Source organism: Olea europaea, chromosome 18 (genome assembly GCF_002742605.1).
Source record: "Olea europaea var. sylvestris chromosome 18, O_europaea_v1, whole genome shotgun sequence".
NCBI classification, from domain to species: Eukaryota; Viridiplantae; Streptophyta; class Magnoliopsida; order Lamiales; family Oleaceae; genus Olea; species Olea europaea.
The window spans coordinates 11,458,232-11,530,320 of NC_036254.1; the positions used below are offsets into that span (position 1 = coordinate 11,458,232).

General features: G+C 37.3%; 4 protein-coding genes across 9 annotated transcripts; 1 reads left to right on the forward strand and 3 right to left on the reverse strand.

Annotated features, from left to right (window-relative positions):
- Positions 1-5,037: 5,037 nt before the first annotated feature.
- Positions 5,038-7,903, reverse strand: LOC111366736. The gene is made up of 5 exons (XM_022987435.1): positions 7,829-7,903; positions 7,347-7,407; positions 5,882-5,931; positions 5,228-5,818; positions 5,038-5,136 (listed from the first exon to the last, which is right to left on the reverse strand). The coding sequence occupies exons 1-5, from the start codon at positions 7,901-7,903 to the stop codon at positions 5,038-5,040; spliced, it is 876 nt and encodes a 291-aa protein (XP_022843203.1).
- Positions 7,904-12,284: 4,381 nt separating this feature from the next.
- Positions 12,285-15,691, reverse strand: LOC111367451 (rust resistance kinase Lr10-like). 2 transcript variants are annotated; one of them, XM_022988331.1, is made up of 5 exons: positions 15,617-15,691; positions 14,547-15,438; positions 13,927-13,947; positions 13,779-13,811; positions 12,285-13,466 (listed from the first exon to the last, which is right to left on the reverse strand). In XM_022988331.1, the coding sequence occupies exons 2-5, from the start codon at positions 14,731-14,733 to the stop codon at positions 12,397-12,399; spliced, it is 1,311 nt and encodes a 436-aa protein (XP_022844099.1). In that variant the 5' UTR covers positions 14,734-15,438; positions 15,617-15,691; the 3' UTR covers positions 12,285-12,396. The 2 variants fall into 2 exon arrangements, with proteins under 2 accessions (XP_022844099.1, XP_022844098.1); XM_022988330.1 differs by having other exon boundaries at positions 12,285-13,478.
- Positions 15,692-16,940: 1,249 nt separating this feature from the next.
- On the forward strand, positions 16,941-18,584 carry LOC111367452 (rust resistance kinase Lr10-like). Its single transcript, XM_022988333.1, has 2 exons — positions 16,941-17,134; positions 17,290-18,584. Exon 2 carries the CDS (start codon positions 17,392-17,394, stop codon positions 18,442-18,444), a length of 1,053 nt encoding a protein of 350 aa, XP_022844101.1. The 5' UTR covers positions 16,941-17,134; positions 17,290-17,391; the 3' UTR covers positions 18,445-18,584.
- Positions 18,585-20,741: 2,157 nt separating this feature from the next.
- On the reverse strand, positions 20,742-56,945 carry LOC111367453 (26S proteasome non-ATPase regulatory subunit 2 homolog A-like). Of its 5 annotated transcripts, none has more exons than XR_002697824.1 (24): positions 56,848-56,944; positions 56,597-56,697; positions 55,474-55,594; positions 55,329-55,388; positions 54,325-54,392; positions 54,111-54,153; positions 53,630-53,698; positions 53,481-53,519; positions 53,270-53,352; positions 39,350-39,458; positions 38,928-39,002; positions 38,181-38,339; positions 37,792-37,899; positions 37,598-37,702; positions 32,341-32,574; positions 31,943-32,164; positions 31,596-31,712; positions 31,309-31,521; positions 29,142-29,201; positions 28,919-29,037; positions 28,727-28,812; positions 21,594-21,702; positions 21,157-21,335; positions 20,742-21,073 (listed from the first exon to the last, which is right to left on the reverse strand). XR_002697824.1 is itself a non-coding variant. In XM_022988334.1 (24 exons), the coding sequence occupies exons 1-24, from the start codon at positions 56,911-56,913 to the stop codon at positions 20,998-21,000; spliced, it is 2,616 nt and encodes an 871-aa protein (XP_022844102.1). In that variant the 5' UTR covers positions 56,914-56,939; the 3' UTR covers positions 20,742-20,997. The 5 variants fall into 5 exon arrangements, 3 of the variants coding, with proteins under 3 accessions (XP_022844102.1, XP_022844103.1, XP_022844104.1); XM_022988334.1 differs by having other exon boundaries at positions 28,924-29,037; positions 56,848-56,939; XR_002697823.1 differs by lacking the exon at positions 21,594-21,702 and having other exon boundaries at positions 28,924-29,037; positions 56,848-56,943.
- Between the last annotated feature and the right edge of the window lie 15,144 nt (positions 56,946-72,089).

Here is a 72,089-nt window from a genome sequence, read left to right on the forward strand (position 1 = left end):
ACTAGCAACTGCCCAAGATGCCAACATACAGATTTATCCCTTAGCGTGGGGGATTGTGGATTCCGAAACTAACCGATCTTAGATGTGGTTTATGTCTAACTTGAAAGATCTTATAGGCGACTCAAATCAACTTGTATTTGTTTCGGACAGGAAAAGAAGTATCGAAAGAGCTATTACTCACTTATTTTCTTTGTCTGGTCATGGTTGTTGTATGTGGCATGTGGAGAAGAACCTAATTTAGCGGCACTTTAACGCAAGTTCAATATTCCTGTTCAAACGAGCTACTACAACTTATCGGGTGGAAGAATTTGAACGACTAATGGGACAAATTTGTAGGGTCAGTGAAAGAAGTTATAGGTATTTGGAGAAAGCCGATTTTTCATTCTGGTCACGAGCACTATTCGTGGGCGACCGATACAACATTATGACAAACAACAACGCAGAATCATTGAACTCAATGCTGAGACATGCTCGTTCGTTGCCAATCACCTGTTTGATCGAGCACATTCGTAAAACAATGTAGAAGTGGTTTTACGAATGTTGAACCAATGCAACCACATGCAGTACTATATTGTCGTCGAGGATGGAGAACGAGTTACAAACAACATTTGAAGCTGGTACTAGGCTTCGAGCCCATGAGTTGACAAACAGCTTGACCCAGGTTGGAATATCCAACGATACGGAGATACTGGACTTCTCCGAGAACACGTGTACATGTCGTGAGTTTCAACTAAATCGTATGCCATGTGCTCATGCAACTCGTGGTGCTATGGTAAGTCATTATACGATCTATGCTCTCCGTACTATACATCGGAATACTGAAGGGGTGCCTATATGGAAGTCATATATCCCGTTACACGGGAAATGGATTGGGTTGTTCCAAATGAAATCCTAGGCACTCATATTTTGCCACCGATTGTACGTGGTCCTCTAGGTAGACCACCGACGCGACGTAAGCGAGCTAGATACGAGTCCACTACCCAACTGAGGAAATGCACTCGATGTGGGAGACTTGGTCATAACCGGACCACATGTTCGAACCCTATTGTATCACAAGCCACTTGAACAAGCATGATGTGTAAAAGTGGTTGTGAAATGTAATCCCCGAAAAACGTAATTTAAATAAGCATTATACATTCCCAACTTATTTTATGAATCTGTTGTTATTATCGTATGCCAATACAAATTTGGTCGTTATGTTTCGCAAGCAAAGTACCGATCATTACAGTTCCATTATCACAAACGAGATAAATACCTTTTTCTTACTATAAACTTAGCCGATCATAGAAGTTTCATTAGCTTTGACTGACAGTTTGTCAAAATGGACAACTGATTTTCATGAGACCATAGTGAACAAACAAAACACCAACATTACGATCCGACAATTCATATGTCGTTACCGACAGATAGTCTATGTAATTCTCGACAGTTGGGAACAACAGCAACTTGAAAACCTACACTACTGCGGTTGCCTATTATGGAGATGCAGGTTCTATACGTATCCAGAGAACGTGACCAAAATCATCCATACCACAAAACACTAAACATAATTTCCTACAAAAGGGCCATTTATTGCACACTTGCACTGCTTTTGACAATTTAATAATCTCCCCCACTTTCCCCATCAAACTCGTCTGAGCTAATGACAATTACTTCTGGAGGTGGAACATGAGCCACCCACTCATTCGAGTTGGACGGTGACTCGACTGGACCCCTGACCTCGAAGACTTGATCGAGAACGCTATTCGATGACTTAGATTCTGCACTTGACACTTCATCGAACTCGACACCATGCTGTTCAACTCTTACATCCTCATCGTCTGACAATAAAACGATGGGAAATTCAGCGGATGAACCCAGTATCGGCGGATGCATATTGGAGTTGAATGTTTCATTGCTGGAGGTGGATGAACCTATTATCTCGTATCAACTACCTGTTTCAAAATGGAAGTCTCACAACAGCTTTCATGACATATGAAATGTAATTTGATAGACAATGCTTGTGATGCATTCAATATGTAAGTATAAATGTATTTCCAACTTGTTACTTGCAAAAAATGAGAAACTTATAATATCTACAATAACATGTTACACTAAGACATTTGTATTGGACAATCCCACCATTTTCAATTTTCGAAAAGCAAGGAACTTATAAAATTGAATGGCCCGCCTAGTTGAACTATCGGGCCCGGTAGATGTTTTATTCATTCTCGATAGTTGACGAAAACGTGCATTGCAGTAAAGATCGTATAATTTCAAATTTTGTAAACTGCAAAATAAATGAAGAAGAATAAATAGAAGTAGCTCTTTTTTACCACAATGTTGTTCAACTACGTTGAAAGTGTCACAATGCATTTTAGGTAAGTTCAAAGTGGCACAATACCTTGGCTACAAAATTGCTTGTAAGCAACAATGATCTCCTGGTATTTATAATCATCCTGAAAGGAGGAAGTAATTACTTCATTATCTACCCAACCACCAAATCCAATCTCTAAGTAAATTTGAAAAGCAATTGGTGTGATGGTTGAATATAATAAGTGTACCTTTATCCCCCATTGTACCATAATTACTATGACATTGGCGGAGACTAGAATACTTCAATGATGTGTAAAATTCATGTTATCTGGTTTCTTGCAACAAATTACTTCTCATTTGTCAGCTTGTTAGTTGCACCATGGTTGTAATGCTACAATTTCCCACAAAATAGACTCATTATGTTAACCCACATAAGAACATATGAAGGACAAGGGAATATACATAAACTCATTTGTCAATTAGTTGTACCATGGAAGTCATGACTTTGACACTTTTAATGGATCCTCATCTTAATCCGATATATAGTTTACTAAGGCACTACGACATTCAATCCCGCTATCTACTCGTAAATGGATATTCGTAAAACGTACACATACATAATTTTTTGCGCAATACAATGTACGAGCGTTGACAAAAATTGAATCAAGGCACGAAGTACCGTAAGTACGATTCACATAACATACTAAAGCCGGATAACTTATACAAGTTGTAACACTACAACAATTTCAGCAAAGGTAAACGGTGACACGGCATTCACCACGGGAATTGCAAAATGTGAGGAATGCGTCTAAGTGTCACCATGCTTGCCAACTAGCCTGACTGATATGTAAATTACAAAAATGAATGAAAAAGGCACCAATATCCAGCCAATTAACAAACATCCTTCACCACCTAAATTACGTCAAAAAAATGCAAAAGCATGCTGAACCCCATCGTCATGCTATGTTCGGCAATTTATCCACAGTTACTTCTGTTTTTGCTTTGCGCTCCCCCTCATGTACGGAGTCCTGATAGTAGGTGCCAGACGTCGCAGTCGTGTCGATCACCCTCTTTGTCGTAACTTCCCGTCCTAGTCAGGCTACATTGGCGGGAACTGGAAAAGTTGCAACGTAAGCAAATGAAACGAAAAATAAATTCAATTGTCAAAAAATGATGCAATACCTTGCACTTCATCCGTTGCAGCGAGCACTAGCATGGGGTCATTGTCGGGACATGGCTCAATGTGTACTGTGTCTGTCGAAAACAATAATGAAATATTTTTAGTGTATAACTACCTCTAGGAATTTTCAAATTATGCCAAGTACATGAAACAACAATCTACAAGTTTTCCTCATAAATGACCCACATACCTTGCAGATGTTTGGTTCCAGTAGGTAGCATGTCCTGCTCTTCGTCATGGTCGCCAGGCGATGGGTGGTGGCCCCCTTCGACTACAACAAATAAACAATTGTAAAGTAATCGAATGCCTGAAATAATATTTGTTCAAATCATGAAAAACAATGCAATACGTTGCACTTCTTCGATTGTAGAGGGCTCTAGCATGGGGTGATCTTCCGGGCACGGCTGAATGTGTGTTATGTCTGTTCAGAACAACAACGAAACAGCGAATGGAAAGTGAATTTTAACAATTTTCAAAACTTCCGAAACACATGAAATGATAATTAATCAATTTGCTCAAAAGTAACTGACGTACCTTGCAGACTTTCAGTTCCAGTGGGCAGTGGCATGTCCTGCTCATCCAGGCATGGCTCCATGTGTTCTTCATTAATACACATACCGTCCCCCTCTTGCCTGTCAATCCCCATGTCTTCGTCAATACCGTCAAGCGACGGGTGGTGGCCTACAAAGCCTCCGTAGTCTAAAATGAATGAACAATTATCATACAGAACATGTCAGTGACCAAGGTTAAAGTGAACATTGTCATAAAAAATTGTAGTACGCATATGGTGAAGTACCTGATTGTTTGGGCTCGGGGTCCACATCAGTCACACATGCAGTGGTTGTAGAGTCGGATGCTGGGACGATGGTGGATATGAAGTCCTTCAATTTTTTAAATTCATCGGACACGTACTGCATGATTTCGAGCTTCACAGTGCAGAGCCGCATTTCGAACAGAATTCTTTGATCCAGCAACATGCCCTGAACATCGTCTGTTGTGAGGCTTGATCCAGCTGTTGCAGTTGGTCGGACATGAGAGGTGGACGGTGCCTGTATGGGAGAAGTAGCTCTACGTACGTGGGGGGTGGAAAAAGTCCCCGTCTATCCACTTCGTCGAACTCGATCACCGTCACTATCCCCACTGTCGTGCTCCTCCGAGTCCTCACCTTTAGCCTCTCTGCTCTCATCGGCTCCTGACTCCTCCTCCTCGCCACTGGTCCCCCCACCGTCATGGGCCTCATCAGAAGTCTCATCCTCGGAGGTGCCTTCTTTGGGTGTGCCTATACGCTCTGCTTGGAACTGCGAAGCAACACTGTCCCTGGCAAGGTCATCCAACGAAGGGATAGGATGATCATTGAACAGCACAAGAGTTGCGATATGAGGTTACCCACGCTCGATTTCGGTGGGACTCAGCATCGCGTACACATATAGCTACAACATAAACATATTCGTTACGAAATCACCACATGCTACAATGACGAATGGAAGGAATGAGAACGTAGAAGTAACATAAATTTTTACCTGTACATTCTTGAAGAAAGTGTCGTACGTACGCTGCTGCGGCTATTTTGTTGATGCCGAGCCGAGAAGCCATGGGAAACGTTCACCAAGACGCTGATCGAAGCGATCACCAATTTCAGGCACCGCCACGAACGCCCATATCTGTTATAGTAAAAAATGAATGTGAGTTCACAACGAAACCAACCACGAAATACTTTTGCATTGAAATAATGAGTAGGTAAAATAAAAATACCTGTATGGCAATGGGAAAGCCGTGGACCGTGTAGCTAACCGCCTTCTCCTTCTTTTTCGTCGCATCCAAAAAATTTCTTGCCCAACGGCCCCGAAAGCCCTTTATCAGACGTCCATATGAGATTCTACCCCAAGGATACGAAAAGAACAAGTCTAGATCGCTGACGATCAACAACGTCTCCATATCGATACCAACGTTGTTATCCGGAGCATTGAAGACTCCTTCGATGATCAAAGCGAGGTCGAGCTTGTACCAATCGGCTCGAGGCATTGACGATCGAAGAAATGTCTGCTCGAGTTGGGCGCACGAAATCTTGTCCACATGTTTAAAGTATTTGTCCTTTAGTCTTCTCTTGTCAAGAACTCGGTCCATGACATTGTCATCCGGAAGAAGACCACACCTTAATCCAGTGACGAGGGCGTACTCTTGAATTCCGAACCTGGCGAGGTGGCCTTGCAAATTGAACCACAGTTCGTGCCGCTTATTTGTTTGTATGCAGCAGAATACGAGTTGTTGGATTAATTGGGCAAAGAACTGGAGATCCGAAACCTCGGACAAGAACCCAAGGCATGAGTTGCGAAAGTCTGCCCGCTGTCACTCATCAAAATGTTCGACGACTGTTTTTATATATCGCAGATTGCTTTTCTGCGATACATGGCCTCGCAAGCGTGCATTCTCTGGAACAAGAGGCTCGAAATCCATGTCTACAAAGACAAAATAAGAAATAAATGCGTCAGACCAGAATATAAACTTCCTACCAGCATAGGACCAAAAACCACAAGTATGTTGTGAAGTGCCTTTCAACAGTTCCTCCCGAATGCAATGAGTGCCACCCACAAGCTCAATGCGTGCAAGTGAAAGCAATGTTATGACACAAGTAACATAAATGTTGAAACGGAAGATATGCCCACATCAAACATGATTTCCACCAAATGCATATGAGTACCAACCATATTACTTCAATAAAATAGCCCTAATTCAGCCCACTGAACTTCAGAAGTTGTTGCATGCAAAAAATAAAAGGAATATTGATATCTGAACGCATATTACATAGAAATAACATTTTCTACTGGTAGGGCAGGGCTAGGCAGGCAGGAATTGAACTGTCGGTCCCGACATTTTATCCATCGACGGTTCATCTGTTGAGAATTACTGAGGCTAACTGTCGGGAACGACAGTTGAGCAACAACTATCGATAGATGAACTGTCGGGAAATCTAGTTTTTCTCTTCTTACAAGTATTATTCAAAAGTTTTTCACTCAATATTCGAGCACAACGACACATGAAATCCACAAGGATGCTGTCAAGTGTCTATCGACAGTTCCAACCGAATGTAGCGAGTACCACCCACAACGGATGGATTGCAAGTGAAAGCAAGGTTTTCTCGACATTACACAAGTAACATAAACATTTGAACCGAAGATATGAGTGTCAATCAAGATTTCTACCAAATGCATTCGAGTACCACGCATATAACTTCAAGTCACGGTTTAAGAATGTACTTTTGTGAAATTGAAATGAGAACTGAACTTCAATTTTTCATCTCAAAATTTTCAATTTCTTCACATCATTTTTGTAAACGTCCGTAAAATTCCTTTATTTCGAAATAAATAAGTTCATTCCGCACAAATCACATGTCCAAAAACACAAATTGAGCAAATAAATACAACATATGGATTGTAAGTGAAATCAAGGTTATTTTCACATCAGATAATCAACAAAAACCAATGCAACTAGAATCTCCACATTATGTGTACAGTTAAAAAAGTTTAACAACCTTGATTTACTTGGTGAACGGACTTCTCAACCTATATTTCTTGTGGATTAGCTTCCTCAATTTCTTCATATTAATACTTGAGAATTCTGTTCTATTGTTCAAATAGTGTCATGCTAAGAGATTAATTTATATATATCAAATCAATAAGTTGGTACTTTTTTTTCAAATAATGAAATATCAACACTAATTAAAGATGACTTCAACTAACAAAATTACCCTACCAGCTGCTATTGCATGAGCAAACAATGTAATAAAATGATAAGTCAGTACATTAATGTAGGTGAACTGGTTATGTCATCATATAATTATAATTAAGAAGACTTGGAAATTACAAAAAGTTACAAGTTTTAACCACAAACAATGCATGGCTGTTATCATTTTCAGAGTGGAAGAAAGTGCTATTCTAAAAATATTGAATATAATGATGTTATTTATAGAACAGATTTCAATCATCCTTGTCTTTACACTTTGCAAAGTTGTTCTCAATCATTTTTACTAAATAAAATAAAATGATTACTCAAACTCCATAATGAGAAAGAGTCAAATTCGAAACAACAAGGTTGAAGCCGCAACAATAGTACTAATGTCTGTTTACTTCAATGAAGTAGACTAAGCATAAACACAATCAACAAATTGTTATATGTGTTTACCAATGAGGGATGAAGAGGAACGTGTCGTCATTCCTTAGCTAAACTAGAGAAATGTCAAGTTAAAAACTAAAGAATATATATCTTGCATAAAGAATGCCAGTAATTAGCTATAGAATTTCAAGAATCATCTTCGGTCCAATTTATAATGATCAAGAAATGAAAATACATTTTTACATCCACAGAAAATGTAATAAATGCCACAGTAACATTTAAATCATTCAAAGGAGATACAAAGTATGACAAAATCATTATGCTAATGAGCAGTGATCAATGTAAGCTTCACACTTCATTTTGCAATAAATTGCCAAGAAAAAATAGAAAACAAATTTTGTAGCCAACAATTAAAAATAAACCGAAGTTCATCATATGCTGTCGTCGCATTCAGAACTAATATCAGAAATCAAGAAAAACATTCGAATCGAATGACCTATGTTTTTCATAGAGATTTTCACTTCAAATCACTAATTAATTTGGAGTGCAAAGACACTAAGGGGAAGTAATCTTTATTTTGAATGGACTTCAAAATAATTCTCAAATGTAGCATTCAAGAAAGAACCAAAGTAGGAAATGAAAAATTAAGAAAATAGACATTAATTCACATGTGTAAAAGATTTTTATGATTACTTACAAAATCAACTATTTGATAATAGCTCTTGTAAAGATCAGATCCCAAGTCCTCAAGCACCAAACCATCTTCTTTTTCTTTATTTATAAAGATTCTAATTTTGTAGCCAACAATTAAAAATAAACAGAAGTTCATCATATGTTGTCGTCGCATTCGGAACTAATATCAAAAAATCGAGAAAAACATTCGAATTGAATGACCTATGTTTTTCATATAGATTTCCACTTCAAATAACTAATTAATTTGGAGTGCAAAGACACTAAGGGGAAGTAATCTTTAATTTGAATGGATTTCAAAACAATTCTCGAATGCAGTGTTCAAGAAAGAACCAAAATAGGAAATGAAAAATTAAGAAAATAGACATTAATTCACAGGTGTAAAAGATTTTTATGATTACTTACAAATTCAACTATTAATCAACTATTTGATAATAGCTCTTCTAAAAGATTAGATCCCAAGTCCTCAACCACCAAAACATCTTCTTTTTCTTTATTTATAAAGATTCTGATTTCTGAAATTATTTCTAGTCAAGCCCAATTTTTACAATTTTTTAGTGACAAGAAGATTGCATAATGTAGTGAAAATATGCTAGATTTAAGGGGGAGAACCAGAACCTCCTGCTTTAATTTCCCCAACAGACACTTTTCCAACCCAAAGCTAGCATTTCTTAATTCAAACTCCCAAACAAACACAAACAAAAAGCTTATTCACTTTCCAAAATATGGCATGCAGAAGTAAATCACAGCATGCTAGCCCAAGTTTCAAGAAAGTACAGAGAACGTTTTTGGAATCGAATGATTACCTATTTCTTCTTTTAAATCGACGATTTCCTTCAATTCTCAACGTGGGTTTTCGATGCCTCTTGGGGTGGGTTCTGGGCCTTTTTTTCTCTATAGCAATCCTGTAAATCATAAAGCTCTTGGTGGTTTAGAAATTAAAAATGCAGAAGAAAAAAAAAACCAAAACTTAGGTTTTTAACCTTGCAAATCGTCGGCAGTGGACATTTTCACTTTTTTTGGATGAAAGTCGATAGCTCAGCTTCAAACAATTCGATAGAAAGAGGGGAGGGAATTGAAATTAAACGTCACTCTTTCACAGGGCCAGCCTTGAAAATTTTGAGGTCCTAGGCGACTAATTAATAGGAGGCCCTTAAACATAATTCACCTAGCTAATATGAGGTCTTTGAACGTAAATTATTATTATTATCCACAAGAAGAGCACTACTTAAGAAAAGGGAGAGAAAATATGTCACAAGAGCAAGTTGAGACCGCTTGTCGACAGTTGAAAAAGAACCTTTCATGAAATATCGATTTTTACTACAATTGTGATATCTATACCAGCTAGGCTCAGTTACTTACAAGATCAAAATCCCAATAGGACGCCTATTACAATTATATTAAGGTATGTCTTTAGTCCAGTTTCTCCAAACTCCAAAGACTAGTCAATTCAAGGTTGGAAGAATTATCTTTTTCCAATTGTTTTAATGTGTTTTGGCACTTCAATCCACCACTTGTTGATCCCTAGGAATTCTAGCAATGATATTTCGAAGTTTTATACAAGCCATCATATACAACTAAGGCTAGTGAGGATGGAGAATGTTCTAAACGAAAGGCAAAAAATGAAAATCTCTTAAGTTCATTAATACAGCACTAATATATTCATTACACGGAACTGAAGATTTAATAGGTGCCACTAGCACTCAACAGAGACAAAAACAGAGTAATAAAACCAAAATATAACAAAGAAGAAACTTAAGATTCTAATTTGCACTCTTTATACAACATACATTTTATTGAATTTAAAGCAGTAGAGATTCTCATTTGCATATTCTTTCTCCTACTAACTTGAATTGAAGATGATTAGTATTATGATTAGCTCTAGCTAAGCACAAAAACCATCAAGAATCAAAGAAAATGAGATAACACTAGAGAAGGACAATTGAAATTATCAGAAGAAATAGAGTGGCTTGTAAGAGTCACTTTAAACAACTATACCCACGACTCTTATGTAAGGTTCAATGAATAGAAGTTTCTATTCCTACATTCCACCCCCCAACAAAAAAAAATGAAAAGAAAAGAAAGAAAGAAAGAAAAAAAAAAAAAAAAAGCAATCTCAAAATGGTCAATTCGCTTGCAAACCTAACCAATTAGCATCTTTTGCAATAATTAACCACAGCAAAGAAGGATAGTTTAGCACAAAAATGTAAAAAATTAGAAGACAAAGATGACAGGTTCCCACAAATAACAAGTGCAAAAACCATGGTCAAGTATTCCTTAATCCCACAGCAAAATTCTCTGACTCCGTCAATGCATTTCAAATCTCTAATGAACACAATGCATTTTAAATTAACAAATCAATCATACCTCCATCCACCTACCTAAAATGCCTTTTGCTCACTTCTTGCTCTTTTTCCCTTTATTAAATGCCAATTAGCATATTAATATTTTTAGCACTAGCAGAAACCTATAATTTGTGTAAATCAAAAGAAAAAATGAGCAATTTTCAGGAAAATTTATTATTTTTAAATGGATAGACCCTAGAAATTCAAGTACCCAAATAGAAAATAAAGGGAACATCTATTTGGATTTATTGACGGCACAAATCAGTATCCTAAGCAAACTATTGAAGAAAATGGAAAAGTAACAGACATTCTCTTCTTCTTTTTTCCTTCTTTAACAACCTCTTTTCTTTCGTCTTGACATCCTCCAGTGGCAGGTGTGGTGGCGGCGGCGGTGGTCTCTTCCTTCTTGGAACTCTCCAATGGCTGCGGTGGTTGGCAAAACTGGGGAGTATAAATCAACGCTTCTCTCCCTCTATTTCTAACTAAAACCCATAGGTTTGTTTAAGCATTAGGCGGATTGTGACTGATATGGCCAAATTTTTCTCACGACGCCCCAAAAAAATTGAGGCCCTAGGCGATGGCCTTGTTGGCCTTATGACAGGGCCGGCCCTGCTCTTTCACCACAGACGACGGCACGGGATTGTTGTAGTTTTGTGGACTTCGTCGGCGCTGGACAATAGAAAGGCGGTCGGCGACGACGCTATGGATTTGAAATCAGAGAAACGAGATACACAGTGAGAGAGTTAGGGAGTTAGGGTTAACGGGAGAAGATTAACCCTTAAGGGGAATGATAGATATTTTTCTTCTTTAGGAAACGTGTTCTTGGGTTTTGGTAGGTATTTTTTATTCTTCAGCCTAAATTAGATTGTACAATCTCTTCACTAATCAATTCTCATTTAATTGGGACCTATAGGGCATTTCAAATTACCTAAAGGGGCAAATATGTCAAAAAATAACATTTTTGTAATGTAAAAAAAAGAAGTGACATTTTTGTAAATGTGTTGGAAAAATTTGACATCCTCTGTAATTTCCACATTCTGTTATCTGTCTTGGTGCATCAAGAAAACTTCTCATTGCAGGTGAAGTAATAGTCTCCCCTTCTTTCAGTTATACTTTGAGATAAAAATTAGCTTTGACAAGGAGTTTTCGGGTTAGAGGTATAATATCAGGTGTTTTTCTCCTGGTATTCATTATCGTTGGATTGTACTGCATCACCGAACTGATGAAAAGAAAGAACAGTAAAGTATAGAACAATATTAGTGGATTACAAGGTTCATAGTCCAAGATTTTCTTGTATAGATATTAAGAAAATTACAAATAACCTTTAGGAAATGCTTGTCCAAAGAGGTTATCCAGTGGTAAACAAGATTCTTTCTGTAGAGTTGTGATTCAAATGGATCGAGTAGTAAACATGCCTGTCACGTTCTCCCTCGACGAAATCAACTGACTTTTTCTGCAGTGAACTTGAAAATATATCTCAAACAATGGATTTTACTATTTATTTTCTTGCCTGTTTAGATTATCTTTTCTTCTATTCAATGAGAATACAAAACTTTGTTGCGACCATTCATTTTTCGAAGTAATATCTTTCTGTATATTAACATTGTTGCAAAAACTAATATGCACCATATATTTATGTAATATTTTCTAAGAAAACCTCAACGTCCTCAAAGACGTGTTCCAAGATTGAATAAGCTTTAATAAATCAGTTACTCTGGTAAGTTTCTACATTGTATTCACATTCCAACTGATACAATTATTAGTACTGCGAAAAGACTAAAGAGAAACACTTATTCCATGATCTTCCACTATCTCACGTGGAGCCACGAAAGGCTTTGGTGGCATCTGCAATTCGGAATCGCCTTCAAACATCTCAACAACTTTGTTCATTGCAGGACGATCAGAAGGCTTCATTTGTATACACCATAAAGCTACTAAAATCATCTTCTTTACCATCTTCTTTTCCTTCTCCATGGCGTCTTTTATTTCTATGTCCTTTCCGGTATTAAGTTGCTCATAAACCCACGAAGGGAAGTAAATTTGGCTTACGCTATCAGCAAAGGGGTTCATATTTTTCCTTCTACCTGCCATTTCCATCAACAACATTCCATAACTATAAACATCAGCTTTGTAAGAGATTCCTCCAATATTTTTGTAGAACATCTCTGGCGCCATGTAACCCATTGTCCCTCTTGCTGCAGTCAGTGGTACAATACTGTCATCAGTTGGGTACAATTTTGCAAGGCCAAAGTCCGAAATTTTTGGGTTGAAATTCTCGTCTAAAAGAATATTGTGAGGCTTGATATCGAAATGCAGAATTTGCATTTCACAACCCCGATGTAGATAGTCGATTCCACTAGCCACTCCAAGAGAAATCTCAAACATCTTTTCATAGCTCAAAGAGAGAGCCCTACCTTTTTGAGGACAAATATATTTATCAAGAGACCCTTTAGGCATGAATTCATATACTAAAGCACATTTTGATCCTTCCACGCAGAAACCAATGAGTTGCACCACATTTACATGGTGAATCCGTCCAATTGTGCCAACTTCACTGATAAATTCTTGGTCATTAGCCATAGATTTTCCCATTAACTTCTTAACTGCAACATAAGGACCACTTCGAAGCTTTCCCTTGAACACTGTTCCGTAGGCCCCTTCACCCAATTTGTCCTTGAAGTTGTTTGTCATTTTCTTGATCTCAGAGTAACTGTATTTTATTGGCATCAGGTTATTCTGACTTTGTAAAAAGTCTTCAATTGACTCATCGATTGATAAATGCCGTCTTCCCCATTTATGCACCATTAGTCCAACCAGGAAAGTAAATCCACATAAAAATCTCAGACCTACGATAGCAGCTGCATGAAAAAGAAAAGGAATTATGTTTAAATATCCACTATCCAGATTTCATTTTTAACTGTTGAGCATGAGAATTTATAAACACTCCATTTGTATACACAAATTGTCCGTGTGCCTGTTGTGTAAAAATAAGATGATGGAGTCTCCCTTGTGCATTGCCAGAGGTTGACAAAACAAGAGAAATTTATGCTTAACTATAGAATGAATTCTTAAGAAAATATGGAAACATTTTTTTTCCAGGATGGACCTAACATTCCTATTTGTTATCTGAAAACATAGGTACGGGATTTGAATCTTACCAATTATAATTGCACCAAAAAATCCAATAAAGGCTGTCAAAATAGCAAAACAGAAGAAAAAATGATTTTAGAGGATAAAAATATATGTAAAAATGTTACGGGAAGGCTTACTAATATTAAAAAGCCAGAGTCAAGTATAATCACTCACTCCCATAGTACTGAAACCGACCTGCATGGTGCAAAGTACAAGAAGGGTAAGAAAACTAAAAATCTTCACAGCAGAATAACTTCTAACAAGTAGAAATTGAAAAGCCCAAAAGACAAACAAGTAATCAAGTGATATTTTGAAGATTTAAAAGGCTTGAGGAAATTGGGTTATATGCAAGTCATAATGAATTTTGAGTTTCAGAAATTTTCAGATAAACAATACCAGTTAGTTCCATTCATAATTTGATCATTATATGTTAACCTTTTACTTTATTCTATTTTCAAGAAAATGCTCTTAATCAAGCAAAATATGAATCTTTCTACAGTTTCATGTAATGTATGTCATAAATGACCTCACATAAAAGAAAGCAATAAGAACATATGTTTCTTAATTATATGATTATGAACCATTGGACCAAATGTTAAGCCACGCTTACAATCTGAACTAGTGAAGAAACATAATCATTGATTGTTTATAGAATTGCTCCACATTCAATATAATAAATTAATGAAACATATCATAATAGGTCTGATGGAGGATAATTCTTCACAGAGAATATGGTCAATACAGGAAAAAAAATAGTGATAAAATGTTCAAGATCAAGAAGAATATTTACTCACATCCAAACCCAAGTTCTGATAGTGGAATATCCTCGCTGCAGTAGTGTTTGCAACTGATTTGATTGCCTTCTAAACTGCAAAAGCCATTGCTCTTCTCACATTCATCACAAAGAACACGGAACCACGAAAGCTCAAACCCGTAGGCCAAGCCATCATAAATGCCCATCAAAGAAGAATTATCTCTCATAATCCTATGCGATGAGGCCGGAAACACCCTGTCAACAGTGCAGGAATCCTCCAAATCCGATAGACGAGTATAACCTCCCACTATAACATAACTATAACTTTCTGAAGAGTTGGAGAAAGTGTTACTCCTATTACCACAGAAGGCAGATTTTACATAGATTGAAGAATTTGTAGGAGCTAGACAGTTAATAAAGACGATTGGGATGTTCCAGGATAAAACTTATCAAAAATGGTGCTAGGCCAATCATCATAGTCCGGAGAATAAATTGGACATGAAGAAAGATTGCCCTTTTCTATGCCAGGATCAACTAAGCGTATCGAGAAGTCGCTGTAATCAATTGCTTCGACATGGTATTTTGCAGATTTCAGGTTCAATATGGTTTTATTGTTCTGGCATTCAAGCTCAAAATTGGAGTTGGGATAGCCACAATTCTTTGGGTCACCTTTCAACCGGAAAGGGTAGCTTATGTTTCTTATATGCCCACAAGAGGAGGAGCAAAGTGAAATGAGATTGTTCAGGGCTTTGCAGGTGGTCGTACACAAAAGGAGAATCGATATTTTCGAAATAAGAAACCAAATTCTTGTATTTGACATGCTTAGAGTAATCTTTTAGGATTATGGTCGTAGATTAAACCCTTCAGTCCTCTCGAATTCTTGCAAGTATTTCTCAACTGTTGCTTTCTTGCAGCATTTTCTTCTTATTTATCTACACACACCAAATTGAACAAGCACATATTGCGAACAACTTAAATCACATATTGAAAAAGAATTATAGAATTATTAGTTAAATATGCCAAAATTCCAATTTAGAGACAGTTTTTCCCTATGAGACAGTAATTGTAATTTGATGATTCTTTGGAAACTTGAAAGGTAAATGAAGTTACCTGAAATTTACTGTTCGAGAAGAAAGGGCTACCAGCGGAAAGTTTCTTGAATTTCCGGTGATCAAGTCTCCAGCAAGGAGCTGAATTTGGCAAGAAAGAGATAAGATATAACCATTTCTTCTTTCTAAGATGCTTCTCATTGATTTGATTTGATTTTCTTGGTTGAATGGCTGTTCAGTCTCAAGTGGGATGAGACAAGGTCAACCATCTTAATAGTTCTAAGAGCATGTTTGGCTAAGCTTAAATAAAGTGAAAGTTACAAAAGTAATTATTTTGTTTCCAAATATGTCTTGATTGAAAACGAATATAACTTTTTTCATAGTTTTAACTTTTAAGTAAATAAATTACTTTCTTACCTTCCTCTTGAAAAAAAGTAACCTAATAGGTTTATGTCTTTTGATTAATAAAAGAATTACTTATTTTGCAACCTGTAAACTCACAAGGAAACTACTTCATAAGCTTAGCCAAACATGTTCTTAGCCCTAACATGTGACGTAGGGACAGTACAGGCTGTAGACTAGAGTGGCGGTGTGAAAATGCATACTTGTAAGACCAACTAGATCATAATTTTTCAAAGTCAAATTTCGTTGATAAGAAAGTAGATTGAAATATCTATAATCTAATGAATAAAATCAATCCAACTTGTAAAGAATAGATCTAATACCAGTGGATGAAAGAAAGCAAAACAGCTTGTTCTTTGTTTTTAGAAATTTGTAAGGAAAAAAGAAGATTTATTTATCAGAGATTTCAGCTGATAAATTTGTAAGATAATGATTTTCTTGTTCTATTCAGTATATTTCTTGCAAACAATACTTGTTGCAGCTCAAGATATTTGCCTGCCAACAAGGTGCTTTGATTCCGGCCCTGTTATCCGATTCCCTTTTTGCATAAAAGGCCGACAACCTGAACACTGTGGCTATCCGGGCTTCGATCTTTCTTGCAATCCCATCAACAACATCACGGAGTTTGAGTTCCAATTTCCGGTTAAGGCCTCGACAAACAAAATTGTGATTCCATTATCAGCCAAAGCGTCTGTTCAGGAAATCGATTACAAACTTCAAGTTATACATGTTTCGGTCCTCAATGGATCATGTCTACCGAAACAAGTTCCTGCTTTCGGCTCCCCAGCCTCTGCTTTTGAAATGTTTTATCGGTATAATGTGGAAGCTAGTGGCTATACTCTTTTCAATTGTTCTGCAAAACCAGAGGCTAATTCCTATTCCGGCCCGATCACTTGCCTTGGCAGCTCAAAGTATCAAGTCTATGCCTTCCAATCATTTTATTCGGTTTCAGAATTTTCTCTGTCTAGTTGTGTGAAGATGTACAACATTTCAGATGTCTCGGTAGTAATTTTTCTGGGGCTGCCTGACTATTATACTGATGATACTCAACTGCATTGGTCGACACCATTTTGCGGAAATTGTGAATCAGCGGGAAAACAATGTTGGTTCAAGAACAATGGAACGAATAACGAAACTGAATGTTTTAAGATCCCAAAACAGTTTGAAAATGGCAATGGTACCAGGACTTCTGTCTTCTATATATTTCTGCACTGCAGATTGGGCCTTTCTGCTCTACCATTTATTCCACTACGTATCAAGAATTGCTTTCTTGATTTTGTGGGAATTTAATTGATCCGATAGGCTAAAAAAGTCCATTGTTTTCTCTTGCAGGTGCCTCAAAAAAGAGGGTTATTTTAGGTGTATCGATTGGTTTGTTTTCGTTCGTACTAGTTGTCGTTGCACTGTATGGCTTCTATAGGGTAAAGAAAAGAAATGAGAGAAAGGATTGAACAATTTTTAGAGGATTCTAAAGCTCTTAGGCCTGCTAGATACTCTTATGCTGATATCAAGAAAATCACGAACGGATTTAGGTCCAAACTAGGCAAAGGAGGTTACGGGACAGTGTTCAAAGGGAAGCTCTCGAATGACATTCTTGTAGCTGTAAAGGTTTTGAATAACATCAAAGGAAATGGTGATGAATTTATCAATGAAGTGAGTACAATAGGAAAAATCCACCACGTGAATGTGGTTCGTCTGGTGGGATATTGTGCAGATGGATATAGACGCGCTCTTGTTTACGAATTCTTACCTAATGATTCTCTCAATAAGTTCATATCTTCCGGGAATCAAAGTCACACGCTCGGATGGGAGAAGTTGCACAAAATTGCTCTCGGAATAGCCAAAGGAATCGACTATCTTCACCAAGGCTGCAACCAGAGGATCCTCCATTTCGATATCAAACCTCATAACATCTTGCTAGACCATAACCTCAGTCCCAAAGTCGCTGATTTTGGTTTAGCGAAAATGTGTTCCAAGGACCAAAGCGTAGTAACCATGACTGCTGCCCGCAGGACAATAGGCTACATTGCACCGGAGGTCTTCTCTAGGAACTTTGGGAAAGTGTCCTATAAATCGGACATTTACAGTTTCGGAATGTTGTTACTCGACCTCGTCGGAGGAAGGAAGAACTTCCATGCCAGAGCAACTGACAGTAGTCAAGTTTATTTTCCAGAATGGATGTACAATCAACTAGATAAAGGTGAAGATATAGAAATCCAAATTGAGAGAGAGGAGGATACGAAAATAGCAAAAAGACTAATAATCGTCGGGCTATGGTGTATCCAGTGGTATCCAGCTGATCGACCTTCAATGAAGGTCGTGATTCAAATGCTCGACGGCGAAAACATGCCAGTCATGCCACCAAATCCTTTTGCTGCATCAGAATCTGCAAACATAAACACAACAGCTACAAGTGGAAGCCTATTTAGTGGTGACTTAGATAGCATTTCTGAAACAAATGGGAGCAATAATTTAGTGTCTTCTTGAATTGTAAATTGTATGACAGTATTTGATACTATGTTGTCTCTTAACCGTGGATGTTCTGTTCATGAATTCACTACATTGGAGTTGTGTATTCAATATATTACAATGTATGATCTTCTTATAATTACTGACTATTGATAATTTGAAGTTTCTCTACAACAAGATGTAGAAATTTTTGGAGAAAATTTTTTTCAATACAACACGACGGGCGAGGATTTTAACTATGTTCAAGTCGGGGCTTCACAGGTCGATCAGAGGTTTTTTGAATTCCATAATCCCTGTATTTGTATATGATTCAATTGGTTAAATTAGTTTCTACAATGTAACATATGTCAATTTAACAACGGGTTCCAATTTTACCTCAAAAAAAATACGGCACGGGATTATACCAATTCGAGGGAAAACTTTTGAGAGTTAATAGCTACCAACTCTTTGGAGAGATTTAGACGGTTCAAAACATACAAATTGGTGTGTTAATATTTTGAAGAAATTTGTTAATTATATATTTTTGGATCACTCTAATTCTTTAATTTTGGGATAATTGCAACAGAATCTCCAAATTTTTTAAACAGTAGCTGACTTTTTTCTAACATTTTATTTGTTGCAACAGTCATCCCAAACATTTTAAAACGTTGCATCTGAAGTTCTTTTTGGATGAAATCCGTCCAATTTACCACCTAAAAAAAGTGATTTTGACCCAAAAAATTAATTTTACCACAATTTACTCAATTTTAAAAGGGCATGGTGGTGTTGGCGCCGCCACGTTGGGGCTGATGGTTGTGGCTTATAATAGTGGTGCCGTGTGTCACAAGTGTAATAGACGGCGATGGAAGTGTAATACGAGTTACAGGTTGGAATTCCACCAAATTCAACACTCAAAGAAAAAGGAACCTTGAATTTTCCAAAATTGCTAAATACGAAATTTCACCAAATTGAAAGAAGAAGAAAAAAATTGAGTAGCAGAAACTTCAATTGCAACTAAGTTTGAAGTTCAAAATAGACCCCGATAGTTCATCCTTACACAAAAAAATTCACACCAACGATCTGCACAGAAAAACGTAGAGAGAGAAAATGAAAGTGAAAAAAAGGGAATCTTGAATTTTTGTACGAGTTGATGATGAATTTTGACTTCTTTTGAGTGTTTGATATTTTGTACTTCTAGGTTTTTGTTTCAAAGCGCAACTGGTTTCCAGTTTTTCATATTTTCGATTTCGAAATGGGAAAAATCAATTGTAACTCCTTGTGTACGTGTGCTTCTCATCTCAAGTTAGGGTTTCGGTGTTAGAAATGTGGGGGTAGTTGGGGAAGAAGAAGATAGTTTTTCCATTTTTATTTGTTTTTGATTAATTTATGGAGAAAATATTAAATTACTATTTTGCACTTTTAAAATTGAATAAATTGTGGTCAAAATTAATTTTATGGGTCAAAATCATTTTTTTAGGTCAATTAATGGTAAATTAGACGGATTCCATCCAAAAGGGTTTCAGATACAATGTTTTAAAAGGTTTGGGGTGACAGCTACAACAAATGAAAAGTTAGGGAAAAGTCTACTAATATTTAAAAGGTTTGAAACTTCTGCTGCAATTATTCTTTAATTTTTATTTTCTCTTTCAGAAGTATTGTAGTATAAATATCTCGATATTAAGGTCTAACTCAAATGATAATAACGTAATCTTTCTAGATTAATCATTTGAAATCAAATTTCATTTTGAAAGATTGTGTGAAATTCTAAAAATAAATGATATCAAGTCTACTCGAAGTATTGAGTAACAGGTTCCTTTCGACTGGCCCAACCCATTTATGCACTTTTCAAAAATGAATATAGAAACAATTTAGGGGATACTTTACAAATCCGCAACAAATTATTTTTTTTTTAAAAAAAATAATACTGTTTAACTATTTTTATTATAAAATTTCTGTTTAAATTTTTTTTTAACATTTAATCCCCTGAATAGTGCTATCCTATTTCTTTTAATGTTATATATTTATTAAAATTATATTATTCTACCATAGAAAATTATGAATTATCACAACAATCAACCATATTAAAGGCCAAGTTTCTTTAGGTCAACGGCCAACTCCTTCAACCATATGCCTAAATAGCTGCAAATTAGGGGGTGGCCACTTATCTACGAGATTGATGTAATAAGGTTTGCGCGAAAACATTTACTAAAAAATTTGTAATTATTCAATTATCGAATTATTTTTATTCATATTACTAATTTAACTATAAAAGTGTTGAAGAATTATTTGCCTCATTTGTAGGTGCAGTCCTACGTTTGGGAACATTAACATGCGCATTGACAAAAATAAACTTGAATCTCAGATAACACTGCTTTGTCCTTCCCTAATCACTGACATTGCTCCGCAATCTTAGGGATATTGTTCGTATAAACTTGTATAATCTGTCACCACACGTATTTAATTCCTTTTCGTAGGATTTTCAGTTAGTTTCCATATATTTGATACACAACATTCATTACGTTCAAATGTGAATCTGTACGATACCAAGCCGGATTTGAATAGAACATGGCTTCATATGTGACCTTATCAGCATCATTGATCATCTCTGTAGTCAGGATTCTCTTTTAAGATGACAAAGCCCTCGAGTATGGGGGATAAAGGAACATATCTGCACACCTAAATTTGAATTAGTGTCCGTTCATCATATATACGTAGCAATGGACAGAACATTTCATAGGGGATATTTCTTGCCTCTCAGTTGCCAGCTCTGCTCTTTCACCAGCTGACAGAATAACAGGAGTTGGAAGGGTGCGGAAACCAGTAATGGTCTTGGGACATCCTGCTCGACCAACTACATCAACAGCTTGACCCACACGAACAGGTACTGATACAGGTTTTAGGTCTTCATCCACCGTCATCAACATCCTTGGCTGTAAACGCGGGCATTTTAATAGTAAAGAATCTAAAGATCGTGCAGAAATAAAGAACACGATGCAAGTTGAAATTTACTAAAAAAAACCCAAAGGGCATGTTTGGTAATACAGTGACAAACGAATTGACAGTGCATGAATAAGCTTTTAGCTTCTTTTTTCTTTCTTACTATCAATTACTGTCTAGTCCATTTTACTGTAAATGCCAAAAAGGAAGATTATAGCCTGTATTACGAGAAAGGACGTTAAAGAACAAACCTGTATTGCAAGAACAATGAAGTAGAGAACATAAGGGTACATCCACAAAATGGTATCTCGCAAATCAAGACATGCATGCAGCAAAATTACAAGTCCAGCCAGTGCAGTCCTGTGGGAAGGTAGGGTCAAGGAAAATTGTGGTGCTTAAAAGGTAAAAAAGATGTATGAATTATTTGCCAGCATTACTGCATTAGGGCTCTATCAAAGGAAATCTTCATTTTAATACGGACATTAGAGGACTTAAAAAACAGTCGGTACATAAAAAAACAGTTGGTACACGTTCTTGCCAAGCTAACTATGTGGGCCATATGCCAAAAACAACTATCAGATGCTCCCCAAAAATAATTTAAATAACTTTTAGCAAGTAAAACATCAAAACAAATTCTTATTGCTTAAGCAATGGCATTAGTCCCAAAGAACTATATAAGAGAAGGTCAAAAGTTATAACAAAATTATTAAGTGTGATGTGAGAAATTGAGATAATCACATCAACTTAGTTATACCGAGTCTTGAGCTATTTACTGACTCAATTTAAGACTTTATTTCTACATAAATAATTCTCTCCTGATGAGGTTCAAGACAGTTCCAACACATTTACATCCTTGCATCTGTATTAGAACGTAGTAAAACCATCAATTTCCTAACTACATTAAACTATCAGCGAATGCATTTTCCACCATCATGCCTCAATCTATAATGACAGTTTCTCTTGTAAGGACATGGAATCCTTTAAACACAAAAAGGATTCTGATAAGGCCCCAATAAAATTTACATGTACCAGACGTGCAAAAGCCAAGCAAGCACATGGTGGAGGAGGCTAACGACTGGAAAGCAGGGCAGTAGGAGTTTCTAGAGGAATGCTGAGTCGGGAAAAGAAAAATGGTCATGCTGTTTGTTAGAATTAGTTGGGGAATGGGTTATAAAAAACCTTGTAAGGGGGTAGGAAAAGGCATGAAAGAAATCCAATGAGTAGTAAGACGTGGAGATTTATAATTTCCATCGAGTCATTTGTTCCAGTTATCTTTATTAAGCAATTTTTTTTCACTCTCATCTCGGTATTCTAGGCATAAGACGCTGTTGACACGTCACAACAAAAAGTTGGTCCCAAGGCACTATAGACCGTTTGAGGTAATAGCAAGAGTAGGGAAGATAGCTTATCGTTTGTCACTACCAACTACGGCTCGTGTCCACCCTGTGTTTCATGTTTCGCAGTTGAGAAGGGTAGTGGGCAACGTATCTTCTTCCTTGCCTCCTCAACTATAGGAAGATTGGGAGTTACTTGTGGAACAGGAGATTGTCCTAGGATTCAGACAACCACATCGGGGCCCAACAAATGCGGTGGAAGTCTTGATCCAGTGGAAAGGCATGTCACCTGTGGAAGCTTCGTGGGAACCATTCGACTTGATTAACTAACAGTTTCCTTCTTTCAACCTTGTGGACAAGGTGACTACATCGGGAAGGGTATTTGATAAGCCCCCAATCAAATTTACATATACCAGACGTGCAAAAGCCAAGCAAGCACATGGTGGAGGCGACTAACGACTGGACAGCAGGGCGGTAGGAGTTTTCAGAAGAATGCCGAGGCAGGAAAAAAAAATGGTTATGCTGTTTGTCAGAGTTAGTTAGGGAATGGGTTATAAATAAACTTGTAGGGGGATAGGAAAAGGCATGAAAGAAATCCAATGAGTAGTAAGACGTGGAGATTTATAATTTCCATCGAGTCATTTGTTCCAGTTATCTTTATTAAGCAATTTTTTTTCACTCTCATCTCGGTATTCTAGGCATAAGACGCTGTTGACACGTCACAACAAAAAGTTGGTCCCAAGGCACTATAGACCGTTTGAGGTAATAGCAAGAGTAGGGAAGATAGCTTATCGTTTGTCACTACCAACTACGGCTCGTGTCCACCCTGTGTTTCATGTTTCGCAGTTGAGAAGGGTAGTGGGCAACGTATCTTCTTCCTTGCCTCCTCAACTATAGGAAGATTGGGAGTTACTTGTGGAACAGGAGATTGTCCTAGGATTCAGACAACCACATCGGGGCCCAACAAATGCGGTGGAAGTCTTGATCCAGTGGAAAGGCATGTCACCTGTGGAAGCTTCGTGGGAACCATTCGACTTGATTAACTAACAGTTTCCTTCTTTCAACCTTGTGGACAAGGTGACTACATCGGGAAGGGTATTTGATAAGCCCCCAATCAAATTTACATATACCAGACGTGCAAAAGCCAAGCAAGCACATGGTGGAGGCGAGGGGAGAGTTTCTCATTGGAACGATGTGCGAAAGATTTAAGGCGGTATGGTCGCATCTCTAAGTAGACCAATTCCCCAATATCAAAATCCACAACCCTCCTATGCTGATCAACTGAAGCCTTCATCTTTTGTTGAGCACTCTGTAGATGCATTTTTAATTCCTCTAGTAACTGGTCACGTTCCAGCAGCTGGTGGTCAAGTGAAGATACTACCGTTGACCCTTTTTAAAGTGGCTAATAGGGGATGGGTCCCGTCCATATAGGATACGGAATGGAGTTGACTGTGCAGACACGTGGTAAGAAGTGTTATAAGATAATTCAACCGAAACCAGTCTTTAGGCCTGCCTGAAGTGAAGCATCGAAGATAAGTCTCAATGCTCATGTTAAGCACCTCCGTCTGGTCATCGGTCTGTGGGTCGTAGGCTGAGCTGAGCCTCAATTTAGTACCTTGCAACCGAAAGAGTTCACTCCAAAATTTGCTAACAAACACTTTGTCACGATGCGGTATGCTATGCAACCGAACTATCTCCTTAATGACTATTGCTGCCACAAAAGGAGCTGAAAAAGGATGTTTAAGGCCCACAAAATGTCCATACTTACTTAAGCGATCCACGACGACCAAAATCGAGTCAAACCCGTCTGACTTTGGCAGTCCTTCAATAAAGTCCATGGATATATCATCCCAAACTTTCTCTGGTACTGGTAACGGTTGAAGCAGTCCTGTCGGAGTGAGGGTCGAGTACTTGTTCTACTAACACGTTGCCTAGGCCACCACATAATTTCGAATATCGTTCTTCATGCCTTTCCAATAAAACGTGGCAACAATCCTTTTGTATGTTTTAAGGAATCCCCCACAGCCACTGATTTTGCTATCATGTCATTCTTGCAATGCCAACATTACAAATGGAGAACCCTTGGGTAAGGCGAGTCGGTCACGATATAACAGAGTACCCTGAACCAACGCAAACCCCGGGTGTGACGTTAGGTCAACTTGTAGTGCTGTGTGGATCTAGCCCAATTCTGAATCCTCTTTCACCGCCTTTTCTAACTCAGCTTGTTGTAAAACAAATGGCATACTAAGTGCAATCCCTGTCGTAGCCAATTCAATTCAGGATAAGGCCTCGGCTGCCTTATTTTCCAATCTCAGCTTGTACTCGATGTTAAAGTCATACCCCCATAACTTAGTCAACCACTTCTGATATTCCGTACTTGCCATACGCTACTCAAGAAGGAATTTGAGACTCTTCTGATCAGTTCAGACTATGAAATGCATTCCAATTAGATAGTGCCTCCACTTTTAATCGGTAAATACAACTGCCATCAACTCTCTCTCTCTCTCGTAAATAGACTTGTTCGTAGCCAATTCAATTCAGGATAAGGCCTCGGCTGCCTTATTTTCCAATCTCAGCTTGTACTCGATGTTAAAGTCATACCCCCATAACTTAGTCAACCACTTCTGATATTCCGTACTTGCCATACGCTACTCAAGAAGGAATTTGAGACTCTTCTGATCAGTTCAGACTATGAAATGCATTCCAATTAGATAGTGCCTCCACTTTTAATCGGTAAATACAACTGCCATCAACTCTCTCTCTCTCTCGTAAATAGACTTGTTCCGAGCTCGAGGAAGAAGAACTTGGCTGAAGTAAGCAATAGGCCTCCGGTGTTGCATCAAATACCCCCAAGCCATGATCAGATGCATCAGTCTCAATCACGAATGGCTTGGAAAAATCTGGAAGTCCTAATATAGGAACCGAAGCCATAGCCTTTTTTAGGCTTACAAAAGCAGCTTCCGCCTCGTTCATCCAAAATTATCCTTTTTCGGTTGTTGCGTAAGTGGCCATGCTATTCTTCCATACCCCTCTATGAACCTCCGGTAGTATCCTGTTAGACCAAGGAACCCCCATAACTCCTTAAGTGATTTAGGTCGTGGCCATACTGTCATGGCCTCCACTTTAGACATATCTACAGCTACTTCTTTTCCTGAGATTATTTAGCCAAGGTACTCCAGCTCTTTTTGGCCAAACAAGCACTTTTTTTTGTTAGCAATCAGATGGTTATCCACTAACTGCTGCAATACCCATCTCAAATGCCCCCGATCTTCTTCCACCGTTCGGTTATAGACTAAAATGTCATCGAAAAAGACCAATACAAATCTCCGTAGCTGTTTCCTGAAGATGCCGTTCATTAGTGACTGGAAGGTTGCAAGTGCATTTTTCAGGCCGAACGGTATGACTAGAAATTCATAGTGACCCTCGTGAGTGCGGAATGCAGTTTTAGGGATGTCCCCTGTCTTCACCCGAATTTGATGATACCCAGATTTCAAGTCAATTTTTGAAAAAATGGTCGAACCGTGTAACTCATCTAAGAGCTCATCAATGGCGGGAATTGGAAACTTATCAGCAACTGTAGCTTTATTTACTGCCCGATAGTCCACACAAAACCTCCAACTTCCATCTTTCTTCTTAACCAAGCGCACTGGGCTCGAAAATGGGCTCGTGCTATGCTGAATAATTCCTGTAGCCAACATCTCCTGCACTAACCTTTCGATCTCATTCTTTTGAAAATGCGGGTATCCATATGGTTTCACACTAATGGGGCCTATTCCGGGGTGTAGATTGATGGCATGATCATGATCCCACTGAGGGGGCAGCTCAATGTTGTTCTCGAAAACGGCAGAAAACTCCTTCAATACCTCAATAATGATCTCCGGTGGTTCCAGTATCCCTCCTTTGTCCACAATAGTAATATTACCTAGTTCCAATAAGAGCCCTTCTCCTTGCTCTCTAAATGTTTTTAGCATGGTCTTCAGTGATACTGGTGTTCTACCAAGACTTAGGTCCCCTTGGAGAGTCACTGTAGTTCCTGTCAGGTTAATGGACATCGTCAGCGTGTTCCAGTCCACTTGCATTTTCCCTAATTTCTACAGCCATTGCATCCCTAGTATGATATCTAAATTCCCTAATTCCAGAGGTAAGAAATCCTCTACCACCGTCAGGTTCTGCAACTTCAATGGTATCTACTTGCAAATGCCTTCCCCTTTTACAGTAAGGCCGGTTTCCATAATCACCCCATAACTCGGAGTGCTCGATAGAGGAAAGCCGAGGAAAGCCAAGCTGCTGGACAATTTCTAAACTGATGAAATTATGGGATGCTCCACTATCTATAGGAACCACGACTTCCCTTTGGCCCAACTTCCCCTTCAACTTCATAGTGCCCAGTGTTGTAAGCCCCACAACAGAATTAATAGACAACTCAATAGCCTCGCTCTCTTCGCTTGCTCCCTCTTCGCCATCTCCAATCAAGTTTTGGTCGTCGCAGCCGTCAGCACCTTGCGCGTCCCCGCCATCCGAGACTGCTTCCATCTCCTTTACTACGAGCACTTGGAGCTCCTTATTCTTACACCTGTGGCCAATTGTAAATTTTTCATCGCATCGATAGCACAAACCTCTTTCATGCTTCGCCTGTACTTCGGCATCTGTAAGTCTCTTGAAGGAAGGGATATTTTTCTGAAATGGTACTGGGCTTGCTATACGGGTTGGGTTATATTGAGGGGTATAGTGGGTTTGGTTGTTGGGTTGAAACTTTGGGGTGGATTTTGGTTAGAGTAAGCACAGGATTTAGGTTTTGGTGGGCCTAGACTCCATTGGCCCACTTTAGTAACCCAATTCCTTTCTTCCACCATCTGGGCTATCTCCATCATCTGTTCCAACCCCACCAGTCTGTGTAATTGGACCTCTGCCCCTAATTCTAGCTTCAATCCGTTCATGAAACTTCCTTCCAGCACCTCCTCCGACAAGTCGTTCAATGGTGGAGCCAGCGTCTCAAACTGCCGACGATAGTTCCTTACAGTGGTCAATTGCCGAACTGCCAAAAATTGAGCACACAGCATCCCCTCCTATGACGCTCGAAATCGTCGAAGCAACCTTACCTTCAGTTCTTCCCAATTCAAAATCGACCGTCGCTTCTCATCCCATTTTACCCACACTAAAGCTTCTCCGTCCAGACATACCACAGCGGCATCCATCTTTTCTTCTTTTGTCATCCTATTAATCCCAAAGTACCTCTCCACCCTGAAGATCCACCCGTCTGGATCCATACCATCAAATACCAGCATATCCAGTCGCCTGATGCGCGACTCTCCTTTACAAGTCCCCAAGGCACCGTCTCCCTCATATTGACTTCCAGTTGGTCTCGATTGGACTAGCCTGGATTCTGCAGATGATGCTGGTTCCTTAGCCACCCTTTGTCCTTGCAATCCCTCTCTTGTTTTGTCCACTTCTGCAGTAGCATATCCATTTTTTCCATTAGGCCTGATTGCATGGATTGAAATTCTGGTTTGGCGCTCGTGATGATTACCGTCCACCTTATGTTCTAACTCATTCATCGTTCTGCCAAGGTCATGGTTGTGCTATGAAATGGGTGCTCTAATACCAAAATATGTTAGATACCAAGAGTAAACGGAGAAGAAAAACAGGAAATATGAAGGAAATTGTATTGAAATTGATTGAATGGAAAATTACAGCTCAAGAAAAACATAAGAGGCCATTCGAGAGGGCCATACTCTCCTAATATTCCTTTCCTCTCAATGATTTCTGATGCCCCTGACTCCCACCAAATACTCTATTTATAACACCCCTTGTGTAACTAACTCCAGCCTAGTCACTAATTCATAACAAATTTTGTTATTCCATCTTTCTTGGTCCTTCTAGAATAGGTATGTTGAATCGGGGGCCTATCAGTATTTCAATAAAATAGATCTTCCTCTTGAACGACAAAGTACAGTGGCTAAGTTGGCATTCGTCAGGTTTAAGGAAAAACTAAACATAAAAACAGCAATATGGAGAAGACCACATTCATTCAAAGCAAGAAATTAACTTACGGGGATAACAAAAATCTTTCAGAATGATATGGAGAGAGTGTCAACAAGCCTTTTCCAAGATGGACAAGACCTTGAGCAATCCGCACCTGCACAAGTAACGAGGCAAATTATTATGACCTACAAGCAATATTAGTCCATTTTAGATGCCCATGAAGAATATATATATTTCTGCAAAAGTATTAAAATCAAAACCTTACACAGAAAAGAAGGCTGGGAAATGTGTCGTAAAAGGTTGATAGATTCCGAAGACAGCCAGCTATTTTTGCATTGTTGGTTCCAGCACCTATTAAACCCAAAGCAATGATGGCAGTCTGCACAATTAAGAAACAAAAATAGATATCCAAGTTTTTAGATCATGCAATTATATGATTAGTAATATCAAATTGCACAATAGCCCGTCTTCGTAACACATTACCATTGCAACTTCCCTATCTCTATCTTGGCTGAGCCTTCTTAATGTGTCTATGACTTTAACCTGTTGAGATCACCCATCAAAAAAAAAAAAAGTTATAAATGCAAATAGACTTGGAAACTTCGAGCACACAATGACCTTCTCTGGAATAAATGGAATGACATTTATCTATAAAATTTTCCCAAAAATGCTTTTAAACCTCATGGACAAGTGGATCCTTATGACAGAAAGCAGAAACATGTTAGTCTGCAACTTCTAAAGAATGATGTGGTGATGTTTCAGTGGTTCTTTTGACTCTATATGTCAAGCAGTATAAATATAAATTTTCTCCATTCAGCATCATCATGGAATGAGATGGATGTTCACATCTAAAACATAGCTAATGGGGTATTTGGAGAATCTAAGGGTAGAAAGCCATCTAACAACCATGTTCACAATAGGCCCAAATGGTAGTTAAGACAAAGAGTGCAGCAATTTGGACCTTATCGATCCACCGTGTTTCTCAATAGGAGGTTCTCTACCCTTAGATTATTTTAATACCTCGTTCACTATGTTTCAAATGCTATCATCCATCTCCTTCCTTGATGATGCCAAAATTGAAAATTCTATTTATATTCTTGACCTGTTGAGCCTAAATACATAGTTCGAAAAGATATATTTAACTAGAGACATTTTGCACATATTGGGTTTGTCAAACTCCATTATAAATGTACATATTAATTATACTAGAAGAATTTTGGTTTCGGAAGTGGGAGAGGCTATGAAAAGGATGAGCATATCAAATCCAATTGACTTAGATGGAATTCATTTCGAGGTGGATATTTTTTGATTGAAAAAATTGTTTAATTAGGCTTAGAGTACAACGATGTCAGTGTAACGGAGAGAGAGTGGTATGATGACTAGTTATAAGAATGATCGAGATATTCAAGATTGTGTTGTATTAAGCTCGTACCAATGGGAGATGGTGATTGAGCATAAATTAGGGTCTACCTAAAAAGTGATTTGCTATAGAATCCATTCACCTGCTTAGGATATTGATGACAAAGTAGAAAGAGAAGAAACTAGATTCTTAAATTTTTTTCAATTATTATTTAGAAAATGCCTATGATAGAGTGTCCAGGAAAGTTCTATGAAAAGGAAATTCTATTAGAAGCATAAAATTATTATGGAGATCTATGATCGAGTGGTCATGAGTATGAAATGTAGATGTAGAAGTAGAGAATTTCCTGTATGGTTTCATCAAGGGTACTACCTGAACTTCTTTTAGCATTTCTCATGGATGAGTTTACTAGACATATACAAGATGAGGTTCCCCGGTATAAGTTATTTGATATAACATAATTCTGTTAGATGATTAGGAGGGTTTAAATTGCAAGTTAGAACTCTGGAGGATAAAATAGTCCTTTCAATACATGAAATGTCCTTATACGGAAAGTACGAACTAAGATGATAGCAATCACTATCTATGATTCTCAGACTCTCCATTTTGGAGGAAGTCCCATGTCGACACAACATGACATGGAGATCCGGCTCTAATCCTCCATATACGAGGAGGATATGGCCAGAAACATGGGAAGGAGAACGTCATGGGAGGTAGCAGGTTGATGTTGCAATGTTTGCATGGAGATAAGAAAGAGACGTTGCTGGTCGATAGTGAAATAAAACCCAATGTTGCAAATAAAAAAGTGACTTCATAGAGACCTGGCTCACAGTTTATAAAGCATTAAAAGTGACTTTTAACTGTCATTGTTTGAAAAAAAAAAAAGGAATAGTGATGCCTAATTTTTAAGCAATGAAGTTGATTGAGACACAAAACCAAGCAAACTTTTAAGTAATGAATACCAAGCCCTTTTAATGCTACACTTATCTCCAATTGAATTCAAATTTAGCCCTGACTGATGTTCATTATTTGGTAAAAATAAAGTTTTGAATGTTGAATGTTTAGAGAATGTGGTTAAAAAGTAGAGAAAAGCTTTAGATTTACGTGCAAAATATTTTATTGTGTAAATGTATAATTGAAAATGCGTGTATAAAATAAAGAGTTTTGAAATAATGATTGTCAAACGGAGACTTATAGAATCAATAAGCCAACTCAATAGTAACCTATGAAAAAATTATAATTTATATCTTCCTTAAAAATACAGTGTGTTACTGCTAAAAGAAGGATTACCTTTGGATTAGATATACAAAGAAGACCTAGGGCCAATGGAACCGCAGTTCTAATGTTGTGATTGCCATACTGCAAAAGATGCTCTAGCGAACGAATAGCCATCTCAAGGCCCAATTCCTCAGCCATTGCTACCATAGCAATACCAAGTACAGCGGGACCCTGGTACTTTTCACCGTTTTTAAGATGTTCACACGCATGAAGGAATTTTTGCACCTGAGATAGAGACTATTAGCAACTTATACAAGATAACAGCTTACCCTCTGAATGCAACTTCAAAAATTTATAACCTTGAGAGCATCCCCGGTTCCAGCATAGGCACAGGAGATCAGGGTCATGTAACAATATTTTCCAATTTTTTCATTAAATGTCTCTAAAAGCGTAGTAGCTCTAGCATTCACATTGTCCTGTCAGATGAAAAATAAATCCTAACGAAGTATGATCAGAGTACTCAATCTACATATTGCAATATTCAGTTTCAAACTGAAAACAAGTAATGTGCATTGCATGCCTAATGATAGTGACTAACATCATGCCAATAATAGTTTCTATATAATGCCCAAAGTAATACAAGGATTTGACACAGAATATGACTATTGGATTGTTAACAACCAAAGAAGCTAGTAATCATGGTAACCTGCTTCCCAAGATACAGAAGACCAAGACCAAGAGGCAAGAGACAAAAGAGGGGCTCCCCCAGATCTGATGCATTTCGTTTCTTTAAGGTTAAAGATATTGTTTCAGCAAAATATTCGCTGCAGGAACCCAAATAGACCAGGCCAAGAGAGACTGCGGAGAAGGCAATGACATCCAGAGATTCCTTAGAATCTTCAAGTATCGAGTTTAATATAATGCTTATCTGAAAAAGAAAATGTCACATGTAAGCAAAAGTAGAACATCACAAGACAAGAAAATAGAAAGTCATGGCCAAAAAGATATGAGCTACTCAACAACGTTTCAAAACGTTGACAAGTAAAGTAATTATCATCTAAAGCAATCAATACTTCCAATAGTTGGACTAATTATGGAACTCACTTCCTTATCTTGAGAACCTGCATTCGCAATGCCTAAGCCCATTATTGCACCTATTCTAATAGAAGACTCTTTATTGTGTACATAATCAGCTAAAAGATAACAATTCTTGTTGACTCTGCAATTCAGAATACCAACTCCTAGCAATGCACCCGCAATGATGTGAGTGTTGGTACTATGTATGTACTTGTCAATTTGAGCGAGTCCATAGTCAACATCCCAAAGCAAAATCATACCCTACGGTGACAAAAAAAAAAAAAAAATCATTAGAATCACATGTGGAAACGATATAATAAACAAAAAAGATTGAACATAAGAATAATTTTATGTATTTCTTGTATATATTTCAAATGTATACAACGTCTTAATTTATAAATACAAGTGGGGTAAGGGGAAAGGAAAGAAATCTCCTACATAAGGAGGGATGCAGCTTACCAAATTACAGTCTACTTAATTATGGAAAAACTAAATATGGGAAAAAGTCTAAATATGGTAAAAGAATAAATTAAAATGCAATCTATAGGGTTTCTACACTCTCCCTCAAGCTGGATGGTAAATGTTAACCATATCCAACTTGCGAATGAAGTCTTCAAAACTTTGTCAAGGTAGCCCTTTTATAAACATGTCTAAAGTTTGTTCTTTTGTAGGAACATATGTCATGCAAATAACCCCATCTTCAGCATTTTCTTTGATGAAGCATCTGTCTACTTCAATGTGTTTAGTTCGATCATGTTGAATCAGATTAAGAGAAATATTGATGGCTACTTTGTAATCACAGCAAATCTTGATTAGAAGCTTTACTGTGGCTTGTAGTTCTTCCAAAATTTTCTTTAACAATAGTCCTTCATATATTCTTTGGGCAACTACTCTATATTCCGCTTCCACTCTGCTTCTTGCCACTACATTCTATTTTTTACTTTTCCAAGTTATCAAGTTTTCCCATACGAAAGTGCAGTAACCAGTGGTTGATCTCCTATTGTCTATAGAGCTTGCCCAATCCACATCTGTGAATATTTATACTTGTTCTCACTCTTCTTGAAGAAAAACCCTCTTCCAAATGAGCTTTTGAGAAATTTGAGAATTTTGTCTATTGCTTCTATATAAGTTTCCTTTGGTGAGTGCATATGTTGACTTACCACACTTATTGCAAAAGCAATGTCTGGTCCAGTATGATATAGGTATATCAATTTTTCGACTAGTCTTTGGTATCTTTCACAAGAGAATTTCCACCCTCTTCTATTCTCCCTATATCAATAGGTGTGTCGCATGGCCAGCAACCAAGCATGCATGTTTCGGTCAGGAGATCATGGACATATTTTCTTTGTGACACGCTAATACCTTTTTTGATCTTGCTACCTCCACTCCTAAGAAGTATCTCATTTGTCCAAGTCTTTCACTTCAAATTCAGTAGCTAGACTTTTCTGGAGTCTTTCCATCTCAACTGTGTTGTCTCCCTTTAGGATTATATCATCCACGTATTTAATTAGAATGGTCTTCCCATTTTCTGATTGTTTGAAGAACATAGTGTGATATGATTGTCATTTGCAAATCTATCGAACCATGCTCTCAGAAATTGTTTAAAGCCATAAATGATTTCTTGAGTTTACATACTAAATTTTCTTCATTCCTTTTACAAAATCCTAGTGGTAAAGTCATTAAGACCTCTTCCTCTACTTCCCCATTTAGAAATGCATTTTTAATGTCAGTTGTTGAAGAGGCAAATCCAAGTTGGCTACCAGAGACAATAGGACACGAATTGTATATAATTTTGCCACTACTGCCAACGTTTCTGTGTAGTTAATGCCATAGGTTTGGGTATATCTTTTTGCAACCAGACGAGTTTTATATCGCTCAATTGATCCATCAGATTTATACTTCACATTAAAGACCCATTTGCAACCCAAGAATTTCTTCCCTCTCGGTAGATCTCTCAACTCCCATGTGCCATTTTTTTCTAAGGCCCGCATTTCCTCCATTATTGTTTCCCTCCGTTTGGGAACTTTTAAGACTTCCTGAATACTCCTTGGAATTTCTGTACTATCAAGATTAGATGTAAAAGTACGAAATCCTGAAGATAGAGCATTATAAAATATGAATTTTGAGATAGGGTGGAGAGTATATGACCGAGTTTGTTCCTGAGAGCAATAGGCAAGTCTATGTCTGGAGGTTCGAACTCATGAGACTTATGAACATCTGGAGCCATCATCGGTTCTAATTCTCTTGGTACTTCAAATGTGGGATTCTCCTTTGATTTTGGCCTCCTTGAGTAAATTAACATGTCCCTGTTATTGTTTTTCTACATCTCCCCCTGAGTTCAAGTTTGTCTCTATACATGGCATAGTAAAACAGGGTGGTATGAAATATTCAGTGATTGTGGTGGGCTCAACAGAGATATCAAAGTCTAGGAACCGATCGTCACTCAAATTCTTCCCCTGAAGAGAGGTTTTTTGAAAGTACGGTGTTTTCTCAAAGAATGTAACATCAAGACTAACAAGTGTTTTCTTGGTTACTGAATCATAACATTTAAAGCCCTTTTGAGTGGGTGCGTATTCAAGGAGGACGCACTTAATTGCACGAGAATCAGGTTTGCTCTTATGATGGGAATAAATGTGGACAAAGGCAGTACAACTAAACACTTTGAGAGATATGTTCGAGTTAAGCCAAGAATTACGAAAAAATTATAAAGTCTTTGAATAGGTGATTCAAATAAGAAAGTACGGCTAGGCATTCGATTGATAAGATAGGTTGATGATAAGATAGTATCTCCCCAAAACTTTTTTGGTAAATTTGTGGTAAACATTAAGGTACAAACAACGTCAAGAAGGTATCTGGTTTTCATTCGACAATCTCATTTTGTTGTGGGCATTACCACACGAACTTTGATTGATTATCCCAATGCATTTGTAGATAGTCTCGCAAAGTAGTATTGAAATATTTAGTACCATTATCTATTCGTACGATTTGAATTTATGTTTGGATCATTTGATGAACATACTGAATATCGAACGGATGTCAATTTTTTCTTTTATTAGGTAAACCCAACAAACAAAAGTATGATCATCTATAAACGTGACAGCCTCTTTGGTATGAGTCCGATTAGGAACCTATGAAGGGCCCCCATAGATCGAAAAGTAGTGCGTCGATTTGCAAGTTAACAAATTTTAAAGTCAATAGTTGTTTTATTCGAAAATATAGACAGAAACATGCCTTATGTATTGGAAGTTAGGATGACTCATTCTATAATGTCACAATATAATATCACTATCCCTAGAGACAAACATAGAAGTAGTAAAGCCCCTCACATTCTTTAGCACTATCAATTGTCTTCCTCTATGGTAAGTTTTGAAATATACAGTGAGATTGAGAAAATTTAGCGGAGCAATTGGACTCTTTAGTTAATTGATGACAAATAACAGATTGTAAGACAAGCTTGGGACATAAAGAACAGATTTTAGAGTTATAAACTCAAAGATACGAATACTTCCTTTTCCTGCAACTGATAAGAGAGATCCATCTACAATCTTAACTTTGATATTGCCGGCACGAGATGAGTACAAGGAAAATAGGTGATAAGAATATGTTATGTAATCGGAAGCACCTGAATCAATAATCCAATGAGTTTTATATTTTGAGGAGATATTTAAGGCTTTCAAAAACTACCTTATGGGCTAATGAGCTGGAAGGACTATGTAAGATGGCTTGGAGTTCGAAGGCTTGAAAAAATATGATAGAGTTGTTCTAATTGCTCACTGTTGAATGCTCCACTTTTTATTTCTTTGGAGTTCCTTATTTGATTGGATGAAACTTGGTAGCCACGATTTTTAACATTTTGTCTCGATTTCCAATCTATGGGCTTCTCATGTATGTCCCAACAAATATCTTCTTTGTGTCCCGATTTATGATAGTGTTCACACCAAGGTCATCCCTTTCATTATTTTTTGCCCGACTCATGTGTTGCTCCTTTTGATGAATATGTAAATCCAGGTCCAAATTTAGAAGACCCAACAACTCCAAAATTGCCCAATCCAGCATTAGGCCCAAAATTATTAAATTTCGACCCAATAGCACATGACCCAATTTCCTGCCATGGAAGATGATTTCCAAATCCAATCGACAGGAGTGCCGTCTACATCACCGGCCATCACCATCTTCATCATCACTTTCCAGCAATTTTCCTCTCACCTTACCTCGGTGAACACATGGGGTTAGAGGACAGTAGATGGCAACCTAAAATTCTCTCCCTCACATCGTCAAGTTCCCAATTGAGACCTGCGAGGAACTCATACACGCGTTCGTTTTCAAGCTTTTTCTTGCACTTGACACTATCTCTTGGGCATTCCCACTCTTCTTCGCCACTGAGATCGAGCTCCTGCCAAAGAGAGGTCATTTCCAAATAATAATCGGTAATGTCCCTTCCCTCTGTTTAGTTTCCTACAGCCATGTTTTAATTTCAAAGATTTGGAAAAAAAATTTGAGTCTAAGTACATTTCCTTGATAGCTTCCCATACATCTATAAGAGTAGGCAGGAAGAGGTACCTTTTTCCTATTGACAGCTTCATCGAATTCACCGGCCACTCCATGACCATTGAGCTCTCGAAATTCAATTTTTGCATAAAAGCGGCTTTTGTTGGCTTCTTAGTTTCTCCGATCAGGTAATCGAGCTTTCCTTTACTGTCAATAACCAATTTAATAGATTGGGCCCATTCCCTGAAATTTCTTCCATTCAACTTTTCCACTATGAGTTGAAATGAAGCATTCTCTCCTCTAGTCGAGCCAATTGCAAAATTGATTTCTACTTCACTATGGAGGACTCAGAAGACATTGAGCTTTTATTGTTGATGGGGACTTTCATCGTTATGTCCAAAGCTCTAATACCATGACTACAAGAATAATTTTCTGTATTTCATGTATATATTTCGAAATGAAAGAAATCTCCTACTTAAGGAGGCATGGAAATTACCAAATTACAGTCTACTTAATTATTGGAAAAAAAAATTAAGCGCTCGTTTGGCTCCCATTATTTGAAATTTCAATGGTTGAAATAGTGTTTTATTAAAGAATGTGTGGTTAAAAATAAAAAAAAAGTTTTGGGATTATATGTAATATTATTTTATTGGATAATGTGTGATTGATAAGAAGAAAGAGAAAAATGAACTATAATTTTAATAGAGGCCAAACATGGACTAAATGTGGGGAAGTCTAAATATGGTACAAGAATCAACTAAAATGCAATCTGTAGAATTTCTACAAAGGTACACACCAGACTTGCTGTAGCACTAGCCTGTCCATGTTCCTTGTTTTCTAAAACCCAGCTTGTAGTAGAACCAACACTTGATGCTTCCAGTGGACCAATCATCAGCTTATCCTGCACACATATAAGAGTGTAGAGACTGGCCAACCCTTTCTATCTCTTTGAAGACAAACCCTAACCATTTTGATAGAAATTGTTCTTACTTGACCAAAGCCAGCATTTACAAATGCATTGACAAATGTTACTGCCAAGTTCTCTCTGCCAGAATCAACAATTTTCCTATCTCCAGCTCGCGCATCAAGTAAATGGGACTAAGAGATCCAACAAAATAGTAGAAACGTAAAACTTCTCCCTTTTTATGATGAAGGATGGATGGAAAGAAAAACTTAAAATTGCATAGCTGTTGATGCCAAACCCAAAAAGGTGGTATATAAAAGGAATAGAGCATGATGCATTTAAATACAGAAGCCAAGGACACAAGAACTCTGAGAGTGACAATAAAGAAATTTATTGGAAAAGAAAGGGATAGACGCAAAAGGCCGTAACTTAAGAAGTTAGCACAAAATGAGCAGTGGACAAGAGGAATCTAGACCTTGTAAATATCTTCAGGAGATTTGGGCTCCATGACCTCTATATCGCGAGCAAGTGTAAGAAAACCTTCACGCAATTTAGCATTGTTAATAATTTGTTGCAGACTCTCCATTTCTTCATCTTCTTCGCACATTTCATCATCAAGTTCAAAAGTAACACCCTGTAGTACAAAATTGCATTCATCAAATTAAAATTTAACCACAAAAAATGTGTGGATTAATTCTTCCAGCATTGCAACCAGTGGCTCAATCCATATCCACAACACTAGACTGAAGCACTAGAACAAGCCCATTGATAAAAGTCATTATGTCCGACTCTAATTGTAATTTAAAATCACAACGGTAAAAACAAGGGAATTTAACACTCCAAACTTGTAAAATAACTGGAAACAATAGTTAAAAGAAACAATTATGACCTTGTTCACAACCTGTGTGCTCCAATTATGATGCAATGAGATACAACGGGCTACAAGTACCCACACTACCTTATTTCAGTTTTTTTAATGATGGGCCTCTGGATGGGATTTGATCCGAAATTTAATGAAAAACAAACATCTTTAGCATAGACCAAGTGGAGATTTGAGATCTCACATGAGCTGTTATAATAAGCCCTCATATGCCACCATCAATTGACCAATCAACATGTCAGCTCTAATTCAGAGGGTAACCTCCAATTGATGACACAATATCTGCTTATTAATAAAAAATGGCAGTGCATCTGACAGAAACCAGATTTCTACAGATCTTACATGGCGAGCAAGGATGTAGCAGAACTGTTGCTTCTTCAGCAGATCATTGCAAGATGTAAAAACCTCCTTTACATACTGCAAACCAATACACCTATCAGGTCCGCATCCTAATCAAAGGTAAAAGGAAACAATGCTTTTTTCTCTATAAAATTTAGACAGGTGTGTAATAATTGATATTGAGGGTATAATCCACATTGATAAAGTATAAATATAACCAACATATAAAGACTTAGGTTACTCCTCTTAACAACGTTCGCATGTCAAAATGGAACCACCATGTCTCAATATGGTATCAGAGGCCCACAAGCTCACATGAGCAATTAAGTCCCTTTAAAGATGGAACCCAAGTCTTAATACTTGGAGTCAATAATTTTTGTATCTAACTTGAGATCATGGAAGTATGCATTTCATAACCAACAAACCTGCATCTCATCAAGGTACAAAGCAATCTGCAGTGCTCTATGAAAATCTTCAAAATTCATATAAATTCTATATGCAAAATCCAGAATGAGACTGGTCTCTTGATGATATCTGAAAAGATTGACCGATGAAAATTGGATAACATCACCATTCATTTGTATACTTAAATTTAAATATAGGAGAAGATGAAAATGACATAATCAAGACTGAGAAATAACTGTATAACATCACCATTCATTTGTATACTTAAATTTAAGTATAGGAGAAGATGAAAACGACATAATCAAGACTGAGAAATAACTATTTAATGAGAAGGATAAAAAAATCATACCTCAACATCTTTTTTTTTTCTGGAAAAGATAAAAGATTGTATATTTATCTAAACATTTCCATTTTGTACCTCTAAAATGTAGTGAATGACGGCCCCTATATTTCCTTCTAGCGAATGGTAAACAGAGACATGTGGAACTTGTATTTGGATTCAAACTTTAAGTCTAACATTGTTGGAGTATGGGTTGCTAATGAAAAAAAAAAATCAAATGATTAAAATGGATCTCGAAAAGAGATGACAACTCAGTTTGAGATAATTTGAGACAACCATGGAGAAGCATTCGAAAAATCAACCCCCAAAACTAAGAAATTATAGTTTCTTCTTCAAAAAAGGAAAAAGATTATCAAAGTTATGATGTTAGAAAATTTTCTTTATTTTCCAAAAATAACACCTTAGCAAAAAACAAATCAAATTTTAAGATGCTTTATATACAGTCCTCATTATGGATTGTGATTAATTGATATCTTCAATAAAAGGGTAAAGGTGTGCAGAAAGATGTCCTCCAGTTTTATGAATTACACCCATCTAATCGTTGGAAGTACATCAAATTTTGATGTAATGAAGATGCAGCAGATCTATTGATAATCTGTCCTCAGTTTTTGATATTGCACATAAGATGGTTAACCCATTGGTTAGTAAGCACCATTTCTTCGTATTCACCCTTCTTATAGGATGATCTATTTGTCTACCATGTTATTAGCAATCTTACAATGTCTAACAACCACCACCTCCCGAAAAGTTAAAAAAGAAACAAGCATTACATATACCCCAGGACAAAAACAGAAACCTGTCACTCCCTTAGAAAATTTATTTCTTCAAAACTACTTCTATATGGGTCTGTTTGGAAAATATTAGATTATTCTAAGGACAAGGTTGATTGGTTAATTGATCTACCTATAATCTAAAGAAATACTGGAAACAAGGCTTATTCAGGTGACTTGGTTTCACAGGGTGCCTTTCTTATTGGCACAAAAAGGGACACTGTGCGACAGTTGTCTGCTCCGCTAGACTACTTTCCGCATTTTCTCGGTCGCGTCGAGACGAAAGAAAATTTGATTACAATTTTGTAGAAAGCTTACAATAGAGAATTTGAATACAATGAAAGTAAATTGAATATTGATTGATGAAAACTAAACATTACATTTGACAAAAGCAGAAAATTACAATTGTTGGTGCAAGGGACGGACACCAGTGAGTTTGAAAATTTTTTTAATGACTAATACCCCCTATAATAGCATTCGGAACAAAAACTTAAGTGATATGAGTAGACGTTTAAAAGACGAGGAATCATACTAAATATTTACTAATATCAGGACTATTTTACAACTGAAATAACTATTACAATAAAAAGAAAATTACAACTCAGATTTGAAATAATATTTACAATGTGCGGTCAAAGTTGGGTAAACTGCGGCTGCGATAGTGTCAAGAGGCTAAGTAAAATTGCGGTCCTTGACACTTGGTCTAGTTTTGGATGTTCTCAAATGAAAGCTATAAGCCACCTATTCCACTTCTGAAAAGTGGAAAGATAATTGCTAAGCACTGGAAATTTCATTAACAAGTTGTAACCAGTGATCTTACTATTAGCATGCTGCTCTAACCACCCTAGTAAAGAAAATTTTTCTATAAAAGACGATATAAGGAAAGTTATTTTTGATAATGGTTATCCTCACCAGAATCTACTATATACCCTGACAAGAACAATGATATTCTTAATCAAACACTTAAATTTCATCCGCAACTTCTATAGCATTTGAAACTCCCAATTTTGGTGCCACCATAATATTACAGCTCTGAAGAGTACAAAAAGGACTGATGGAACACACATATGAATACTATGTAAGAAAATGTTGTTGTGCGTGGGATGCATTATTGGAGCCTTGGAGGACGGTGGTGGATTCATATAATGAAAAAATTCTTTATCTCAAGTTGATGTGTCATTGCGAAGCATGCGATTGTGGGGGGATATTTAGTAAGAACTTCTCTTTACAAGGCAATACATTCTGTTGAATATTCCAGAATAATGAAGTTGATTTGGTGGTTATTTGTTACCATATGACATGGGTCCTTTATGGTTATTATATATTGTATTTCCTTATTTGTAGACTTAAAATATAGTAGATAATTTAGCCCTATAAAGGGGTACTGTACTTTTGGTTAAACGTGAACAACATAGCCTTTACCTCTAAAAATTTGTGGCCTCTTCATTCTGTTATTCTTCCCAGCAATATGGTATTAGAGCTTTGGGTTATTTGAGCAACAGAATGAACGAAACAGCCATGACTGGTGCACACAGGGATGAGAATTCGAGGACCTCCACAGGGACCTCTGAAACTATCTCTACAAGTGCACCCACTGCAAATAATCCTCTTTCCCTTACTGCTCTCTGAAAATACTTCTCTTCAACTTACCACCACCCGGCTGAATAGCAGAAACTTTCTCCTATGGTCTCGAGCTGCTCTTATGGTTATCCGTGGTTGTGGTCGCTTGGGATATGTGACTGGAATAGCAATAAAACCAGATGAAAGTGATCCAGCCTTTGCTACCTGGGACGCACAGAACTCCATGGTAATGACTTGGATTGTTAGTTCGATGGAATAAGAGATTAAATAATCCTATCTATATTACTCTACGGCGAAGGAAGTGTGGGATGCATTGATCGTTGCATACTCTGATTTGGAAATCTCTGCCGAATTGTTTGAACTTCGAAACAAAGCACGGAATTTACGCCAAGGAAATCTTGAAGTCACAAACTACTACAACTCTGTAGAAGCTATGGCAAGAGATTGATATGTTCGTTCAGATCGGCTAGGACACTCCAAAAGATGCTGAAAAATATAGGAAACAGGTGGAGAAGGAGAGAATATACGACTTCTTAGCTGGGTTAGTTCCTGAACTAGATGAAGTTAAAGGCAGACTTCTGGGCATCAAACCAACCCCAGCAATTGATGAAATTTTTGCTGAGGTGTGTTGTGAGGCCAACCGAAAAAGGGTAATGCTTGGAGACACCAAGCAAATTTCAGTGGAAAATTCAGCCCTGCCAACTTGAAGCCATGACTCGAATCGCGACACCAGAAGGAATAATTCCTGGTGTGAACACTGCAAAAGGAGCAACCATTCCATAGATCAACGTTGGGCCTTGAATGGGCGACCATCGAATCGAAGGCCAGTGATATGTAATGATGGTCGATCGAGTCAAACCCACCGTGAAGAGAACCCGACATGCAGTTCCTCCAATTTTCAAAGAACCGTAGAACCGCCGACGGCCACTACCCAGTCCGACAGCATCTCTCTCTCTCTCTTACGAAAGCCCAGCTAGAGCAGTTTTACAAGCTTATTACCTCTGCAGCTCCATCCTCTGGTTTATTGGCTGAGAAAGGTAATTACATATCTGCGTTGATGAGCTAGAGTCCGGTCCAACTTTCGATTATTGACTCGGGAGCCACGGACCACATGACGGGTTGTATTTTATTCATACTCACCGTGTTCGGGAAATTATAAAGTGAAAATAGCAGGCGAGTCGCTCTCACCAGTTGCGGGAATTGGAACTATTAAACTTAGTCCAGATGTTGAATTACATTCTGTTTTATATGTTCCAAACCTTTATTGCAATCTCATTTCGATTAGCAAATTGCATTGCAATGTAAATTTTACTGAGTCATTACATATTTTTCAAGACCTGACTTCGAAGAAGATGATTGACAATGCTAAAGAACGTGAGGGACTATACTATTTTTTGGAGGATGCGTACTGGAATAAACAAGTTTAAAATGCAAGTTGTGAATCTACCTCAAGAGAACAAGAAATAATGTTGTGACATCGTCGTCTAGGTCACCCTAGTTTTTTATATCTGAAACATTTATTTCCATTATTGTTTCGTAATAAAGGTATATTCCAATATGATATTTGTCAATTGGCCAAACATTCGCGTTCTTCATTCCCATCTCATGAATATAAATCTTTATTGCCATTTGCTTTAATACAAAGTGATTTATGGGGTCCGTCTAGGATTAAGAATATTACAGGCAAACGTTGGTCATAACTTTTACATATGATCGGGTATGTTGGGTTTACTGGTTACAAGATAAGTCTGAAACTGCACAAACCTTTATAAATTTTACTCTCTACTTAAAACGCAATTTGATGCAAAAGTAAAAATACTTCGAACTGATAATGGAGGGAGTACTTTAATCAAGTTTTGGGAAATTTCCTCAATAACAAAGGCATTTTACATCAGAGTTCTTATGTTATTACTCCCCAGCAAAATGGTATTGCCGAAAGGAAATATCACTACCTCCTAGAAACTGCTAGAGCCCTCATGTTCATTAGTCAGGTTCCAAAAAAAATTTTGGGGGATGCGGTTCTTACCGCTTTCTATCTTATGAACAGAATGCCCACTAGGATACATAACTTCAGGTCTCCATTAACAAATCTATCAAATGCATACCCACAACTCTGATCTATCTTTTCTATATTAGCGTGTATTATTAGAAATTATTTACTTACTGCAATTTAGGTAGTTTCCTTGTACATAATAGGTAGTTTCCATGTATACTTTGTATCCTAAAATAACTTGTAACTTCTATAAAGAAAAATCAAGACAGGCGAGAAATTCATTCAACAAAAATATTGTCATGGTATCAGAGCCCTTACTTCCTCGTACGTCTAATTCTCGGTGATTGGCTCTCAGTTCGTAGTAATTGATGGGTACTTCTCAGGGATCGTCTCCATTCTTCGAACTTCCTTCATGAACAGCCCTATGCCCCGGTCTTCGTCCTCGTCTCGCGTCGTGTCCTCAGTCCGCATCTCCCAATTGGCGCCGTCTCTCGGTGCCGTCTCTCAATTTCAGGTCGCACCAGATTTTCGACATCTTCGATGTCGGGCTACAGACTCTTCGGTGTCAGGTTAGGAATTTCACCTCTCCAATTCAATCCTTCGATCTCACAAGTTACATTCGGTTCTTTACCATTTGTTTGGACTGTCGTTTGGATTGTATTAGTTAAGCAGTGGTATTATTGGGCTATTGATTTGGGCTATAATTAATTGAAGACTGTTGGGCTATTGTTTTGATTAATTATTAGTTGGGCTGAATTCTATAGATTGGGCAGAATTTATTTGGTTAAAATTGTGATTATTAGTTAGATCATACACAATTCACTCATGTCAACTGAAAAGAATGAATCTATTTGCATTCGTTTTACTGGAAAGAATTATTCTTCATGGGTATTTCATTTTCAATTATTGGTCGAAGGCAAAGGTGATTTGTGGGGACATATTGATGGAACTCCTCTGCCTCCTGATTAGGAGAAGGATAAAGAAAAGTATCTTGCTTGGAAAACTAAAGATTCTCGACTTATGGCCTGGATCATTGGATCGGTTGATGAGCAGATTATCCTTAATATCAGGCCTTACAAGCCAGCCCGTGCTATGCGGGAATTCTTAAAAAAAGTCTATACTCAAAGTAATAATGCTCGACGACTTCAATTGGAGTTTGAATTAGCAAATTTCTCTCAAGAGTCACATTCCATTGAAGAATATTATTCAGAATTCTCTAATCTTTGGGTTGAGTACACAGATATTATCTATGCTTCGGTTTCACCAAATAGTTTAGAGGTTGTCCAAGCAGTGCACGAAATCACCAAAAGGGATCAATTTCTTATGAAATTGCGAACTGAATTTGAATCCATCTGATCCAACTTTATTAACCGTGAGTCTATTCCATCACTAGATGGTTGTTTGGGTGAATTACTGAGGGAAGAGCAGCATCTTATCACTCATACTTCTTTGGAACAGCAGCAGAATCATGTAGCACCGGTTCTTGTTGCTTATGTGGCTCAAGAAAAATTCAGGCCTCGAGATATCTCCGGTGTGCAATGTTATAGTTGTAAGGGGTTTGGTCACATGGCTCTTCAATGTCCTAAAAAATTTTGCAATTATTGCAAGAAGTCTGGCCATGTAATTAAAGAGTGCCCCATTCGTCCTCTACGCAAGACTGGAGCAAATTATGCTGCTGCTGCCACTTTAGCCACTAGTTCTGCTCCACCACCTGTTCTCGTTCAAGTTCCAGCCTCTCCCAACTCTTCCCAAACTTCCATAACTCCTGAGATAATTCAACAAATGGTTATCTCTGCTTTGTCTACTTTGGGTGTCTCAAGTAATCCACCCTCTACTTTCTCTTCTTGGTTATTAGACTCCAATGCATCTAACCATATGACTCACGACCTCGATTGCTTAGTAACCTTAGACCATATAATGGACCTTTCAATATACACACTGCTGATGGTAACACTATTCCTGTTTCAGCTGTGAGAGACATATCACCAGATTTGTCTAATGTTTTAGTCTCTCCTAATTTATCAACTAATCTTCTATCTGTCGGACAACTTGTTGATAATAATTGTACTATCTCTTTTTCTTCTTCTGGTTGTCATGTGCAGGATCAGATGTCTGGAAGGATGATCGTGAAGGGACCTAAGGAAGGACGTCTGTTTCCTATATCACCGAAGTTTGTTCCATTTTCTTCTTTTGTTTGTAATTCTGCTACTTTAGATGTTTTTGATTGGCATAAGAAATTGGGTCATTCCAATTTGCTTGTGCTAAAACACTTGTCAAACTCGGGTTTGCTTGGTAATAAAACTACTGCTTCGGTTATTTCTCTTGATTGTGCTTCATGTAGGCTTGCTAAAAGTAAAGTTTTACCATTCCCGTCTCATGGTTCTCATTCTGTGCATATTTTTGATATTATTCATAGTGATGTATAGGGTCTTACACCTGTAGTATCTCACTCATTATAAATATTTTGTTACTTTTATTGATGATTATAGTCGATTTACTTGGATTTATTTTCTTCGTGCAAAGAGTAAAGTCTTCTCTGCCTTTCAAGCCTTTCTTGCTCTCATTGACAATCAATTCTCGTCTTCCTTCAAAATCTTAAGATCTGATTGGAGAGGTAAATATATGTCTAGTGCTTTTCAATCATTCTTACAAACCAAAGGTATTATTTCTCAGCGATCTTGACCTTCTACCCTCAACAAAACAGGGTGGCAGAACGCAAGAACCGTCACCTTCTTGATGTGGTTCGAGCCCTTTTAATTGAGCCTTCAGTTCCCTCTCGTTTTTGGTGTGAAGTATTGTCTACTGCTGTGCATCTCATTAACCGATTACCTTCTCCAACTCTTAATAATGCTTCTCCATTTTATAAACTCTTTGGTCGTCATCCTACATACTCTCATCTCCGTCCCTTTGGGTGTGTATGTTTTGTTCATTTGCCTTCACATGAAAGGACATAACTCACCCCTCAATCTGTCAAGTGTGCCTTTCTGGGATATGGTGGAACTTAAAAAGGGTACCTTTATTATGATCTTGCATCACAAAAAATTCGAATTTCTCGTAATATTATTTTTTTTGAAAAACAGTCATTCTTCAGTTCAGAAACCGTGGTTTCCCCTCCCTTGTTCTCTGTTTTACCTGATTTTCCATCGGAACCATCTAGGTTCAAGCCTGGCCTTGTTTACACTCGAAGGCACGCTGCACCTATTACTAATCCAGATCTTCTATCTCCAACGACGGTCCTTCCAAGCCTCACCGATCCTCCATATACGACGCCAAATCCTGCACCTTATGATCTGCCGCCTCCTGTTCCTCTTCGTTGTACTTCTCATGTTTCTCGACCACCAGATAGGAATGGTTTTTCCTCCCATAGTTCTATGACTGCTACACTTAATTCGGTTTATATTCCTTCCTCCTATAGATAGGCTATGGAACATGAATGTTGGGAACAGGCTATGAAAGCAAAACTCGAGGCACTTGAGGCCAATCAGACCTGGGATATTGTGCCATGTCCACAAACAGTGAAACCCATTGGAAGTAAATGGGTCTATTCTGTCAAACTTCGTTATGATGGTTCTCTTGAGCGTTATAAGACTCGTTTGGTTGCTTTGGGTAATCGTCAAGAGTATGGAATAGATTATGATGAGACATTTGCTCCTGTGGCCAAAATGACCACTGTTCGTCTCTTGTTATCGCTTGCCGCTTCCCAGTCATGGTCTTTACATCAAATGGATATGGAGAACGCATTTCTACATGGAGACCTCAAGGAGGACATTTATATGAAATTTCCATCTGGTATGCCTCTTCCCTCAGTTGATTATGTCTGTAAGCTAAAACGCCCTTTGTATGGTCTTAAGCAGGCTCCTCGTGCTTGGTTTGACAATTTTCGTCGCACTCTTTTGGATTTCTCTTTTTCTCCGAGCCAGTATGACGCATCTTTGTTTTTTCATAAGAGTCCCGCTGGCATTGTTTTTTTGTTGGTATATGTAGATAATATTATTATCTCTGGATCTGATCACAGTTTTATTCAGAACCTTCAGCAACATCTTCACTCGATTTTTCATATGAAAGACCTTGGTCAGCTTACTTACTTTCTTGGCTTAGAGGTACATACTGCATCACAGTCTCTTCTTGAATCAACATAAATATATTCAAGATTTGATTGGATTAGCTGATCTCTCTGAAGCCTCCTCAATTGATACGCCGCTGGAGCTTAATGTTAAATATCAAAAGGCCGAAGGAGATATTCTTCCAGATCCTACTCTTTATCGAAGGTTGGTTGGTAGTCTCATCTATCTCACTATCACACGTCCGGATATTTCGTTTGTAGTTCTACTGTAAGTAAGTTTATGGACGCCCCTCGTCATCTTCATATGGTGGCTATCCGTCGCATTATTCGCTATCTTATTGGAACTCCTCATCGTGGTCTCTTTTTCCCTCGAGGGTCGTCTCTTGAGCTCACAACTTACAATGATGCTGATTGGGCTGGTTGTCCTGATTCTCGTCGTTCTACTACTGGGTGGTGTATTTTTTTTTTTTTTGTTACGCTCTTATTTCTTGGAAATGTAAGAAACGGGACTATGTTTCTAAGTCCTCCATTGAGGATGAATACCGAGCTATGTCGGCTGCATGCTCTGAGGTTGTGTGGTTACGTGGTCTTCTTGCCGAACTTGGTTCTCTCAGTCACAACCTACGCCTCTTCATGGTGACAACACTAGTGCTATTCAAATTGCGGCCAATCCTGTGTATCATGAATGCACCAAATGTATCAAAGTGGACTGTCACTATATTCGGGACGCCTATGATTCCAAGGTCATCGCTCTTCCCCATGTTTCCACTTCTCAACAAGTCACAAATATCTTCACCAAATCTCTAACACACCACCGTCATAATTATCTCATCAGCAAATTGATGCTTGTGGACTCCCCAACATCAATTTGAGGGGGGGTATTAGGGTGTATTATTAGAAATTATTTACTTACTGCAATTTAGGTAGTTTCCTTGTACATAATAGTTAGTTTCCATGTATACTTTGTATCCTAAAATAACTTGTAACTTCTATAAAGAAAAACCAAGACACACGATAAATTCATTCAGCAAAAATATTGTCATTCTATACCCCTAAGAGTGTTTTGGTTGTATTGTTTTCACCCATATCCATGACCATGAACGCACCTAATTAGACCCTAAAGCTCGAAAATGTGTGTTCTTAAGCTATTCACCAATTCAAAAAGGTTATAAGTGTTATTCCCCGATCATTCGGAAGTATTATATATCTATAGATGTCACTTTTTTTAGTCTCTTCCATACTTTCCCCAAAATTCCCCTCAAGGGAGGAAAAAAGTATTGATGGAAATTTTTGGGAAACTACACAACACTTACCTCTGTCATCCATTGCCATTGAACCTACTGAGGAATCTCCTGTCTCCATATTCACGCCATCTCCTCCCATATCTGAACAATCTTCATCTACTACCTCTTCCCCACTACCTGATCCACAACATGTTGATACCCTTGTGACAGGAAAAGACAAACAACTTGCAAAAACACCCGAGCTACGTGTTTATTCAAGGAGAAAAAATCCTGAAATTGTGGAACATCTCACAGTTCAACAGCAGAACCATCAATCTGATCTGAACTCAAGTAATCTCTCTATCCCACAAAATGACTCTACTAATGACTTAGATGTACTTATTGTAGTCAAAAAGGGTGTCAAATTTTGTACACAACATCCTATCTCCAATTTCATTGGATACAGTCATCTATCTCGATCAATTCAAGCCCTGGCTACAAATCTGTCATTAATTAAGAATCCAAAGTCCATTCATGAGGCCCTATCAATTCCAGAATGGAGAAAAGCAGTTAAAGAAGAGATGGCAGCCTTGAATAAAAATAGAACATGGCAGATTGTAAAAAAACCTAAGGCAAAGTCAACGGTTGCGTACAAATGGGTGTTCTCAGTTAAATACAAGTCTGATGGTTCAGTGGAACGTTATAAAGCCATATTAGTAGCTAAGAGATATTCTCAAACTTATGGAGTGGACTACCAGGAAACATTTGCTCCAGTTGCAAAATTGAACACAGTGAAAGTTCTTTTAACACTAGCCGCAAATCTAGACTGGAAGCTCTAACAACTAGATGTGAAAAATGCTTTTCTGAATGGCGACTTAGAAGAAGTATATATGGAACTCCCTCCTAGATTTGATGAAGGTAAGATCCAAGGAAAGGTTTGTAAATTAGAAAAATCCTTATATGGGCTAAAACAATCTCCACGAGCTTGGTTTAGTAGGTTCATGAAAGCTATATACCAACAAGGATATAAATAAGCCCAATCTAATCACACTATGTTCTACAAGAACTCGGGCAGAAAAATCACCATACTAATTGTCTATGTGGATGATATAGTTCTAACAGGTGATAACTATGAAGAAATGGAGAGATTGAAGAAGGCTCTTATGACAGAGTTTGAGATAAAAGACTTAGGCCCCCTATGATACTTCCTTGGGTTGGAAGTTGCAAGAAGTAGAAATGGAATCTCTATTTCACAGAGAAAGTATATTTTAGAACTCTTAGGAGAAACGAGTATGTTAGGAAGTAAACCAGCTGATGTTCCTATAAATCCCAATCACAAACTGGGGGATTGTTCAGGAGGTACAGCGTCTAGTAGGTAAACTCATCTACTTGTCACACACTAGGCCTGATATTGCTTTTGCAGTAAGTGTTGTAAGCTAATTCATGCATGCTCCATTTAAAGAGCATATGGAAGCTGTTTATCAGATCTTGAGGTATCTAAAAGGGACATTTGGGCTTGGTCTTTTCTTTATAAAGAATTCTAAAAGGACGATTGAAGCCTTCACTGATACTTATTAAGCAGGGTCAGTATTGGACAGAAGATCTACAACGGGTTATTGTACATTTGTATGGGAAATCTAGTTACCTGGAGGCGTAAGAAGCAACTAGTTGTGGCCAGGAGTAATGCTGAAGTTGAATTTAGAGCTTTGGCCCATGGAATTTGTGAAATAATGTGGTTGAAGTTACTGTTAGAAGAACTTGGCGTTCAGGAAGAGTAACCGATGAAAGTACAGTAATAATAGGGCAACCATTGCAATGTCACATAATCCTATTCATCATGACCGAACTAAACATGTTGATGTTGACAAACATTTCATCGAAGAGAACGTAGAAAATGGGAAATAAGCATGGTGTATTTGCCTTCATCTGATCAAGTTGCAGACTTATTAACGAAGGGATTGTTTAAACCGATATTTGAGAAAATGTTGGACAAGCTAGGATTGTTTATTTTGTACTGTCCAGCTTGAGGGGGAGTGTTGAATATTCCAGAATATTGAAGTTGATTTGGTGGTTATTTGTGACCATATGACACGGGTTCTTTATGGTTATTATATATTGTATTTCCTTATTTGTAGACTTAACATATAGTAGACAAATTAGCCCTATAAAGGGGCACTGTACTTTTGGTTAAACGTGAATAACATAGCCTTTACCTCTAAGTGTTTGTAGCCTCTTCATTCTGTTATTCTTCCCAGCAATACATTCTATATAAAACAAGCCATCAAGAAGAATAAAAATGTCAAATTAGTTCGAATTGAGGGAGATCAAGAATGTGAAGATTCGAGATTCCATCTTAAAAGGTCAACCTTATTAAAAGGAGTAACACAATCTTTATAAGTTGGTTTATATTTTTCATCCCGCAAGATGATGACTCATTTGAGCAAGCTAATCTTAAAATCTGTAGGCTCATGTTCTTTTTAATCTTAATCGGATCGAATTGTTCATTGAAACTTAATGGGCTATGATACCATGGCAGAAATTTAAACACTACTCTTTTTCAATGAATTCTTTGTACACTTTTTCGTTAATGATTGCTAGAGGTTATATACAATGTTTACAATTCTATTTGAAGTAAACACACCAGTACTATGATTACACTCTACAATCTTTCTTCAGTTACATAATTGACAGCCATGAATCTTTCTTCAGTTACATAATCGGCAGCCAAGATTTTAGCCTAGAGATCATTTCATTTTGCTTGTACTTGTTTGTGCAGTCTTAATAAAGAATTCTCACTAATCAAACTTTATCACACGGTTAATGTTTATATCGAATTGATAAAGTTCCAAAAATAATGGGGAGGAGCCAGTTTTAAATAGGGGTGTCAATGAATTGGATTTTGATCTGAATTCGATGAAATTAATGCAAGATAGATTTAGGGTCTCAATCCGATAATTCAATTGAGATCTAAATCCGTTAACTAAATGAATCAAATATGAATATAGGTCAATTCGATCCGATAACAACCCGATCCAATTTATTATAATAATATATTATATTTTTTATATTATCGCAAAATTTATGACACTTCTTTTCATTTTGAAAATTATATTATACTTTACACGTAATTTTTAAATAATAAATAGTATAATATTTATAATTGAAAATTTTGAAGAGATTTAATTTTTTTTATTAATTAAAATAAGATAAAACTAATAATTAATTTATTGATTAGATTTGCTATAATAATTTGTTTTATGACATAAAAAACTAACAATGAATATGTCCAAAATAATTTACTTTGTTTAAATTGATATTGTTTATAATTAAAATCTTATTGAAACTATGATTTTTAATGAAAATAATAAAGTAAACTAGTAAACACTTAGAATTGACAAATGATTATGACTAGTATTCCACATTGAAAGATCATTAAATCATTGGAAAGAGGAGAATCATTTAAAAAACTAGTATCTGACATTGGAATATCACTAAAATATTTCAAGAGGACTCTCTTTTAAAAATGAGTTAAAAGGAGCATCACTTAGATAAAAAAAAAAAAAAAAAATTGATTTGGGTCTTCTAATATAATAAGTGAGCCCATCAAGATAGTTCAAATATTTTTTAAATAAATAATTAATTAAAATCTTGTTGAGGCTATGATTTTTAATGAAAAAAATAAATAAAATCTCTATTTTTCTAATATTTTCAATTTCGGATCAGGTTATCGGATCGAATATAACATAGCTAATCGGATTTGGATTTAACATTCAAATATCAGTCGAATTATCATATCGGATCGGATTGGATAATTATTCTTAACGGATCGGATCGAATCGGATTTGAGCAGATCCGATCCATTGACAACTCTAGTTTTAAACTACAATCCAGCAAAAACAGTATAAAAATCCAATTACTTCTGGTTAGTCAAACATAATAATTGAGACGACTATTTATGGAATCCACTTACTTCGCCAAACTAGTAAGGTAGAGGCATGCCCTCTTGTAATTCATATTATCCACGTGCTCCACTAACTTATCATAGTCTTCAGCCTGGACAGTGACAGGCAAACTTTACATGTGTAGTTTCATTATCCTAAAAGTACTTTCATATGATTCTTGAGTTTCATTAATCATCAATTGAAAATTGGAAGGACTGTAGAAAACATTAAAAAAAATACCTCCATTATAAGATCTATTGCCTCATGTTCAGCATTTTGCTGCAAATACATGAAAAATCATAATTTAAGAATTTTCAAGATAGACATATGCCTCATCAAGACTACAGTAAATAAGCAAAAGGGTCTTCACATATTAAAGAGAACCATACCTTCATATAGAAGACAACAATTTGCTCTACTAATTTCAGCAGGTCATTATCAATTAGGTCACCATTATTCTGAAATGAATTTGGCAGAATATATATATCTTAGCAAAAAGTCCTGACAATTCAACTATTTTACATGAGCACATTCATCAACTTTACCTTGTTACTTGTAAATTGTAATCTAATAGAAAAAGAAGAATAGACTGAATATGATGCATTTGTCCAACTGACTCTCTCTTGATAAGTATTTATAAATGTATAAAAGTAGCAACATATTCAAGGAATCCTTACCTGGTAATGTAGTGGAAACAGTAGTAAAAATGTGAAGTAAAAAATGTGAAATCCTGGATTGCCATATGCAAATTGTAAAAGGAACATTGAAGTGTTTTTGAAGTATGGGCAAGCACACAGTCAAGAAATCCACTAATGAAGATGTTAAATTAAGTGAAACTATGTTCATATCCATTACGATAGAAGCACTAACCACCAGTCTTTGACACTCTTGACCAATTTCCGCAGCCAATATCCTGACCAAAGTATCAACATTGAAAAAATAGCCTGGCATAAACTTCTGCTAAAACAGTCTCCAGTCCAAGTTGAACTAATATGAACCCTAAGCCATACAGAGCGCATGCAATGCAATGCTTGTTTAAGCATCATTCTGCAATCAAATAAATGCTAGTTATAGAGATCCTCACCTGATATACTCATGACCCCACAAAACAATATCACCTTCTGATCCTAGCAGTCTGTATTTTAAGCTCTCCTGCATATGAAAACATAACTAAATTCCGCGTTATCATTTAACAATCTATCTCCATATATAACAAATAACTCATAGCAGATATAGGCCCATCATAATGGGGAGATATCCACGTGGCTCCAAAAAGTTCTTTCACAATCATTAATACGGAAAATTGGATTCAGTTGAGCGTCATCTTCCAACTTCATTCACTTACATGATGTACATGAGATAAGGTTTTGCCTACAAAGATATCCTCAATTAAATGCTTTTTACAAATTAGAAGTGCCTTTTAATTTAGGATAGAATTGTATTTTCACTTTTAAGGACAGCAACAGGTTTAGACAGCAACAATTTCAAATTTTTGCTCTCGTAATTCATTAGGGCTTCTCACTATCCATAACAGTTCCATCCCACATATTAATTGACACAATCCTGCTTTTCATCAGAAAATGAAGAGAAGTAATTAGTCAATGTCTTAATATGATTGACCATTCATTTCAATGCAACCCCACTAATACTGGAACAACATTTGATAAAGAGAACTTCAATCTCTTTGTTTACAGTTCAAGCCACACTACCCTTATGTTACACACCAAAAATGTTTTAATGAGACATATTTCTTTATCCAGTTTCAACGCCATCTTTTATAGAAAAAAGTAGTTACCAACTTGTTTTGGACTTAATTCCACAAATAACAATACAAGGGCATCGTGACTCTCACTGTTTCTGTTCCTTTTAGTTTCATTTGTGTTTGCTATCTGTGCTTAAGTTTTAGTATGAACGAAATGTTTTTGTGATTATCTCTGAAATTCTAAGGAAAAAGAGGTAAATTATGATTTCAATCTTCTCCTACATGTGATATGTTTCATGTAATTACATGCCAAGCTTTAGTAAAATGCTTGGACAAAATGACCTCTAAAAACTGAACAAATTACGCATCCAATAAAATTATTATACATGTTCTCCTTCAGGGGACATTGTCAAGGCCAAAACAGAAAGTATATCTGCTAGGAGTTTCTGCACACAAAAAAAAAAAAAAATAGACATGCGTCAGAGAAGAGGAGACATATATGAGCAGAAACTTGACAACGTGGAACTTTACCTGTAAACTTGAATCTTCAATAACTCCATAATATGCTTGTAACACTCGATAATGAGGACGCAAGAACTTTAACACTCTTCGACTAGAAGTCAAAGAACTAGTCACGGTACGAGTTTCTTGCCTAAATAGTAGAAAAAAAATGTATAAAGATACAAAGTATACCACGTGCCAGTCAATTGAAGCTAAAATGTTCATTCAGGTTCATTCTACAACTGTGCCGTCTTGACAAGTTTGACTTTGCATTCTTCCTTTTTCATCAATAGAACAGCATTTATCACTAATAGGTACTAATCCACGCCAAGTAGAAGTTGCTCCTAGACTAACAATAATTTTCCTCTTTCAAAAGATAATTCAAATGGTGTACTATCCCTAATGGCTACATCACAATATATGTTGCTTGTTCGTGTTATTAAAAACATGATTTTCTGAGACAAAAATTGATCCCAGAGCCAGAGGAAGAACTGCAGTTATTTTAATCAGACTTAACATGGCTCACACAGTGCACCCAAATGCAATAGATTCTATATTTTGCCAGCATTCTTCATGATGCATAGCAGCATACGGCACAATGTTCTACATCATCTGCTCAATATTTCAATTTGTTATTCTAAACCAATATCCCAACCATCCTTCATAAAAAATATAGCTGAAGAAGTGTTGAGGCTGGAAGTTCTAGGTAAACAGCAACATGCGTACTTGAACTAAAACCACATAAACAGTGTAATGAAAACTATTACATTTGAGCCCCCATTACATTAAATTCTATTACATTTCATTTTTCTCTCTCCTATTTTCAACCACACAATCTTCCATAAAATAATATTACACGTAAATCGAAAACTTTTCATTCTTTTTCAACCACTCATTTTTCAAAAAAACACTACTCCGCCCATTAATTTTTCTATGTAATGGGGATCAAACAGGGGATTTTGCTAATAAAAAATCAAATGGAAATGTTATCTACAAAAGTGAACCACGATTATACATTAGCAATACGAACACCATAAGTGCACAGCACGACTTAGTTAATAGCCTCAATAATTTAGCAATAAAAACCAAAGCTAAGAAAATCATAGAAATTTCATTTCCAAGTTGAACTGAAACAAGCATCAAGATTGACTACCTCAACCTCTCTAGTGCATCTTTCTGCAATTTCGGATCGGAGTCCTGTACCATCTTCACATACAGCTCAAGTTGTTCCTTCAATGCCATGTCTTCTTCCGACTTAAACAGAAAATAGAAACCAAGAGAACACGCAATAAATCAATAAAAACGTCGCAATACAACATGAAAATACTGATTGATTAGAATCTTACAAGTTTCCAAGTCATTTTTCCTAATTTATACGTTTTCTACTTGAAATTTGGAACTTACGAGATATTCATCTTTCTTCTCTGGCTTGCGGTTTTTAGTTCCATCGCTCGAATCCTTCGGAGCCATTCCGAAAAACCGAGCCTCTGAATCTATCCGAAAAACGAAAAAAAAAAACAAAAAAAAAAACACTTGATTCGAAAGATATTTGCTGAAAAATCACAAATCCGAAATTCTATATTCAAAAACTGAGGCCGAAAGAGAAGAAGAGCGAAAAAGTAGATTTCGTTTCCCCAAACGAGCACTCTGGCTTTCCAGTATTTCCCTCCAAACGCTGTAACAGAATAAAAAGTTATTTCCAACTTAGTACTTATTCTTGTTATCATATTACAAAAACATCCATAAGATAACTTTCTAATTGCTCATGGACGCCCTCTATATTTTAAATGACGGAATACTCCCCTAAAGGTTTTTTTTTTTTTTTTTTTTTCCAGTCAAAAACATTTAATATATATTTGTAGAATAAGAATATTTTTAAAGGATATAAAAGTAATTTTCTTATTTTTAAGATTTTCTTCATACTTTTGTTTGGATATGAACATTGTTCTCCCTTACCAGTCAAAAACATTTAATATATATTTGTAGAATAAGAATATTTTTAAAGGATATAAAAGTAATTTTCTTATTTTTAAGATTTTCTTCATACTTTTGTTTGGATATGAACATTGTTCTCCCCTAATTTTTTATATCAATGTTTATACAAAATATTTTTTAAAAAATAATAATTTCTTTCTATAAAATGAAAAATCCATGTTGACTCGACCCCCCATATCCAACTTAATGAAACTTTATTTCACCTGAAGACTAGAAGGTGGAAGCACAATGACTTTGGTTTTTTTAAATTTAGCATCGGTCAATCAAATGGCACTTTGATTGTCATCCCTTCAAATGTGTGGAAACTTAGCCCATGTTTATTAATCATTATTTCAAAATTCCTGTTTCGCGCTGGTAGTCACTAACAATTAAAAAAAGATCCGACGATTGTGTAAGGAACAGACTTCTTGAGACAAAGTCCCAAAAAGAGGTGTTTTATTGACGATGATTTACAATTGGAAATAAACAGAATGCCTCCAAGGGGCGCAAGCACACGAGTACTAAAAGAAGTGTTTAAATTTATGTTAAGAAATTAAAATTACATATTCTCTATTTGAGAGTGTTTGATTCCTTCCTTTCTCTATCTCTTCTCTTCATTTTTATATTCCTTTTATGATTTCCTCGTGACAAACCGCTTGAAAACTGCTTGATTGCTTTATAACTACCTACTTTCTTTATGGTGGCTAACTTGTCGTGGAACTGCCGTCTCTAACTGCTGTCATTACTCTTTGTCGTTCAACCGCCTTCAATTGGGCTCTTTGAATCGTGAAATGTAATAAGATTACTCAATAACTGCTTCAATAACTGCTATTCTAGATAACCATAATATTTTATGTTTGTTAAGATCTTGGGCGATTCGAAGGTTTGGGCGAGAACGGGATCATTGCTCTAGGCGGACGTAAGGCACTCCATTCGCTCAGATTCTGGGCGTCTTGCAAGCTTGGACGATGATGTTACTGTATTCGTGGGCTTCCACTGCATTCATCAATAATCCTGTTTGTACCTTTATCCTGGACTCCCCAATTGGGCTTCACTCTTTGGGCTATTTGATTTGGTCTGCACTTTTAGTGTGTCAACAATTACCCCCCCAATATAGCAGAATTAATACCAATTATTAATCTTTGCCATATTCACTTTGTATTTTTTAGCAACATTTGAAATTCCCAAAAATTTCAATCATTATTTCCTTTCTATAGTCTGAAAAGGTGCAACGTTACAAACCCTTATAACCCCAAAAGACACATCATTTCATCGTACCACTAAACCACGTCTCTATATTTCGCGCTTCCTCCTCACTATTTTACTGTTCATCTTCTTACTTCTCTGCTACGTTTCTCAGGCAAATCTTAACAAAACTGTACTTTGCACCCAATGGCGACTCACAAACTCAATCTGATGATTCTTTTAGTTTCGAAGATTTCCAGAAAATCCTTACTAGGCCGTATGTAAATCAAAACTTCCTTGCACAAGCTAATGCTGACCTCAATGAATTCTATCTGGGTCCATCATTCAATAATGCCGAAGCCGTTGGACAAGTGACGGTGGGTCAGCTGTTCCCTTGCACTCAAGACCCTCCGTTCCTGAACTCTCTGCAATTGAGGCCGATTCGCGAAAAATGTATTCGCACTTGGCCCAAAGCTAGTGTTATTTTTTGTAGATGACAAACACGTCTTGTGAATCATGGCCCTACCAAGGCGATTTTTGATCGTGTTAGGATTTTAGACTTATTAGAAATCGCTCTTCAACCCCCAATTTTCGACCCAGTGCTTTTTTTGATTGCTTTGAGTTTTTGGTTTTCTGAATATAATACATTCGTTTTCCCTCTTGGTCCCATGTCTATTATTTTAAGGGACGTTGGAGCCCTAGTAAATCTTCCGCCTTTGATTGATACCATTTTTCCTGGTATCTTGATTTCCAGTGTTGGCTAGAAATTTGACAAGAAACTTACTGAGTCCTATTCAAGCATGTAAGGCTTTCATAATTATTCAAGCGTTGAACCTTCCCATACTGAGCATGTGGTCTTTCTTCAAATTTGGCTCTGTAAATATATTTTCTAATGTGCCAAGTATGAAATCTTCTATGAGCTACTTACACATTGCGCATGAATTGACGCATGGTAGGCCTCTGAACTTATGTTCCTTCTTTTTAGCTGCCCTTTATAGAGGCATGGCTTCCCTTCAATTTCAACTGAAAAATGGTGCATCTCCCACTGGCAGTAGGCCCCTTTGGTTCACTCAACTGTGGTTGAGAGCATACTTTCCACTACTTAGTGCTCCATCCATTTTCCTTCGTTCTGCTAGCTGCTATGGGCTAGCCATTAACCCATTGAACCCTATAAATATGTCTAGTAGGGACATTTTTTCATTCTTTTATACCTTAAATTCGATTTCCTGCTCACTTGACTCCAGATTATGTGCAACCTCCATCCACCCTGGACAGTGCGAGCACCTCTCTGCTTGTTTGGGTTCAGTTTTTGATTGGGAGGGAATTGTTCCATGATATTTTAACTGGAATCAATGCCAAGGCTGGGGTTGAAATATATGCTCCCCAATTTTTTGCTCGCCAACTTGGTTTTGGCCAAATTTGGCCTATTCCTCCTTGCTACTCCAAAAATTTGACAGATTGTTTTCACACTATTAATAAGGCAGAAGCACAAGCTGTAGATGCTCGCAACATTCTTTTGACGAGTAAATTTTCATTAGCCCCTTTCAATTCTAGCTGTGTCATCCATCCTCTTTTTGAACAGCTCTGGCCATCAGTAAAACGCAGATTGTATGCAACTGATGCTAATCGTGCCTTCCATTTACTGGATCAGCCAAACGCTTCCTCTACTTCTCCTATTTTAGTCACCCCTGTGTCCATTAGGAATCCTTCCTCCCCTGCTCGTGCTAAACATCCTATCCGTCCATCTGCTTCTCCACTTGCCAAGGCTACTGCAGCTAAAGGCGCCTTAAGCTGCAAACGGTCAGCTTCAGTATCTCCCATTTTGCGGGAGGATGATGATGATGATGATGATGCTCCGCTCATCCTTAGGAGAAAGGTAATTGAATTTGTTTTTTCACAAACATACTTTTCTATGTAATAATGATTTACCTGAATTTCTCAAAAAAGTTCAGCCTCTCCTTCAAAGGCTTTGGTTTTGGCAACTCCTGCTTTATCATCTTCTGCTGAAGCTACTTCGTCCAAATCAGCTAATGAAGGGACTATGCTTAAAGAGAAACCCTTAGTCCCGAAATCTTCATCACAACCAGTAGAAGGGACACCTTCTTCCCAAGGCGCCAACCTCCCAAATGTCGAACCAGAAGGTAATACATATTTTGATGTTTTACCTTTGCTTGTGCTACTGGTTTCTGATTCGTTGTTTCTTGAATTATGCAGAGGCTTCCATAGGCCTTTCCGTTGTGGCAGAGTCTTCTCGCCCAGATAAGGGGAAGTCCCCACAGGTGGTGGAGCCAACTGATGATATGCCTGAACTTCCCAAGATTGCTGATGAGGTAACCTTTTGCGTCACTTTCATTTTCGCTTCGTTTATTGTAGTGAAAGTCCTCAATGTTGGCATTTTTCTTTGCAGGGTGCTAATGACGTTGTGCGTTCCATCCAGGACTTGTTCACTTCTTGGGGACAAGTCAAGACGTCTCGCCCTACTTCAACCAGTCATCCTTCTGCTTCATCTTCTGCTTTTTTCGGAGGAAAATATAAAGTCTCTCAAGCAGTCGGTACTTGAGTATGTGTCTTTTATGGACATGGATATCGGCCAGGCTAGTGCTACTAAACATAAGGATAAGTTTGAGATATTGAGTGCGAAATTGGCGCAAGCACTTACACTTCCGTCGCTCAATATTTCTGCTGAATTTAAAGCGACATTGAAGGTTGTCCACTCTGACATCCTCTCCTTGCTAGCTAAAAATGTTGAACTGAAGGCTAGGAGTACTCAATATCTTCGTGCTACATCTAAAAAAGAGTCTTTGCTTCTAGAGATTAACAAAGCCGAGGATGAACTGAAAGAAATCTCTTCCGACGTTATGATCGAAGACTCTTTGATGATAAGCTTGGCTGCAAAGATGAAGGAGTTTCAAGCAAAGATGAACGACTGTAGGACGATAATGGCTGCTAAAAAGCGTAATGCTTCCCAAGGAATTGAACGAAACAAGTCTTTGGTTGAGCAGTATAAAAAGCTAGAGGTTGATGACGATTTTGTAACTGAATTAAATGTCGCTTCTTCTCAACAGAGTGAAGATTGGGGGAAGACTTAGGGAAAGAATACGTTCAGCTTGGGGTGAATTGTAATTAAGACATCCAATGCCTTAACTTTCCTTTTGTAATTTCGCACTAATTGCCATTGCTGATTTTGAATGTAACAGTAGCTATCGTCATTAATGAACGACTAGTTTGTCTACTTGCGTATTAATTGACGTTGTCCTTAATCATCAAACCCCCAAGCATTTAATTTCTTTATGCTAAGATTCATGTACATTCTTTCTTGGTATTCCCGTCTCTTTTCCCAAGACTTTGGACCATTTGATTTCAATTATTAGGCACGAATGTGACCGTTCATATTCTGTCTTTTCACCTTCACGTCTCTATAAATGCGTGTGTATTTCGCACTTATCATTTTCATTTCCATTCTTTTCTTCAAAAACTAATTTGTTGCCATCGTTTGGCATCTCAACAATTGATCCAAAATTTTCGTCTTCCATAGAAATTGATCATTTGATCCGCCCATTTTGCTATCTGTCTTGATGTCACCTTTGGTATGGAAGATATAGGAAATATTCTTTGGCCAGTAAAGGTCTTCCCATCGTCTTCATGTTCTTTATAAGGAGTTCAATGATAGAAGACGATTTTTGAGGATGCCTTTCAAGCCACTTCGCTTGCTGAGAGTGCTTCTTGGTCTCCTTGCCCGTTATTGCAGCAATGCGATTAGGCAGGCGATTTGAGGGTGCTTTTCTTCTTTTTTTCTTGTTGAGAGTGCTTCTCGGCCTCTCTGCCTACCCTTGCTTGTTGAGAGTGCTTCTCGGCCTCTCTGCCTACCTTTGCAGCAGTGCGATCAGGACGACGATCAAGGTCGGTTCACCTTCTTACTTGGCGATCGATCGAGAAATTAGTTTGCTCTCAATTGTAGCTCATAGAGCATTTAGTATTTTGTATCTCACAATTTGTAATGAATATTTGATGACAAAGAAATTTATTTGAACGTATTTCGTTTTTGCCTTATTTATCTACAATCGTTCAACGCAATTATATTGATTACGCTTTTATTTGTTCACTTTCCCATAAGGAAGGAACATACTTTTTAAATATTTGATATTAGTGATCCTCATGTGCTTGGTGTCATCTAAATCTTTTAAATGATAGGCTCCATTAGGCAACACACTATTTACTTTATATGACCCTTCCTAATTGGGTGACCACTTGCCATACTTTGGATCTGTGCTATCCAAAGGGAGTATTGTTTTCCAAACCAACTCACCCAAGCTAAATGACTTCGCTATAACTTTTTTATTATAAAACTTAGCCATCCTTTGTTTTTGAACTTGCAATCTATCTAGGACGTCCAACTTTAATTCGTCCAACTCCAATAAGTTTTGAACTAGTGATTCGGTATACTCACCCTCACTTAACTTATGTTGCAAACACACTCTGATTGATTGCACATTGATTTCCATAGGCAAAACGGCCTCCTGTCCATAAGTAAGTTAGAAAGGAGTAACTTTGGTACTTGATCGAGGTGACGTCCCATAAGCCCATAAGGCCTTGTTTAGACATTCATGCCAATTTCTGGCATTTTCATCTATAATTTTCCTTATAATATTTTTTAGAATCTTATTAGAAGATTCTGCCTGTCCGTTGGATTGAGCGTAATATGGTGTGGAGTTCACTAACTTAAATCCAAACTCGCTTAAGAATTTTTTCACTTGATCTCCATTCAAAGAAGTTCCATGATCTACCATCAAAGTTTGTGGAATCCCAAATCTATAAATAATATGATCACGGATAAATTCTATGACACTCTTTTGGGTGATCTCCTTTAAAGGTATCGCTTCTACCCACTTAGTGAAAAAATCAGTTGCAATTATAACAAAGGTATGTTGCTTGGACGATGGGGGATAAAGCTTCCCTATCAGGTCTATCGCCCAACCCTTGAACGGCTAGAGTTTGATAATGGGTGTCATCTCTCTTACTGGCGTCCTTTGTATTGGACCATGCTTTTGGCACGCTAGACAACTCTTCGCATATTGAACACATGATTCTCCCATCTTGGGCCAAAAATATCAATTCCTAATAATTAACCATCTCATCTTTTGGCCAACTTGATGAGCTCCACATATCCCTTCATACACTTTAGCCATGATTGTTCTGGCTTCTTGCAAACTTACACATTTTAGTAATATACCATCAGAGCGTTTTTTAAACAAATCTTCATCTATCAATGTATAGTTTAGCAAACGCAACTTCATTTTTCTACTACCTCCTTTATTAGGTTCTTTAAGGAACCTTTTAATCTCTGCCCTCCAATCTATTGCATCTCCATCTTGTATGCAATGAATTTCAATCATTCCCGCCCTTCTTTGGACTACGGGCAATATTACTCCATATTTACAAGTAGATTTCCAATTTAAAGCCTTTGAATACCCTGAGGTCATCTGGGCCAACTCATTTGCTATGTCATTATATATCCTATTAACACATTGAAACTCTACTTGGTCGAATTCTTCCAACAATTCTTGGGCGATTTTATATTGACTTATAATAGAATCACTTTGGCACTTAAAATCACCGATCAATTGGTAAATTACCAAGTGAGAATCGCCTCTAACAATCACATTATTTATCTCCATATCTATCATTAATTCTAAGCCCACGATTAAGGCTTCATATTTGGCTTGATTGTTGGTGCACATCCTATCCAAAGTGAATACGAACTTGTAACAAATCCCTAAATGATTTATCAATGCTACTCCTACTCCTGCACCTTTAGAGGTTTTTGACCCATCGAAATATAAAACCTAAGGTTTTAATTCAAATGTATCGAGTTCTAATTCAATTTCGTCAGGCATGGATGATCAGCCAGAAAGTTAGCCAAAGCTTGATTTTTGATTGTCTTTTGGGGTATGTATTGTATTTCGAATTCTAATAACGCTAAAGTCCAAAGGCCTACCCTTTGGTGTAAAATAGGGCGAGAGAACATATACTTAACCAAATTTACTCTAGAAATCAAATAACGGTTACGGGCCGTAAATAAGCCCTTAATTTCGTACATGTGAAATACAATGCAAGACATAATTTTTCAATGGCAGAGTAATTATATTCACATTTTGTTAACCGTCTACTCAAGTAGTAAATCGTCATTTCTTCACCAAATTGGTCTTCTTGCGCAATCATTCCAGCTATTGATTCTTGTTCAGCCGATATATACACTTTCATTGACCGTCCTTGGATTGGTGACACCAACACTGGTGAACTTGATAAATATATCATTAGGCTTTCAAAAGCCTTTTGATACTCTTCTTTTCAGACGAATTCGTCCTGATTTTTCAGCTTTAAAAGCGGCGAAAAAGTTTTAGTTCGTCCTGCACAGTTAGAAATAAAGCGTCTTAAAAAGTTTACGTGGCCTAGAAACCTTTGCAATTCTTTTTTATTGCTAGGTGGTTTGGCCTCTAAAATGGTTTTCGCGTTATTTTTATCAAGTTCAATACCCATTTTGTGTACTAAGAAACCGAGGAAGTTTCCTACATTAACACCAAATGCACATTTCAATGGATTCAATTTTAGTTTATATTGCTTCATTCGCTCAAATGAACATCTCAATTGTTCAAAATGATCTTTTTCTTTAATAGATTTGACCACTATATCATCTATATACACTTCAACAAACTTGCCTATCATATCATGAAAAAGCAAGTTCATTGTCCTTTGATAAGTTGCTCCTGCATTTTTCAAGCCGAAAGGCATAACTACCCATTCAAAACATCCTAGAGATTCAGGGCATCTAAAGGCAATTTTGTGTATATCTTCCTCAGTTATATAAATTTGATTGTATCCTGAATACCCATCCATGAAGGAATATATGACGTGTTCGGCAGTCGAGTCTACTAAAGAATCTACCGTAGGCATTGGATATTCATCTTTGGGTGTGGCTATGTTTAGGTCCCTAAAGACTATGCACACCCTTAATTTACCGTTCTTTTTTAGTACTGGCACGATATTGGACAACCACTCGACATATCTGGCTATTCTAATAAAGCTTGCTTTTAATAATCGCTCTATTTCTTTCTTAATCTCAGGAAGTACATTAGGAGTAAAACGCCTAGAATGTTGCTTATGAGGTTTAAAATTTGGTTTGGTTGGCAATCTATGTTCCATCAAATCTCTATCTAAACCAAGCATATATTCATATTCCCAAGCAAAATAATCCTTATATTCCTTTAATAAAGCGATTAATTTATCACTAACCTCTTGATCGAGCATCTGGCTGATGAATGTTGGGCGATCTTCCCCTTCATTGCCAATATTCACTTTAATCAGAGGGTCTTGTGCTTGAGCGTATCCAGGCTTGGTGATCCTCATTACTTCATCGTCCATTTCCCTTATAGGCACTTCTTCTTCTAAACAATCCACCTTGTTGACTTTTCGGCCAATACTTTGTTCCAACTCGAACACTGTCAATTTGTCTCCCAATGCTTTCAAGGCTGCTTCTTCCTTCATATTGTCTTTACATTCTTCATTGAAAGCCATTAATTTGGCTTTGAATGCCTGAACATCGGCCATTTGCCTTTGTTGCTTACAATTCATTTAAAACTCCTTGATTACTTTTTTGCTAATTACTGGCTCTTCTAGGGCCACTATGTTTGGCCTCATTTGACTAAACATTTCAGTTAGTGCATCTATTGAAAACGGCTCTTTGCTCTGTACAACAATTTGAGTTTCTTCTCCATCTTGGACTACTCTGACAGGTCCGTTATTTTTTTCATACATGAACCTTTCCACTGAATTTGCTTCTGCAACAAAAGGTCTATGATCTGCCTACACCACTTCTGCTTCACCCTTGTCATTCCAGAAAATCAGGCATTGATGGAGTGATGAAGGTATGCAGCGACTTTCGTGTGTCCAATCCCTTCCTAATAACACATTGTAACTAGTGGGACCATCTATTACGAAGATGATTGTGGTCCTAGTAGTTGTCCCTACAGTTATGTCCAATGGCATAACCCCTTTAGCTGAAATTGCTCCTCCATTGAAACTTGTAAGGATGACTTCTGTTGGAATCATATCACTTTTTGTCTTTGCAAATTTCCTCATCATCCTAGATGGAATGGTGTTTATAGCTGCTCCATTATTGATATGTACTTTCGCCACAGGTATGCCGTTAACTAAAGCCTTAACGTACAATGGCCTCAAGTGTTTGGTTAACTTCATGGCTGGTCTCTTAAAAATAACCTTTTCGGCAACATTTATTTCCACTTCCTACTTGTTCTCTATTGAATTATCCTTTTGTGATAAGTCAACGTCCAGTATGTAGTACTGAGCTTCTGCTTCCTGAATTTCCTTTTTATTGTTTTCTAATGCTTCTTCTTCGGTTACCCAACTTGTGGGAGGAGGCAATATTCTTGGAGGTGACCCATACTTTTCAGAGAGAGGTACTCTCCTTTTTCTTTTGGGTGTCCCATACAACACATAATAATCGAAAGAACGCCCAGATGGATCTCTCAACAAATCCACTTCACGAACACCTTCTCTATGTAGTTGCTTCAATAGGGTATTGCGCGATACTCCTCTCTTTCTTCTTTCTACTTCTAGATTAATTTCCTCTTCGATGTCCGTCATACTATCACCATCTTCATCATTGTAGGCCCCTCTAGAAGTTTGGCCTTCTTCACATTCCAGCACACATGCTTCTTCTTCGTTATCCTCCCTTTCTTCTCCTTCTTTCTCTTTGTTCTTGAACTCATTAGCTAGTAAATAGTTATTAGCCATGACAGGAGGTAACGTACCGAATTGAATAGTAAGGGGCTGATCTGGATCTTCTTCATCCCTTCTATCTCGGTCAAACTTCGATCTCCCAGAAGAACTCTCTGGCAATTCTTTCATCGATTCACCTGTACCAGTCTCTTCACTGTCTTCGAGAACATTTTGATTGGCTACGTCAAGTAGTTTAGGCGCCTTAGGATGTGACACTCCCTATTGTCTGCCTCATCATTCGTCCATAATTTCGTTGAAAACGCCTTTGTTGGGTTCTAGTCATCTCGTTGAAGGGTATCACCCTTCCTGCATTATACTGGAACAAATGTCATACATTTTGTTAGCGAGGTTGCAACCTGAATGTTCTTCCATTATTTATTGACCTGAACTGCCTCTCAAAAGGCGGTCCCCTATAGAATGATGTACCTCGCCCTCTAACAGGCTGAGCGTTTGGGAAAAAATTAGGGTGATGGTGATGCTGTCATATCCCTGATTTCTCTGTATTTGCACTCACTTCTCCTTTACATCTTGTACACAGGACGTTTTCATCCTTTTTAGGCTCCTTCCCTTTGATACGTTCAAAGACACTGGTGTGTGGCCCAGGGTCCTCCTCTCCGTCGTCTATAACCAACTTGAATTTTGGCAACTTGTTTTTGAAACCAGTCGTCACCATGTTCACCCCAAGTGGCTGTGGAAAAGGGTTTTCATCCACTACTATCTTCTTCTTATCCTCGAACGTAATTCGTCTTGTTTCAATGGCGTCCTGTAACACATGACGAAAAACTAAACAGTTGTTAGTTAAATGTGACCATGCATTATGCCACTTACAATATTTTTTACCCTTGATTTGTTCAGGGCTTGGCAACTTATGTTTATCGCTCGGCTTTATCTGCTTATTCTTATATAGTTTATCAAATATAAGGTCAGCTTTGGTTATATCGAGAACGTTCTAGCCTTTTTGTTTTCATCTTTTATAGGCTCATCCTTGCCCGACGATCTAGGCTTAGCCATTATAGGACAAGTATACGCGTCTCCTTTGATTAATTCGGCCAAACACATTTCGGTTTGATCGTAATACTCGTCATTAATGGTATGAACATCAAAATTTGGGTCTCTATAATAAGTCCCCTTGCTAGAATTTTTCATTTGCTCTTTTTCTCTTATTAATCGTTCACACCTAATCACGTTTACGCTCAATTGAAAAAGATCAGGAAATTCCCTGTCTTGGAATTTATTTTTCAAATCAAAATTTAGACAACTTTGAGCAATTTTGACAAACTCTTTTTTGGGCAAAGGTACAAAACATTTACTTCTTGCTGTCTTGAACTTTTGAAGGAAACCTTCTGCCCATTCGTTTGGCATTTGACGTAGATTCGCCAAATCGGTCAAAGTAACTTCAAACTCAGTCTTATAAAATTGAGCATGAAACAATTACTCCAATTGTTGCCATGTTTGAATAGAGTTCAATGGCAAATTGATGAACCAGGAGAAAGCTACTCCTGTTAATGAACTAGGGAACAACCTTATTTTATGGTAGTCAGTTACTTCACCACTTTGCAGTGTGAATCGCCCTATGTGTTCTAGAGTAGACATCTCTCCTAAACCGGTAAATAATGAGAATTCTGGCACTTTATACCCTCTAGGCCATTGATATGCTTGGTCTATCCGATCAGGATATGGCTTTGTGTAAGTCAGCCTAATGACAGGACGTACCCCAAAAGCCATTTGATCATGTACTATTTCCATAATTTGATTTCTCAACATGACGTTGAGGTCATATGGAATTCCTACGGGTTGGTTGATCGGTTGATTTGCCTGAGGTCTGATGTTTGGCCCTTGGTTGGCAACAAAGTTACCATGATTTGGGTCATTGTTACCATTAGCCTGAATATTTATTCCATCATTAACACGTGGGGTATTCTGTCCATTATTTAGGGCATTGTCTCTTACATTTAGGTTACCCCCAAGTTAGATGTACCTTTACCACTATTCTGATTTGACATTACACCATCCCCCTGGTTTGAAGTAGACGGACCAAAAGGTGATCTATCCCTTGATTTGGACTTAGGACTGGGGAATTATGTCCTACAATTGTCTCCGTTTAAATTATTCCGGTGGATTCTTTCCAATCTACTTCTTTTATGATCTCGTTGGAAATCATATAAAGACAATTCCTATATCTTTCACTCCAATAGTTATATGACAGGTAGGTCTTTTTATCGGATAACTACGTCCTCGAGCTCGAGGTTTGAATTTCTTCACGGTAGTACCCTCGTTAAATTCGGCCTTACTCTTAGTGTTGGTATATTCCTTTTCTTTTTTTTATTAGAGGGGTTTCTCTTGATTGAATACAGAAAAAGAAGACCATCCCCTTTGTGTTTCGATAGATCTAGGTAAGGTATACGAAGAAAAAGCCAAGCAGACTCCCCATTCATTAGATAGAGAAGATCACCAAGATTTCGTGATTCGCTGCCGAACTTATTCCAATTCCAAGAGCTCGGATCGAATCGGTATTGATATACCGATTCGATCCGAGCTCTCTCATTGAATTGCTAGACTTGCAATAGGCACAATTGGCTGACAAATTTGGCCTACTAACTTATTCATTATTTCATTTAATGTATTTAGTTGTTTGATTATGTTGTCATAATGTGCATTCCCATTCTGGGTAAATCTTTCCATATTATGAATATTTCGTAGATTTACCTGTTCAACGACATCCTGTGTGAATTCTCCAAGTAATGCACGCATGGTTCGAGGACTCAACTCTGTCATTGGTTCGTAACGACTGTGACTGCTCTGACTCTGTCCCTCTGTTCGTGGAGAGCTTTGCTGCTCCTCATATCGCTCGATCATACTCCCCCTGACTTGCTGCTTCCTTATCAGATTTGTGAGGCATATTGTTTCACTTTTTGTATCCTCAACACCAAACACCAAGGTCTCACCGGGCGTGCCAAATTGTTTCGCTCCGGTAGTCGCTAACAATTAAAAAATGGATCAGACAACTGAATAAAGAACAGACCTCTTGAGACAAAGTCCCAAAAAGGGGTGTTTTATTGGCGATGATTTACAATTGGAAATAAACAAAATGCCTCCAAGGGGCGCAAGTACACGAGTACTAAAAGAAGTGTTTAAATTTAAGCTAAGAAATTAAAATTACATATTCTCTATTTGAGAGTGTTTGATTCATTCCTTTCTCTATGTCTTCTCTTCCTTTTTATATTCCCTTGATGATTTTCTCGTGACAAACCGCTTGGAAATTGCTTGATTTCTTTATAACTACCCACTTTCTTTATGGTGGCTAACTTGTCGTGGAACTGCCGTCTCTAACTGCTGCCATTACTCTTTGTCGTTTAATCGCCTTCAACTGGGCTCCTTGAATCGTGGAATGTGATAAGATTACTCAATAACTGTTATTCTGGATAACCATAATATTTTATGTTTGCTAAGATCCTAGGCGATTCGAAGGTTTAGGTGAGAACGGGGTCATCGCTCTGGGCGACCGTAAGGCACTCCATTCGTTCAGATTCTGGGCGTCTTGCAAGTTTGGGCGATGATGTTACTGTGTTCGTGGACTTCCACTGCATTCATCAATAATCTTGTTTGGACCTTTATCATGAACTCCCCAATTGGGCTTCACTCTTTGGACTATTTGATTTGGGCTGCACTTTTAGTGCGTCAACAATTCCTTTTTTTTTTTTAATCATTTTTAATTGTACATTTTCCTAATAAAATATTTTACGTGTAAATTCAAAATTTTTTTAGAACTTATTAACTACAAATTCTTTAAAAAAAATCACTGTTCTAAAACTCATTTTCCCCAAAACAACTCATTTTAATGGAAGACAAACATGGACTTAGTGACATTATTTTCTTGAAAATTTGATGCCTCTACTAATCTTGGATCTCCCTATAGCCCAATTGAGATGATGTTAATGTTGACGGGAGGTTAAAGAAATCGACCCAATTCAAATATTATTAAAAAGCTTATTAATAATATAATTTTAGACAAACGAACACGAACACAGCTCTTCATCATATATTTAATGAAGAGCAAACCTTTAGAATTTAAAAAATGCAAAATCTTTAGTGATGTTTACTTCATCTAATAATATGTAAGCCATATTAATGTCAATAAAATTGATTATTTTCAATTAGTTTTGAAAACATGAGTTTAAAATTAATAAATTGTTTTCATTCTAAAAGAAAAGGAGCCAAGAACGAAATACTTAAATAAAATCTAAATAAAGACTAGTTTCTAAAGGTAGTAAATTGATCTCTAAAAAAAATTAATAAATAAATAAACAAATAATAATAATAATAATAAGATGAAAAGTTTCGCAGTTGAAAAACTATAGCTAAATTGCACCTATCATTTTAGCATTTGTCCCTTGTAGCAAGCAACTTGTCTCTACTTTTCTCGATCATGTGATAGGTGTATCGTATACACTTGTTTGAACAAAAAGTATAGACATTTAATAGTCTCTTGAATAATTATAGCCTAATTTATTTTATATTTCGTTTATGAGATGAAATTCGATTAATATAAGTGAAATTGAAAGAAATAAGCGAAAATTGGCCAAAAAGGACTAAATTGTAAGAGACCCAAAGTCCAGGAACTAAAGTGCAAATACTCAAAAGTTGTGTCGGACCTCACAAAGGAGATTCGAGAGTACTAGGAGTTAGTTGGA

Coding starts and splice junctions, on each gene's coding strand:
- LOC111367453 (XM_022988334.1), bottom strand. CDS start 56,913: ATGGCTCCGAAGGATTCGAGCGATGGAACTAAAAACCGCAAGCCAGAG. Junction 55,595..56,596: donor GATGCACTAGAGAGGTTGAG/GTAGTCAATCTT, acceptor TCTACTATTTAG/GCAAGAAACTCGTACCGTGA. Junction 53,699..54,110: donor AAGAGTGTCAAAGACTGGTG/GTTAGTGCTTCT, acceptor AATTCATTTCAG/AATAATGGTGACCTAATTGA.
- LOC111366736 (XM_022987435.1), bottom strand. CDS start 7,903: ATGATTTTGTCATACTTTGTATCTCCTTTGAATGATTTAAATGTTACT. Junction 5,932..7,346: donor ATTGTTTGTGGTTAAAACTT/GTAACTTTTTGT, acceptor TTGTCTTTGTAG/ACATGGATTTCGAGCCTCTT. Junction 5,819..5,881: donor ATGCACGCTTGCGAGGCCAT/GTATCGCAGAAA, acceptor GATGAGTGACAG/CGGGCAGACTTTCGCAACTC.
- LOC111367452 (XM_022988333.1), top strand. CDS start 17,392: ATGAGAGAAAGGATTGAACAATTTTTAGAGGATTCTAAAGCTCTTAGG.
- LOC111367451 (XM_022988330.1), bottom strand. CDS start 14,733: ATGAGAGATAATTCTTCTTTGATGGGCATTTATGATGGCTTGGCCTAC. Junction 13,948..14,546: donor ATCAGAACTTGGGTTTGGAT/GTGAGTAAATAT, acceptor TGCACCATGCAG/GTCGGTTTCAGTACTATGGG. Junction 13,812..13,926: donor TCGGTTTCAGTACTATGGGA/GTGAGTGATTAT, acceptor CTATTTTGACAG/CCTTTATTGGATTTTTTGGT.